This window comes from Schistocerca gregaria, chromosome 4 (genome assembly GCF_023897955.1).
Source record: "Schistocerca gregaria isolate iqSchGreg1 chromosome 4, iqSchGreg1.2, whole genome shotgun sequence".
Taxonomy (NCBI): Eukaryota; Metazoa; Arthropoda; class Insecta; order Orthoptera; family Acrididae; genus Schistocerca; species Schistocerca gregaria.
In genome coordinates, this window is record NC_064923.1 from 554,242,393 (window position 1) to 554,314,481 (window position 72,089).

At 45.3% G+C, this 72,089-nt stretch overlaps 1 protein-coding gene across 1 annotated transcript; it reads right to left on the reverse strand.

Annotated features, from left to right (window-relative positions):
* Window positions 1-9,647: 9,647 nt before the first annotated feature.
* LOC126267808 (uncharacterized PE-PGRS family protein PE_PGRS54-like) lies at window positions 9,648-55,584 on the reverse strand. Its single transcript, XM_049973114.1, has 3 exons — window positions 55,410-55,584; window positions 28,098-29,996; window positions 9,648-9,793 (listed from the first exon to the last, which is right to left on the reverse strand). The coding sequence occupies exons 1-3, from the start codon at window positions 55,582-55,584 to the stop codon at window positions 9,648-9,650; spliced, it is 2,220 nt and encodes a 739-aa protein (XP_049829071.1).
* Between the last annotated feature and the right edge of the window lie 16,505 nt (window positions 55,585-72,089).

Here is a 72,089-nt window from a genome sequence, read left to right on the forward strand (position 1 = left end):
GTACGACACGTTTCACGGGTTTACCTCATCATGAGGCTATATGGCATTATAAAAACTGTTTCACAATTTCAGAGATGTTAAACAGGCTTTTCATAAATGCTGTGGTTATTCAGTGGAAGAAGAGAAAACGTAGTAAGAGGCGCTGTCACTTTGTAAGCTGGACTGATGTTTGCATGAAAATGTTTTGTAACAGTCACTCACTTTGTTCTTATGTCGTGGCAGCCTCATTGTGACGAGCTGAGGTGTTTCCATTTCTGTGACTCTCTTGATAAATGTTCACAAATTTTCACGAACGGAGCAGTAATTTGGAAACACGATCACAAACACAATTCTGTAGTGCAGTGGGCAAGATGGCGGTCGAAATACAGATGGTTACACTGTAAACATCTGACAGATCGATAGTCAGATCGAAACCAGCTGTATTTTACCGCCAGCTTTTCCACTGCACTACAGAATTGTGTTTGTGATCGTGTTTCCAAGTTACTGAAACGTCTGTGAAAATTTGTGAGCAGTGATCAAGAAAGCCAACAGAGCCACAGAAATGGAAACACCTCAGCTCATCACAACGAAACTGCCACGCCATAAGAACAAAGTGAGTAACTGTTACAAAACATTTTCATGCAAACATCAATCCAGCTTACAAAGTGAAAGCGCCTCTTAGTAAGTTTTCTCTTCTTCCACTGGATAACCACAGCATTTATGAAAAGACTGTTTAACATCTGCATGATCCTTTTGTGAAATTTTTGTTGTGACGCCATGTAGCCTGATGATGAGGTATACACTCGAAACATGTCGCACAATAAATAAATAATACACTATTGGCCATTAAAATTGCTACACCACGAAGATGCCGTGATACGCAAATGATTAGCTTTTTAGAGCATTCACACAAGGTTGGCGCCGGTGGCGACACATACAACATGCTGACATGAGGAAAGTTCCCAGACGAGTTCTCATACACAAACAGCAGTTGACAGGCGTTGCCTGGTGAAACGTTGTTGTGATGCCTCGTGTAAGGAGGAGAAATGCGTACCATCACGTTTACGACTTTGATAAAGGTCGGATTGTAGCCTGTCGCGATAGAAGTTTATCGTATCGTGACATTGCTGCTCTCGTTGGTCATGATCCAATGACTGTTAGCAGAATATGGAATCGGTGGGTTCAGGAGGGTAATACGGAACGCCGTGCTGCATACCAATGGCCTCGTATCACTAGCAGTCGATATAAAAGGCATTTTATCCGCATAGCTGTAGCGGATCGTGCAGCCACGCCCCGAGTCAACAGATGGGTACGTTTGCAAGACAACAACCATCTGCGCGACCAGTTCGACGACGTTTGTAGCAGCATGGACTATCAGCTCGGAGACCGTGGCTGCGGTTACCCTTGACGCTGCATCACAGACAGGAGCGCCTGCGATGGTGTACTCAACGACGAACATGGGTGCACGAATGGCAAAACGTCATTTTTTCGGATGAATCCACGTCTCGGTCACCTGTTGTTCGCATTGACGGCACTTTGAACAGTGGACGTTACATTTCAGATGTGTTACGACCCGTGGCTCTATCCTTCATTCGACCCCTGCGAACCCCTACATTTCAGCAGGATAATTCACGACCGCATGTTGCAGGTCCTGTACGGGATTTTCTGGATACAGAAAATGTTCGACTGCTGCCCTGACCAGCACATTCTCCAGGTCTCTCAACAATTGAAAACGTCTGATCAATGGTGGCCGAGCAACTGGCTCGTCACAATACGCCAGTCACTATTCTTGATGAACTGTGGTATCGTGTTGAAGCTGCATGGACAGCTGTACCTGTACACACCATCCAACCTCTGTTTGACCCAATGCCCAGGCGTATCAAGGCCGTTATTACGGCAAGAGGTGGGTACTGATTTCTGAGGATCTATTCACCCAAATTGCGTGAAAATGTAATCACATATCAATTCTAGTATAATATATTTGTCAAATGAATACCCGTTTATCACCTGTCTTTCTTCTTGGTGTAGCAGTTTTAATGGCCAGTAGTGTAAATTAGTTAACAACTTTTGTGACTGGTAGCAGTAATTAAAAACCTTTACATAAAAGCACTAGATTTTGAAAGTTCAAATTATTCTAAAATTCGTATTTTACTGATATAAGGGCAGTTTAACACAGACTACAACGTTATTTCACTTTTTCTGACTTGCCAGAATATGTCATATCATCAGACTGGACAATTACACGATCCAGTCACATTAATGTGACTACTGCCTGTTTTGGACGTCTCACAGACGGCTGGTGGCAGCACTAGCAGCGAAGTGCGTATAAAGAATGTCAGGAGGACGCGGAAAACATTGAGTTCGTCGTCGCAGTGCGGGAATGGAGCGATTTATCTGATGGCCAAAAGGGCATAATCATTGGCTCTTTCGGGACAATGGTGGAAGTATTTCCGAAACGGCGAAGTTTGCAGACTCGTCGCCTGCCGCCGTTGTTCAAGTATACAGTGCATGGCAAAACTGCGCTATTCGAGGTTACTGTGGTGCGTCACGGATCGGAGACGACGGTGGTGAATGATGTATACGGCGAATTGACGTGCAGCTGTTGAGCACCTGGTCTCCCAGATGAACGAATGGGCTGCCAACAGTCTCTTCTCAACGACCATTCAGCAGGTGTTGCTGTGCACGGTTCGCTGCAGCAGGCGGCTGGTTCAGGCGCCCATGCTGACTACCGTTCATCGGCGACAAAGACTGGAATTTGCACGCCAGAACCACAGCTGGATGTCCACTGAGAAGCGGCAGGTGGCCTTTTCAGATGAATCACTTTTATGCTCCATCGGAGTAATACGCCTGAAAGCAAATACTCTGCAGCAATTGTCGGAATGGTCCAGGCCAGAGGAGGGAGAGTTGTGGTCTCGTCACTAATAGGGCAAAGTTCGTTATGGCGCACTTTTGATATATTTATATGCAAATTAATTAAATTGTGACAGTTGATTGATTTATGACGCTATCCAGTTGTTCTGCTAAGAGGTTTTTCATGTAACGTCCATCCCTCCTCAACCCAGGGGTTTCTTAACCTATTGTTCTGCTTAGTGGTTTATAATACCCTAGCGGTAAACCCCTCACCCCAACCCCCTGTACCCCTCCCCATCCACTGTCTGGAAATGGGTTGGAAATAGACTCAATTTGTGCTGGAGAGGAAGAATCTCACAACACGAAATTCAAATCAGTGTCAAATGGTTCAAATAGCTATAGGCACTATGGGACTTAACATCTGAGGTCATCAGTCTCCTAGACTTAGAACTACTTAAACCTAACTAACCTAAGGACTTCACACACATCCATGCCCGAGGCAGGATTCGAACCTGCGACGGTTCCGGACTGAAGCGCCTAGAGCCGCTCGGCCACAGCGGCAGACCCAAATCAATGTCAATAATGTACTAGTGTATGTTTATTTAATGAGTTTGCAGGAGAAAAGGTTCCTCCCTGGTGAGAAATAACTCAGCTGTGGTACCTCCCCTTTTATGACATCACTCCTCATCCTGCACCTGGCAGTTCCCAGGAAGCATTGATGCACTTTTGATCGATCGCATCCATATTTCACAGGTAATAACATTCTATTGATCGACTGTGCGGAATATTGCAATTTGTGGGAAAAACACACTTGTGTGCATCAATGCTTGATTATACAAACACCTTCCTCCTCCACCACAACCCATATCCAGTGTAAAGAACCTTCCAATCAGGCCTTTGCACTGACTGTAGGTAAGGTGTGGCGCGAGCCGCAGTCGCGTTGGCTGCCTCGCGTATTCCTGTGCTCACAGATCAGGAGAGAGGCTCGCACACACGAATGGCTCGTAAGGCCTGCAGACCAGAAGTCACGTTAATCCCCAAACAAAGCATCAGGTGATGGCAAGCCCTTTGTGTGGTTGTGTCGACAGGTAAGAGGTAGTAGGAAGCACTAGCTGTTCGATGCTAGAGACATCGGATGTGATGTCCTGCTTTGATGACAGTTCAACAGATTGGAAGTGAATATAACATATACCAAAAAGCATCGATAAAAAGACCTAAACATTCCACAAAGGTCACGAAAAAAACTCCTAACACGTATACCGCTAATAGACACTATAAAACATTTTCCTACAAACACCTCCAACCAGATGTATGGCGCTAGAAAAATAACTATCTTACTGCTCTCCTCTGGAACTGTAGCGAGAACACGTCTGCTATCCATGGTGTCCAGAAACCTTGTGCCTAGGCCGGTGAGCAACTAGCGAACGATCCCCGGGCCCCAAGCGGCATCAATGGGATCTACTGACTGCTGATCACATCGCAAAGAGTAATGTGGTCTGTCCCCATGTGTACAGATAGACAGATTTCTAAAACACTTACCATGTAGCAGGGGTCTTGTATGCAGAGACGTTTGGGTACACAGGCACCCTCCTCGACACATTGCCCAAAACCCATGTGATTACGAATGCAGGCAAATACTTTTTTTTGTCATCAGTCTACTGACTGGTTTGATATGCGGCCCGCCACGAATTCCTTTCCTGTGCTAACCTCTTCATCTCAGAGTAGCACTTGCAACCTACGTCCTCAATTATTTGCTTGACATATTGCAATCTCTGTCTTCCTCTATAGTTTTTGCCCTCTACAGCTCCCTCTAGTACCATGGAAGTTGTTCCCTCATGTCTTAGCAGATGTCCTATCATCCTGTCCCTTCTCCTTATCAGTGTTTTCTACATATTACTTTCCTCTCCGATTCTGCGTAGAACCTCCTCATTCCTTACCTTATCTGTCCACCTAATTTTCAACATTCGTCTATAGCACCACATCTCAAATGCTTCGATTGTCTTCTATTCCGGTTTTCATGTTTCACTACCATACAATGCTGCACTCCAGACGTACATCCTCAGAAATTTCTTCCTCAAGTTAAGGCCGGTGTATGATATTAGTAGACTTCTCTTTGCCAGAAATGCCTTTTTTGCCATAGAGAGTCTGCTTTTGATGTCCTCCTTGCTCCGTCCGTCATTGGCTATTTTACTGCCTAGGTAGCAGAATTCCTTAACTTCATTGACTTCGTGACCATCAATCCTGATGTTAAGTTTCTCGCTGTTCTCATTTCTACTACTTCTCATTACTTTCGTCTTTCTCCGATTTACTCTCAAACCATACTGTGTACTCATTAGACTGTTTATTCCGTTCAGCAGATCATTTAATTCTTCTTCACTTTCACTCAGGATAGCAATGTCATCAGCGAATCGTATCATTGATATCCTTTCACCTTATATTTTAATTCCACTCCTGAACCTTTCTTTTATTTCCATCATTGCTTCCTCGATATACAGATTGAAGAGTAGGGGCGAAAGGCTACAGCCTTGTCTTACTCCCTTCTTAATACGAGCACTTCGTTCTTGATCGTCCACTCTTATTATTCCCTCTTGGTTGTTGTACATATTGTATATGTCAAGTCGACGACGAAACTAGACACGGAAAAAGAGCTCGGATAGTGGGAGGACATGCATGGATATCGGCCTTGTACTATAGAAAGGAAGTACTCCATTTGCTGTAAACGATTTATGTTTCAAATGGCTCTGAGCACTATGGGACTCAACATCTGAGGTCATCAGTCCCCTAGAACTTAGAACTACTTAAACCTAACTAACCTAAGGGCATCACACACATAAATGCCCGAGGCAGGATTCGAACCTGCGACCGTAGCGGTCATGCTGTTCCAAACTGAAGAGCTTAGAACCGCACGGCCACACCGGCCGGATAAACGATTTATGGAATCCATGTAAAACATAAACGCCAATGGCCAGACGGAGATTGGAACCTACGTCCTCCAAAATGAAGTGTGCTGACCACTGTGCCACCAGCAGAGCAGATGCTAAAAGTAGGTCGTAGCTCAAAGAATCCAGAAGTTCTGAATATTTTTGACAAGGGATACCTCCAAATTGGATGCGTGTAGCAAAATTTGGAACAATATTTGTTAATTTCTTCTAAATATCTCTTCTGTAGATGCTGTAACACAGTCGGAGGCAGAAATTTTTCTCCTTTGGGTGTATCTTCATTGCGAAGAGGTAGAGTTTTTAATTTTTTTTTCTGAGGGAAAAACGCTTTTGACATAACCATAAAAAAATCAAAATCATAGTAAGGTGATAAACGATAGAAATGCTACGTAGTAAAACGTAGATTGCCTCTCCATCTCTCAGCGAGTAATTATGAACAACTACAACCCAAGGCCTCACGTAGTCTTCAGCTACTTGATTTCTCGTGTTTATAACTAGCTTTTGTAAACATATCAAACAATGGAAAATCAAGGATGGAATATAACAATACCAGAGAAGGAAAGTTGCTACTCACCAGATAGCGGAGACGCTGAGTCGCTATAGGCACAACAAAAAGATTCACACAATTATAGCCGGCCGGTGTGGACGAGCGTTTCTAGGCGCTTCAGTCTGGAACCGCGCGACCGCTACGGTCGCAGGTTCGAATCCTGCCTCGGGCATGAATGTGTGTGATGTCCTTAGGTTAGTTAGGTTTAAGTAGTTCTAAGTTCTAGGGGACTGATGAATGGTTCAAATGGTTCTGAGCACTATGGGACTTAACTTCTGAGGTCATCAGTCCCGTAGAACTTAGAACTACTTAAACCCAACTAACCTAAGGACATCACACACATCCATGCCCGAGGCATGATTCTAACCTGTGACCGTAGCGGTCGGGCGGTTCCAGACTGTAGCTCCTAGAACCGCTCGGCCACACCGGCCGGCGGGGACTGATGACCTCAGATGTTAAGTCCCATAGTGCTCAGAGTCATTTGAACCATTTGAATCACACAATTAAAGCTTTCGGCGTTATCGTGTGTTACGTAACACAGTAGATTTTTCATATGATGTTGCTACTCTTTGATTGTTATTGGTGATCATTATGGTAACTGACATCGTTGCATTCACATTATCGTCTGTTGTTCACATTATCTGACAAAGGCCTTAATGGCCGAAAACTATAATTGTGTGAATCTTTTTGTTCTGCCTAACGCGATTAGGCATCTCCGCTATATGGTGAGTAGCAACTTTCCTTCTCTGGTATTGTTTTGTAAACATATGTATTAACTAATTTTTTCAGTAATTAGTGTTATGAAAATATAATTTATGTTGGTAGGATAAATAAGAATTATTTATGTCAGTCACGTTGGCCATGTCAGAGAAGTTTTTATTGTATAAGGGACACAGAATATCCTTCGTGTAACAATAACATCTTTGACGCGAGTGCTCGTAGTCGTAGAGTTGAAAAAAGGGAAGTAGTTGCGAAGCATCTGTGGTGTGTAACAAACGTATGTGTTGGTGCGCAAATGCTAGAGAGTTTTCCGTGGAAAATGTTGTTGTAATATGTGGCCAGACAAATTATAGAGGGGCGAGCAAGTACGTGGCCACAAGAATATTTTGAAATAATGATGAATAATGTTTACCAGAATGAGATTTTCACTCAGCAGCGGAGTGTGCGCTGATGTGAAACTTCCTGGCAGATTAAAACTGTGTGCCCGACCGAGACTCGAACTCGGTACCTTTGCCTTTTGCGGGCAAGCGCTCTACCCTCTGAGCTACCGAAGCACGACTTACGTCCGGTACTCACAGCTTTATTTCTGCCAATACCTCGTCTCCTACCTTCCAAACTTTACAGAAGCTCTTCTGCGAACCTTGCAGAACTAGCACTCCTGAAAGAAAGGATATTGCGGAGACATGGCTTAGTCACTGCTTGGGGGATGTTTCCAGAATGAGATTTTCACTCAGCAGCGGAGTGTGCGCTGGTATGAAACTTCTTCTAGGCAGATTACAACTGTGTGCCCGACCGAGACTCGAACTCGGGACCTTTGCCTTTTGCGGGCAAGCGCTCTACCCTCTGAGCTACCGAAGCACGACTTACGTCCGGTACTCACAGCTTTATTTCTGCCAATACCTCGTCTCCTACCTTCCAAACTTTACAGAAGCTCTTCTGCGAACCTTGCAGAACTAGCACTCCTTAAAGAAAGGATATTGCGGAGACATGGCTTAGTCACAGCTTGGGGGATGTTTCCAGAATGAGATTTTCACTCAGCAGCGGAGTGTGCGCTGGTATGAAACTTCTTCTAGGCAGATTACAACTGTGTGCCCGACCGAGACTCGAACTCGGGACCTTTGCCTTTTGCGGGCAAGCGCTCTACCCTCTGAGCTACCGAAGCACGACTTACGTCCGGTACTCACAGCTTTATTTCTGCCAATACCTCGTCTCCTACCTTCCAAACTTTACAGAAGCTCTTCTGCGAACCTTGCAGAACTAGCACTCCTTAAAGAAAGGATATTGCGGAGACATGGCTTAGTCACAGCTTGGGGGATGTTTCCAGAATGAGATTTTCACTCTTGCAGCGGAGTGTGCGCTGATATGAAACTTCCTGGCAGATTAAAACTGTGTGCCCGACCGAGACTCGAACCAAGTTAAGTAATTTTTATGCTTGTTATTATTTTAATAAATGTGTGTGAAAATTAATCAAGTTCTGTTTTAGGTAGGTCACTGAGAATCTGCTACTCTAAGCGTGCAAATGGCATTTCTATCGTCTAACCTAACGGCAGAAGATAAACACGCCACGATAAGACCACGAGATATATTGCTGATGCCTCGTGATGACTGGGTGTTGTGTGATGTCCTTAGGTTAGTTAGGTTTAAGTAGTTCTAAGTTCTAGGGGACTGATGACCATAGATGAAATTCCCATAGTGCTCAGAGCCATTTGAACCATTTGAACCATATTGCTGACACTCGACTACTTAGAGCGACAAGTCAAATAATCTGATGGTGTGTGTACAAAAGGTCTTACAGTACGCACACCACAATTTTAATTACTGCAAATAGGAAAATAAGTTACAAATTTCATTACTGAGTTTAATGGAAAATTCCACTTTAGCTGGTATTTGCAGACACCTCTGTGTAGACCATTATACTCTTTTTCTCAGAAACTCGCAGACTGGAATTCCTCGTGTGAGCGTAGCAGGTTTCTCCTCCTGCACATCTTCAACAACACTGTGGCAGCACTCGGGTATGTGTGTGTGTGCGTGCATGCGTGCGCGCGCGCGTGTGTGTGTGCGTGTGTGTCTGTGTGTGTGTGTGTGTGTGTGTGTGTGAGAGAGAGAGAGAGAGAGAGAGAGAGAGATAGAGAGAGAGAGACCTGCCCGTGAGCATATTGCTGCAGTGAAGAGTTAAATGATGTCATCAACATGCTTGGCCGTTGTAGCCCGGTACGGAGCAGATGGTCTGACTGATACGGGAAGCTCACATAGCGCGCACTAGGACGCTTCTCACCTGCGTTGCGGCTGGGAGTGGGCCAGTAACTTCACCTCTTAACGACTCGCCGCCACCTGATCGAGCCAGCCTTCTGCGTCTCGGCAGAGGACCCGCCCGGCGACGTGTGGAGCAAAACCTTGGAGGCAGCGCGTACTCTTTTTTCCTTTGGCGCCCCACTTGTAATTACTGTCGGCTTCTCGTGGGGCCACATTCATAAATTCCTGCGCGCCCGGCACGAGATACTCTGGAGGGAGAAGGGGCGGCCGAACCTGTTTGGTATTAAAGGTCGCCGCCTTCCTTTTTCCAGGCGCCAGCAGCGGTTCCGGATCGCTCCGGCCGAGACGGTCCGTCGGAGTCAAGGGTCAAAGCGGCCAGGTGCTGTCCTCAGGCGTCCTCCAGCCTGCCTCAGGTCCGACTCTCCGCCAGGACCATCCACTGGCAAGTTTTCATTCTCACTTTCACAGTCCGTCCAGTGAGTAAGGTAAACACCAACAAGCACAGCTGGTAAAACGAGAAAGAAGACATGAAAAATATCATTCACTACACACTGAGGTGACAAAAGTCACGTGATACCTTCTAATATCGTGTCGGACTTCGTTTTGCCCAGCGTAGTGTAGCAACTCGACGTGGAATGGTCTCAACAAGTCGCTGGAAGTCTCATACATAAATGTTGAGCCAAGCTGCCTCTATAGCCGTCCATAATTGTGGAAGTGTTGCTGGTCCAGGATTTTGTGCACGAACTGACCTCGCGAATATGTCCCATTAAGGTCCATTGTGATTTATGTCAGTCGATCTGGGTAGCCAAATCATTGTTGCTGATAATTCTTCCGGGTTATATGGACGTGGTCCATGGAATTCTTCTATTCCTAACGTTTCGTCCAATACTACGTTGGACATCTTCAGAGGTATGGCTGGTTCTACTGAGTACTGCCGACTGACTAGTCGAGCGTCGGAGAGCGGCCTAAATACCGAGGAAAGTGGGCGTGGTCTAGTTTCCACATAGGAACAGAGAGAAAACTAGTCAAAGGAAAAATGTAACAATCGATGATAGTTACAGCAGGCCAAAGGACAAGGATGGTACACAGCAATGGAAGAACACAGTTCTTTACCCTTCATTAGTAAGGTTACAGATCGAATAGGCAAAATCTTGCTGAAACATAAAGTGAAACCGGTATTCAAGACTACCAGAAAAATTGGAAAATACTTCGTTCTGTTAAAGATAGAAGGCCACCATTATCATCTAGCGGTGTGTATAAAATTCCGTGCACTTGCGGCAAGGTCTATATTGGTACTACGAAAAGAAGTGTGAAGACGAGGGTAAAGGAGCCTAAAAGTCTTTGCCGACTGGGAAAAATAGATAAATCGGCCGTTGCGGAACATGCACTTCAGTCAGGTGACCATGTTGTTAAGTTTTCTGAAACTACAGTTTCAAGTGCTACCACGCACTATTATCCACAACTGTATAGGGAGGCTATTGAAATTTACAAACATAAATTTTAATAGAAAAGAAGAGGCCTTGAAATAAAGCGAGATATGGACAGTGGCGTTACAGAATCGATAAGTGATTTTTATCTATGATGGACTATTATCGATAGTTACTCTTTATCTTTGACTAATTTTCTCTCTGATACTATGTGGAAGCTAGACCACGCCCACTTTCCTCGGTATTTAGGCCGCTCTCCGACGCTCAACTCGTCAGTCGGCAGGACTCAGCAGGACCAGCCATACCTCTGAAGATGTTCGACGTAGTATTGGACGAAACGTTAGGAATAGAAGAATACCATGGACCACGGCCATATAAACCGTATGAATTATCAACAACGATACCATCCGGTCGTGAAAGCCTTCATTTTATGATTAGCCAAATCATTGTCTCGAATTGTCCAGAGTGGTCTTAAAACCAATGGCGAAAAACTGTGCCCAGATGACATGACCTCGTTATTTGGAAAAATGAAGACAATAAATGGCTGCAAGTGGTCTCCAAGTAGCCGAACAGAACCATTTCCAGTCAACGATCGTTTCCAATGGACCGTAAGGCCCAGTCCATTTCATGTAAATACAGCCCACATCATCATGGAGCCACCACCAGCTTGCACTGTGCTTTGCTGACGACTTGGGTCCATGGCTTCGTGGGGTCTGCACCACACTTTAACCGTGCCATCAGTTCTTATTAATTGAAGTAGGGAATCATCTGGCCAGGCCACGGATTTCCAGTCGACTCCAATCAATATGGTCACGAGCCTAGGACAGACGCTACAGGCGATGTCGTGCTGTTACCATAGGCACTGACGTCGGTCGTCTGCTGTCAAAGCCCATTAATGGCAAGTTACACAGCACTGTCCTAATGGAAACGTTCGTCGTACTTCCCACATTGATTTCTGCGGCTATTTCACACAGTGTTGCTTGTTTGATACCACTGACAACCCTACACAAACGCCTTTGTTCTCGGTCGTTAAGTAAAGACCGTCTTCCAGTGAGCTGTCCGTGGTTGGATGTGGCTCCAGTGTAGTCTCACTCTAGACACCGTGGATCTCGGAATATTGAATTCCCTAATGATTTCCGAAATGGCACGTCCGAAGAGTCTAGCTCCTGTTACCACTGGGCGTTGTGTCTGTTAATTTTCGTCATGCGGCCATAATGACATCAGAAACCTTTTGACATGAATCACATGACTACAAATGATAGCTACCCGATGCACTGCTCTTTTATGTCTTGTGTACGCGATACTGCCGCCGTTTGTATAGGTGCCTATCGCTATTCCATGACTTTTGACACCTCAGTGTAGTCTTACATATTTGTGGTTTAGGATGACATGGCTGCGCACTTCAGTGCGCCTAAAATGCTACCATTATACCGGAAAGTGAACGATCGTGTGGGAAATCAACACAGACTCTGTTTTCATTTGTCAATGACAGCAAAGTCTCCTCAATTGGAAACGGAATCAGAAAGAAGTCGGTAGTGGTATTATAAAAAGAATCATTCCCATACTCGTTTTGAAATGGTTTAGCGTGAATAGATGTGGTTCAGACCACCACGTCTTTCGAATACAGGTCTAGTGCCATAAGAAGGGTGCCTCTTAACTAGTCTAAGAAACCGCAATAGTTCTTAAACTAAACATAGCATTTCTTAACATACTACCTCGTAAGGAGGCGCATACTTCTGGAGGAAACTCAACGACGTGATCAAAAAGTCAACAGTGATGTGTTGCTTTGTACACGGCATGGAAGCCTGAGTAAATACGTTTCTTGCATGTTTTACTGTAATTGACCTGAAATACAGGCGGTGCTTAGTACGGAATATGGCAACGTTTGGCCATTTTATAGTGTACATGATCTTTCGAACTTGGAGTGTGGTTTGGTTGGATAGTCATATTATGACCGTTTGTATAAAATACAGTCTTGGGAACGTAAGAGAAAGCTTCATGACTAATAGTAGATCTCAGGAGCATAATGGGGACATCCGAATTTGGAACTGCCCAAAATAGTGTGTAAATAAAGTGTTGTAGACAACAGTGTCGTAGATCCAGTGGAACGGTCATGGCTTAGTTCAATAGAGTTCACGTGAAGAAGTGTGTGAGAGGATCTATGTGTTCATCTAAGCAACAGACCATTAGAAAAAACTCGATTTGTATCATGTTTGGGGTTGGAAATTTATGACGCGTACAATGAACATTGACGTTATCTCGGCTTGACGGGCAACGAAACGATATCAGGTTTGTCACTTGTGTACTCCGCCTGGCGTCCCGTGATTTAGCGCTTCGCCTGCCTACACCCAAAGAAAGACAGAGAGCAAAAGTCTGAACAATATTACTGAGAAAACAAACGTTTAACTGGTAGACTGCAATGAAGAATTCAGGAAGGCAGGGCGTGATTGGATATGGTCGGTTCCTAGAGAGCATAGCCTAGGAGTGAGATAAGTTGTGGTAAAGAACTATGTCTTTACGTCTTGGACTTTGAAGCAAGAGGATCCCTTTGATGAGGAGAGGGCTACCGACACGTCTTCCTCGAGGTGCGGGATGCCAGCCAATCTCCATTGTAATCACCACCACATGCATTTTGATCTTCACTGTTTCCGGTGTGCTTAGTAGTGTTCCATGAAGTTGTATCAAACGCACCGAACTTCACTCACTGGGAGTAGCTACGCGCACGGACAGCTATTGTGGACCCCCGTCACCACTGCATTTCTAATTAGCTTTCATCCTGATTACTTCCCAGCGTAGTTCTCAGTTCTGTTAGGACAATTTGCATCAAACAGGTGGATATATTTATAACATGTGTTTCCTTTTCAATAACAGTGAGCCGTGGTGGCTCGTATCGATTCTGTTTTCGATAGGAGTCCGGCTGTTTGGTTTCTGGCTGTTCGAGTCGGCTAGTGGTGCGCGGCGCGGCGGCGGCGGCGGCAGGAGCGTTGTGGCGACTGTGGGCTGCTAGTGAGAGAAAGGGCGCCAAGCGACTGGAGACACGCAGTACTACTCTGTAGCAGAGTCGGGCAGTTGGATTTCACATTTGCTTGGCTTTAGTCTGATGCGCCCGGGCTCGTAGTGCTCCTGCCCTAACTCCTCTTGAGCATTACCGTGTGGCGGAAGATGGCTTGGTTCTGCCTTCGCCTTGGTCAGTGACTTACTTGTTGGCTAGCTGGAAAGTCAAGTGTTCCGTCGTGGGAAGTTGGTGGATTATATGTAGGTAATCTCTCACTACCCCATGAACCACTCACCTTTTCGTAGTTGGGCAGGCTTGCGTGCCTCAGCGACACAGGTAGCCGTACCGTAGGTGCAGCCACAATGGAGGGGTATCTGTGGAGAGGCCAGGCAAATGTATGGTTCCTGAGGACGGGCAGCAGCTTTTTAGTAGCTGCAGAGACAACAGTCTGGATGATTGGCTGACCTGGCCTCGTGACATCAACCAAAACGGCCTTCCTGTACTGGTGCTGTGAACAGGTAAAAGCAAGGCGAAACTATAGCTGTGATTTTTCCCGAGGGACTGAAGCTCTATGGTGTAGTTAAATAATGATGACGTCCTTCTAGGTAAAATATTCCGGAGGTAAAAAAGTCACCCATTTGGACCTCCAGGTGGGGGCTACTCAGGAGAATGTAGTCATCAGGAGAAACAAAACTTGCATTCTATGGATCGGAGTGGGAAATGTTAGATCCCTTAATCAGGCAGGCAGGTAAGGAAGTTTAAAAGGGGAAATGGATAGGTTGAAGTTAGATATGGTGGGAATTAGTGAAGTCCGGTGGCAGGAGGAACACAACCTGGTCAGGTGAATACAGGGTTATACATAGAAAATCAAGTAGGGTTAATGTAGGAGGAAAAGGAAGACAAGGAACATTAGTAGATGAATATGGACTTGGGGAAAGGGATGAAAGAGAAAGCCGCCTGAGCTTTTGCACAGAGCATAATTTAATCATCGCTGAGACTTGGTTTATCATAAAAGGAGGTTGTATGCGTGGAAGAGATTTGGAGACACCGGAAGGTTTCAGATTGTCTGTACAAAGTGAGCCGTGGCGAGCTAGCGCCAGTGTTATTTTGTTGATGTATCGTTGAGATCGATTGTGGTTGAGCTAAGCTATATTTGCTTTCCGCATGTCTTATCTTCCGGGTTGGCGGGCGAAGCGTTTTTGGTTGTTAGCCTTCGACGGGTAACCCTCGAGATCTCGTGACATTCGCTGGGAGACGAGTTTCAACGGCAGCCGAACGAGTTGTGTGAAACTGGTCGAGCGTTTTGGCAACATGGTCAGCTTGGAGATAAAAGTTCTGTGACTTTGCTGGGAACAAAATTTGAAGTGAATCGGTGAAGCTGTGGAACCCGCTCCTTCTTATTGTGTACGTGATATGAAGTAAGTGGTCATAACTGTGTTTTGTTGACCGACGCACTCAGAGGCATTTAAATTTTATTATTATGGTGAGACTTTCAAAGTCGAACTTCAAGATGGCGTGGAAGAGTTCAGTTGGCCTAGTTAAACGGTGGCCGTTATTTGAAAGTTTTCTCAGAGGTTTTACTAGTGCTCTGTGTTTCTTGTAAACAAATGATTTTATGTTGGCGTTTTCAAAGCCTGCACCCTATTAATACAGTTGTCCATGTGTAAAATGCTTAAGACCAAAGTTGCGAATTTGTCAGTAGTGTAACGTGTTCCTCTACACGCTTATCCATATATCAAGTCAAAAGTTCTGCCGAGTGTTTCTATTTTTCAGAGTTATTGGAATGTTTTTGTGATTCGCGCAAAAACCTTTGATTGTGCCAGCGCCTTGGCGGGGAGTGAAACGTCACCCCAGGTCTAGGCCTTGCAGTGTTTAAGAACCTGGCCACTACCGAGAGTTGTTCACATACCGCCTTCCAAAGTTTAGTATTCATCTTGCTTCCGCCAAGGCGGGTTAAGTTAGTAGATATATAAATATATATTGTATGTAATCTGTTCTTATACGAACCTGGTTTCTTAAACATTAGCGACTGGCAACTGACTAAACTTTAAATTGCACAGCATCTGCTGAGTTTTTTTGCGCAGCTCTCTCTCTAGTACTCTTTTATTAGCACGTCTGAGCACGTGAACATCCATTTTAAAAGATCAGTGTTTCTGCTGTAGTTTTTTATGCAAGTGGTTCTGCCATGTTATGTAATTGGATCTTAGCTTGACATTAGTGTTGAAGAGTCATTAAGTCACTCTTTATTGGTAACTGTTTTCATTATATGTATTTTGAGGGAAATCCTGCATGGGAGTTTGAATTTCTGAAGTTTGTCAGTAATTCTGTTTTCTTAATAAGGGAAAATAAAGCGAGGGGTATTAGTGCCCGGCAACATTAAGTTTGTAATTGACTTTTAACAGGTGATTCTTTAAGGGATTGAAATAGTAAGTTTATAAGGGTATTTTAGTGAATAATGTTAAGCGTGGCCATCTTAATGTAATAACTGATTTTAAGGAGTTTGATGAAGTGCCTATGGGAAGTAATTGATAACTGCTATGCTTAAGGTTTCTATACATGCCCTGGCAAGGCGTAAAGCTTTGTGTCGTGCAATCATCAAGGGAACACAAGTGGACCTTCGGCTCTGAAAGCCCATATCGATGATGTTTCGTTGAATAGTTAGCAAGTTAACACTTGTTGAGGGCCCGGCATTGAAATCTGAAGCAATTCGCGGAAGGGTTGCAGTTTTGTCACGTTAAACGATTCTCTTCAGTCGTCGTTGGTCCCGTTCACGTAGGATCTTTTTCCGGCCGCAGCGATTTAGGAGATTTGATGTTTTGCGGGACTCCTGACATTCACAGTACACTAATGAAATGGTCGTATGGGAAAATCCCCACTTCATCGCCGCCTGGGGGATATCGTGTCTCATCGCTCCTGCGCCGACAATAACGCCACGGTCAAACTCACTTAAATCTTGATAACCTGCTATTGTAGCAGGAGTAATAGATCTAACAAATGGGCCAGACACATGTTGTCTTATATAGGCGTTTTCGACTGCGGCGCCGTATTCTGCCTGTTTACATATCTCTGTTTTTGAATACGCATGCCTATACCAGTTTTTTGTGTTTCAGTGTATTTTAATTAATGGTCTTTTCTCTGTACTACAGGGTATACATTTGCTATTTAGAGGCTTGATAGAAATTGTGATGTTGTTGTGTTTTGGCCTATCTCAGCACTGGATTGTCTCTCGCAGTCACGGCAGGTGGTGTTCTGTACTATCGACAAGTTTATACCAGTACCTTGATGTTTGGGCAGAGGTAGCAAATGTATTAAAAGTATCAGCCATCATTCCAGGCAGCTTGGTTGTGTGTATTCTGCAAGCTCTTATTTTTTGGACTGCTCTGTTGTCGCGACCAAAGGAGCTCCATAATGAGTTTTCACTCTGCAGCGGAGTGTGCGCTGATATGAAACTTCCTGGCTGATTAAAACTGTGTGCCGGACCGAGACTCGAAACCCGGACCTTTGCCTTTCGCGGGCAAGTGCTCTACCAACTGACAGCTTCTGTAAAGTTTGGAAGGTAGGAGACGAGGTACTGGCAGAAGTAAAGCTGTGAGGACGGGTCATGGGTCGTGCTTGGGTAGCTCAATTGAGCGTTGTTCGAATTTTAAAACTCTTGTATTTTTACGATTGTTTCTGTGGTTCTTTCATTTGTATGTATCTTAAAGACTGTTTTTTTCCCGGAGAATAGTGTTTCGTTTGTTTGATAGTGTTGTTGTTGTTGTGGTCCTCAGTCCTGAGACTGGTTTGATGCAGCTCTCCATGCTACTCTATCCTGTGCAAGCTTCTTCATCTCCCAGTACCCACTGCAACCTGCATCCTTCTGAATCTGCTTAGTGTAGTCATCTCTTGGTCTCCCTCTACGATTTTTACCCTCCACGCTACCCTCCAATACTAAATTGGTGATCCCTTGATGCCTCAGAACATGTCCTACCAACCGATCCCTTCTTCTGGTCAAGTTGCGCCACAAACTTCTCCCCAATCCTATTCAATATTTCCTCATTAGTTATGTGATCTACCCATCTAATCTTCAGCATTCTTCTGTAGCACCACATTTCAATAGCTTCTATTCTCTTCATGTCGAAACTATTTATCGTCCATGTTTCACTTCCATACATGGCTACGCTCCATACAAATACTTCCAGAAATGACTTCCTGACACTTAAATCTATACTCGATGTTAACAAATTTCTCTTCTTCAGAAACGTTTTCCTTGCCATTGCCAGTCTACTTTTTATATCCTCTCTACTTAGACCATCATCAGTTATTTTGCTCCCCAAATAGCAAAACTCCTTTACTATTTTAAGTGTCTCATTTCCTAATCTAATTCCCTCAGCATCACCCGACTTAATTCGACTACATTCCATTATCCTCGTTTTGCTTGTGTTGATGTTCATCTTATATCCTCCTTTCAAGACACTATCCATTCCATGCTCTTCCAAGTTCTTTGTTGTCTCTGACAGAATTACGATGTCACGCGCGAACCTCAAAGATTTTATTTCTTCTCCATGGATTTTAATACCTACTCCAAATTTTTCTTTTGTTTCCTTCACTGCTTACTCAATATACAGATTGAATAACATCGGGGATAGGCTACAACCATGTCTCTCTCCCTTCTCAACCACTGCTTCCCTTTCATGCCAATCGACTCTTATAACTGCCATCTGGTTTCTGTACAAATTGTAAATAGCCTTTCGCTCCCTGTATTGTACCCCTGCCACCTTCAGAATTTGAAAGAGAGTATTCCAGTTAACATTGTCAAAAGCTTTCTCTAAGTCTACAAATGCTAGAAACGTAGGTTTGCCCTTCCTTAATCTAGCTTCTAAGATACGTCGTAGGGTCAGTATTGCCTCACGCGTTCCAACATTTCTACGCAATCCAAACTGATCTTCCCCGAGGTCGGCTTCTACTAGTTTTACCATTCGTCTGTAAAGAATTCGCGTTAATATTTTGCAGCTGTGACTTATTAATCTGATAGTTCGGTAATTTTCACATCTGTCAACACCTGCTTTCTTTGGGATTGGAAAAATTATATTCTTCTTGAAGTCTGATGGTATTTCGCCTGTCTCATACATCTTGTTCACCAGATGGTAGAGTTTTGTCAGGACTGGCTCTTTCAAGGCCATCAGTAGTTCCAATGGAATGTTGTCTACTCTGGGGGCCTTGTTTCGACTGAGGTCTTTCAGTGCCCTGTCAAACTCTTCACGCAGTATCGTATCTCCCATTTCATCTTCATCTACATCCTCTTCCATTTCCATAATATTGTACTCAAGTACATCGCCCTTGTATAGACCCTCTATATACTCCTTCCACCTTTCTGCTTTCACTTCTTTGCTTAGAACTGGGTTTCCATCTGAGCTCTTGATGTTCATACAAGTGGTTCTCTTATCTCCAGAGGTCTCTTTAATTTTCCTGTAGGCGGTATGTATCTTACCCCTCATGAGATAAGCCTCTACATCCTTACATTTGTCCTCTAGCCATCCCTGCTTAGCCATTCTGCGCTTCCTGTCGATCTCATTTTTGAGAGGTCTGTATTCCTTTTTGCCTGCTTCATTTACTGCATTTTTATATTTTCTCCTTTCATCAATTAAATTCAATATTTCCTCTGTTACCCAAGGATTTCTACTATCCCTCGTCTTTTTACCTACTTGATCCTCTGCTGCCTTCACTACTTCATCCCTCAAAGCTACCCATTCTTCTTCTACTGTATTTCTTTCCCCCATTCCTGTCAATTGCTCCCTTATGCTCTCCCTGTAGCTCTCTACAACCTCTGGTTCTTTTAGTTTATCCAGGTCCCATTTCCTTAAATTCCCAACTTTTTGCAGTTTCTTTAGTTTTAATCTACAGTTCATAACCAATAGATTGTGGTCAGAGTCCACATGTGCCCATGGAAATGTCTTACAATTTTAAACCTGGTTCCTAAATCTCTGTCTTACCATTATATAATCTATCTGAAACCTGTCAGTATCTCCAGACTTCTTCCATGTATACAGCCTTCTTTTATGATTCTTGAACCAAGTGATAGTGTTAATTTATTTTATCGCGACTTTACTTTTGGCGCAGATATTGTTTTATGTAATTTTGAGTTGTTATAAACTTGAGGCCATCTATTGCTCACATGGACAGTTATTAGGTCATTCATGTCATTTCATGCTGCTAAAATTTCAGTTCACTCACAGTTTTCTTGGACAGCAAAGAAAAAATAAAATTTTGAACTTTGTTAAATTACGAAATGGTTATTGTCAATGCTTTTAAGTTCTGAGTGTGAAAGAAAGGTGTTGCGCCTTTTAATGATTACCCAGGATCCAGTCTATCCACTTACTAGCATTTGCTGGCGCCGACTTCGGCGCAATTACCGGGTTCAATTAGTTATGCCCAAAAAATTGTAGACTTTCACAGACTAATTGTTAAATATATGAATTTAATATTACTGTGTAAATCCAATTGATACTATGAACCATGGACCTTGCCGTTGGTGGGGAGGCTTGCGTGCCTCAGCGATACAGATGGCCGTACCGTAGGTGCAACCACAACGGAGGTGTATCTGTTGAGAGGCCAGACAAACATGTGGTTCCTGAAGAGGGGCAGCAGCCTTTTCAGTAGTTACAGGGGCAACAGTCTGGATGATTGACTGATCTGGCCTTGCAACATTAACCAAAACGGCCTAGCTGTGCTGGTACTGCGAACGGCTGAAAGCGAGGGGAAACTATAGCCGTAATTTATCCCGAGGACATGCAGCTTTACTGTATGAGAGTAGCATGGAGAGCTGCATCAAACCAGTCTCAGGACTGAAGACAACAACAACAACAACTATATACTATTGAATATATTTGTACCTTGTAAATAAAAAAAAGAGTTAGTAGATGTCCTGTTTGTTGCCATCTATAGTGACGGAAAACTGGTAGATTAGTTACCGTAAATCTGATGTATGAATAGACACTTGATGGAGGAAAAGGTTCTGCACTGTTATTACTGCCCCGCTCTACCAACTGTGCGATAGTCTGCAGCAGTAAATGTGTCCATCTCGCTAGAAGAGGTGAAGAGTTACAGCTACGAAACTGCCAGTAAGTGCCTGGTGCACACTGTTAAGCAGTAGTCAAGCAACTTGCGCTTTTTGCCAATCCCTAGGAAGAGGATCGACACTTGGAGCAGGGATTGGCAGTTGATCCTCAACAGAAACAAATGTAACCAATAGGGATGTATACATAGAAAGACCCGTTATTCTATAACTACACTGTAGTCCAACAGTCACAGGAAGCAGTCACGACCACTAAGTGTCGAGGAGTATGCATGCGGGACAGTTCAAATTGGAACAACAGCCGGCCGGAGTGGCCGTGCGGTTCTAGGAGTTACAGTCTGGAACCGATCGACCTCTACGGTCGCAGGTTCGAATCCTGCCTCAGGCATGGATGTGTGTGATGTCCTTAGGTTAGTTAGGTTTAGTTAATTCTAAGTTCTAGGCGACTGATGACCTCAGAAGTTAAGTCGCATAGTGCTCAGAGCCATTTGAACCATTTTTTGGAACAACAACATAAAAATGGTCTTACGTAAGGCATATGCCAGACTGAGAGTCATTGGAAGTATCCTCAGGAAGTGCAATAAACCCACAATGGCTGTAGCTTACGAAACTATCGGTCGACCAATACTTGAATATTGTTCGTTAGGCTGTGATCTGTACGACAAGAGTGATAGAGGACATAGAGAATATCCAAAGCAGAGCACTGCCTCTTCGTTATAGGGTCATCTAGTAGGGACGAGAGCATCACTAAGATGCTCAGATAATCCAGTGGTAGACATTGCAAGACAGGAGATTTGCGTCACAGGTGCTTTACTGTTGAAATTGCGAGGGCGTACGTTTCTAGAAGCATCAACCAATATGTTGCTCCCTCCTACGTTATCTTGCGAAAAAGACCCTCAAGGTAAAACGGGAGAGATTCGAGCTTTTATAAGGGCTTACCAACAATCGTTCTTCGCTCAGACCATACGCGATTGGAACAGGAACCGGGAAACGACAATAGTACACAAAGTGTTCTCCGCTAAACACTACAAGAAGGTTTGCGGAGTGTAGATGTACGAGTACTTTTCGGAAAGTAAGGTTGTTTTCTTTGCAACAGCTACTTCTCTACATCATCGCCGCTCCGTCATTACCCCTGCAGTGTGCGGCTGAGAACAGTCACGAAGAAGGAAATGCATGTCAGGTACGTTATGTGTAGTAGCATGAAATCACGTTAAACATCGCAGTGGACACCCATATTTGGCGAAGACAATATTGTTCTAGGCATCTTTAGGTGCCCACTGTGTGCTCAGAATTGATAAGAGCGACGAGCAGCAACCGGCAGGCATACTGAAGACACTGGCCAACACATCTGTACAAATATTCATCGGATTTTCATTGTTTCCACTTGGCGGCCTGTCGGAACTTCCTTTCCGAATAGCTGTCGTAAATGTAGAAACTGTCATTAGGATTCGTGCAGGTGACTTGGTTTAAGGCCAGTCCAGGCGACAGGAAAGCTATGAGAATCCTCTGCGACAGGGCATTCTCTGGCAGAACTGACTGTGCAGCAAGGACTTAAAAGTCGTACCCATTGACATGCCGTTTTCTTCCCGACAGGTAGCAGTGAGCACTGTTACCCGATATTAGCTGCTTATTATGACTGAGCTGTCTCGCACTTGTAGCGGCGTCTGACAACACGAAGGCCTTTGGAGGAGCAACAAAACTGCAAACGCTGCGCGGTTTAAAAGCTTGCTTTGCTGCTCGAGTAACACATGGAAAGCAAGATATCAAGTTTCAAGTTCTGGTTGTGATACAAGTGGTTGTCGCTTCATGTCGCTACCACCAGGCATTTGATCGATATGAGAACCACATTGACAAACTATACAAAAACGACATTCGTGGGGTAGCATCATGTTCTGAGATTCCTACAGCTTTTTACTGGCTGCTTTTACTAATTAAACATTTCCTTTCTACCGATTCCTGTCGTTAAACGTTCCACTGTCAGAGGTGTTACACTGAAGGGAATAGTGTTAGACCATGAAACACCAGTCCGATATTTATCAAACTTCGTGGTTATCTTCATGAGACAATAGGTATAATTGATTAAACTTCCATTCCCTTCGGAATGGATGCCATTCGTTGACATCAGTATGAGATGTGAACCCAAGGAGCAGGAATACGCTCATGTATTCGTTGTGGCATGGGTGCAAACAGTCTCCGAATGTCGTATCGACGAATTTCTTCCCATGCCTCAGACACATGCTGTGTCATTTCAAGAAGATTTCTGCTGTAAGTTTGTATGAAAGTGTATAACTTCCCATCGCATTCCATGCATTCTCTATGGGAGGCAAAATAAGGGACTGAGCAGGCCAGTCAAGGGTCCATGCATACCTCAACGCGTTTGTGACGCGCAATACAGTGTGAGGTCTTACATCATTCTGCTGAAATATGCCATTTGGTCATGGACAATATGACAACGTGAGCTGGCGTATTTGCCACATAGTGACCAGCATTCAACGTCCCTTTAGCAATCACCAATAACATGTCACACCTTTTTCCGGCAGATAGAGAATTAAGAGTCGAGAATCGCCGATCTTTGTATCTTTCAACAGAGCGTATATGCACACCTAATATCGATAGACCGCCTGAAAGGAGATTCATTTATGAACACCGCAGAACACCACTCAGAATCCTAGTTGACCCTGGTTTCACCAAATTGTTCAAATGGCTCTGAGCACTATGGGACTTAACATCTGAGGTCATCAGTCCCCTAGAACTTAGAACTACTTAAACCTAACTAACCTAAGGACATCACACACATCGAGGCAGGATTCGAACCTGCGACCGTAGCGGTCGCCTGGTTCAGGACTGAAGTGCCTACAAGCGCTGGGCCACAACGGTCGGCGTTTCACCATAGATGTCTCCTGTTGTCTGAGGTATAATGTCAGCGGTAAGCGACGCATGGCAACTCGAGACCTAAACCCAGATTCCAGTAATCTGGTCCCGACGATTCGTTGTGTTCTCCGCCGGTAACCTCTGTCCGGATTTCAATTGTTGTCATCCGACTGTCAGTGAGAGCCAGTCAATCAATCATGTGATTTTCTCGTGCTGCCGTCCTTCTTTCTACGCTGCTGTCCTGAGTTCATAACGTCACCACTCGTTTTGCTGCCATTGCACTACAGTCAACTGTCCGTGAGATCTATCCATGTGTAGTCCCACGTCCTCATACCAATAATCAGGCCGTTTTCAAAGTTCCAAAGATGGTTATGTACTGCACACTGCATGCTGTGTTGTGACTTCCTCCTGAGAAGTTCCGATAACATTGGACATAACCAACAGCCATCATGTCATTACAGAATTCTTCAGCTACAGGACTAGCTCGTGTAAGGACGAGATCGTAATCAAAATATGTAACATACTGAAACGTACGTTTCTTGGACGTTGACGTACTTCAGTGAACAGTTTCTCAATAAGCGACGATTCAAAAAATATTGCGAATAATGTAAGACTTAGTAACAAGAAAGCACGTCTCAATGATGGTGGAAATAACTCCTTTTATGAAACATCGTGATGCGCAAGTAAAGTTTTGATTTTTTGAAGTTGAAGATGACAGTGTCAACTGGTGAAACCGGTCATCAGGAATAAATAGTACTGAATGTCTTCTTAGCTATCAAAAGTTTCTTCAAAGCAAATAGAGATTGCTCCTTGCCATCTCTAATTACTAGAAGTTTCATTTTAAATACGCCATGTGGGACCAGGCCAGTGAGCATGTTAGGTGGTGTCATTGTTCTATGATGTGTGACCGATCAGTTGAGAACAAATCTTACGCGGAAAATTACGTAAGATAAATAAAACGATCGGCATATTAATCTCTAGGGAGTTTTGTCTTAGATTAGAGAAGAGTTATCGATACAAGACGGATGGTGTTCGGTCGTTCCATCATCGAACAATTAACTTCCAACTTCACGCCGAAAGCCGCTGAAAATCGTACAAAAACCACGAGTGTTCAATAAGTAATGATGCTCATTTTTTCCGAAAGCAGATATTTTAAATTCTGGATTCCAGTACACCATATTATTTCTCACTCTTTTGCCTACAATACCCTATTTTTCAACATAATCTTTGTTCACTGACACGGCTTTGCAAACAACGTACTGGAATGACCTATCTGCTCGCATGGTACCACTCCACTCGTCGACATCGAAGCCAACGTCTTGCTGCATCAGTTACTTATCCATCGTTCACGTACTGCTTCCCGCAGAGAACGTCCTTCATTGGGCCATACAGATGGAAATCGGAGGATGCGGGATCAGGGCTGTAGTGTGGATGAGGAAGAACAGACTAATGAAGTCTTATGAGCTCCTGTCTAGTGCGTACACCTGTGGGAAGCCTTGAGTTTTCATGGAGAAGTTCTTTTGAATTTTTGTGGCAACCTTGAATGAGAGTGTTCACAGTATGTTCCAAGATTGCAGGAGCCACAACTGTGTGCGGCCGACCTACACACGGGAGATCGAAGAAGTTTGTAAGACGTTTGTGCGACCTTCTTGCGATGATGACAGACGCCTCGCCTAACGGCTCACCGTGCTTTTGTTGACTGCCAGGTCTCCGTAGACATTCTTCAAGCGCCTATGAATACCTACAAATCTCTGGTTTTCCCCCAAAAGACAGCTCTCTGCATGAAACGCACCCGCGTTGCACATGTCACTTTGAAGGCTAAGTAGTCCCACTATCTATCGAAACTTCATGAAACAGTAGGAGCTAAAACAGGAATATTCCCCGATGTCCGACTATAAATGTCCCATTTTTTTCAAACGAAACTGGACGAAGAAAAAAATATGTTGCGTTACTTATTGAACGCCCCTCGTACGATGAACGTTTTATTGATGAAAAAGGAAATAAGGAGGGTCATTGGTTTTGCAGTTTTACAGAGTTCGCAGGAAGTTTGACATATTTAACAGAAATGAATCTCTAATTTTTTTTATAACTTTTGTACAGAATGGTTTTAAAGACGGCTTAAAAAGTCTTCCGTTTCCGTTAATGTGTTTGATGGCGAGCAGTTTGATATATGCAGCGGTTTTTGTGTTCAAGGTATGAAACCTGATGAATTAGCGCTTTATCTTTGGACATGGCAACAACATTTGACTGTTCTTGTCATCTATGGGACAAATAGCCGATTACACGTCTACAGAACTAAGTTCTCAGTCAAATCGCTCACGACTGTTCAGTACTCCTGTTTGCCGCCGACGCGCCACTAGCGATCTCTTACCTGGTCAGCAGTGGCTGCCAAAGACTTCTAGCATAACATGTCGTCTACATTCTGCCAACGGCCCTGTTAACGAGGGCGAAGGAGCGGACAGAGATTCATGGCACTCTCTTGTCCTTGTGGTGGGAAACTGCGCCTAAAAGGCAGAAAAATCAGCAATTATCAACAGCGTGGGATGCAGAAGACAATGGAAATCACCGCATTAAAGACACATAATACTTCACCATGTGTCATAATGTGTCATCATGATCTCTCCATTGGCGAAAGATTCCGGAATATTCCCCCATTCGGAATTCCGGCAGGGGGCTAGAAGCGGAAGGTGCTCATGAGAAAAAGTAACCAAAGAAAGGGTAACGTTCTAGGGATCGTGACGTGGAATGTCAGAAGTCTGTATGTGGTAGAAGTGAAATGGAAAGAAGACAAAAACTTCTGGTCAGATGAATATAGTGCAATATCAACAGAAGCAGAAAATAATATAACGGGAGTAGGATTTGTTATAAACAGAAATATAGGGCAGAGAGTGAGTTACTATGAACAGTTCAGTGACTGCGTTGTTCTCATCAGAATCGACAGCAAACCAACACCGACAATAGTAGTTCAGGTAGATATGTAAAAGTCGCAAGCCGAAGATGAAGAGATAGATAAAAATATGAGGATATTGAAAGGGTAGTTCAAAATGGTTCAAATGGCTCTGAGCACTATGGGACTTAACTGCTGTGGTCATCAGTCCACTAGAACTAAGACCTACTTAAACATAACTAACCTAAGGACATCACACACGTCCATGCCCGAGGCAGGATTCGAACCTGCGACCGTAGCAGTCGCGCGGTTCTGGACTGAGCGCCTTAACCGCTAGACCACTGCGGCCGTCAGAAAGGGTAGTTTAGTATGTACACGGAGATGAAAACATAATAGTCATGGGGGATTTGTATGCGGTTGTAGGGAAAGGAGCAGAAGAAATGTTTACGGAGAATATGGGCCTGGTAGTAATAATGAGAGAGGGGATAGACGAATTGAGTACTCTACTCAGTTTCAGCTACTAATAGCGAATACTCAGATCAAGAATCACAAGAGGAGGCGGTGTACTTGTGAAAGGCCGAGACATACAGGAAGATTCCGGTTAGATTACATCATGGTCAGACGGAGATTCCGAAATCGGATATTGTATTGTAAGGTGAACCCAGCGCAGGTATGGACTCAGGTGACAATTTAAAAGTGATGATGAGTCCGCTGAAGTTGAAGAGAGTAGTCAAGAAGAAACAATGTGGAATGAAGTGGGAGACAGAAATACTAAGGAACGAAGAGATATGCTTGAAATTCTCTGAGGCTGAAGATTCTGTGATAATGAACGGCTCAGTAGACAGTTCAGTTGAAGAGGAATGAACATCTCTAAAAAGCGTAATCACAAAAGTTGGAAAGGAAAACATAGGTACAAGGAAGGTAACTGCAAAGAAACCATGAACGAAATAAATAGAAAGTTCGGGGAAGCTAAGGCGAAATAGTTGCATGAAAAATGTTAAGAAAATGGAAAAGAAATGATTGTTGAAAGGCAGACCGGGGTGGCCGTGCGGTTCTAGGCGCTACAGTCTGAAACCGCGCAACCGCTACGGTCGCAGCTTCGAATCCTGCCTCGGACATGGATGTGTGCGATGTCCTTAGGTTTAAGTATTTCTAAGTTCTAGGGATCTGATGACCTCAGAAGTTAAGTCCCATAGTTGTCAGAGCCAGAACCATTTCTTGATTTAATTTCTTAGACTTTCCCGTCGATTTGATGACATCTCGTGGAAATCGGGTTTTCTGCCGGATATCGGCGTCTTCCAAACACGATATCATCAGGTGTTCCCTGAGACTGGCTGCTTGCCGGACCGGGTCACATATTTATGCCTGCCCGGTGCCTGGTGTTCTGTTTGCCATTCACTAGTCGGTCCGCGCCCGCGAGTCGCGCTACCCTGCCGCTCTAGGTGTTCCCTATTCCGTCCGCGCCCACCCCGGCCGCCTCCAACTGCGGTCGTGGCCTTCTGGTGCTGCCTTCTCGGTCCGCGCCCGTGAGTGGCGCTCCCCTGCCACTCTGGAGGTTCCCTATTCCGTCCGCGCCCTCCCCGGCCGCCTCCAACTGCGGTCGTGGCCTTCTGGTGCTGCCTTCTCGGTCCGCGCCCGTGAGTGGCGCTCCCCTGCCACTCTGGAGGTTCCCTATTCCGTCCGCGCCCACCCCGGCCGCCTCCAACTGCGGTCGTGGCCTTCTGGTGCTGCCTTCTCGGTCCGCGCCCGTGAGTGGCGCTCCCCTGCCACTCTGGAGGTTCCCTATTCCGTCCGCGCCCACCCCGGCCGCCTCCAACTGCGGTCGTGGCCTTCTGGTGCTGCCTTCTCGGTCCGCGCCCGTGAGTGGCGCTCCCCTGCCACTCTGGAGGTTCCCTATTCCGTCCGCGCCCTCCCCGGCCGCCTCCAACTGCGGTCGTGGCCTTCTGGTGCTGCCTTCTCGGTCCGCGCCCGTGAGTGGCGCTCCCCTGCCACTCTGGAGGTTCCCTATTCCGTCCGCGCCCACCCCGGCCGCCTCCAACTGCGGTCGTGGCCTTCTGGTGCTGCCTTCTCGGTCCGCGCCCGTGAGTGGCGCTCCCCTGCCACTCTGGAGGTTCCCTATTCCGTCCGCGCCCACCCCGGCCGCCTCCAACTGCGGTCGTGGCCTTCTGGTGCTGCCTTCTCGGTCCGCGCCCGTGAGTGGCGCTCCCCTGCCACTCTGGAGGTTCCCTATTCCGTCCACGCCCACCCCGGCCGCCTCCAACTGCGGTCGTGGCCTTCTGGTGCTGCCTTCTCGGTCCGCGCCCGTGAGTGGCGCTCCCCTGCCACTCTGGAGGTTCCCTATTCCGTCCGCGCCCTCCCCGGCCGCCTCCAACTGCGGTCGTGGCCTTCTGGTGCTGCCTTCTCGGTCCGCGCCCGTGAGTGGCGCTCCCCTGCCACTCTGGAGGTTCCCTATTCCGTCCGCGCCCACCCCGGCCGCCTCCAACTGCGGTCGTGGCCTTCTGGTGCTGCCTTCTCGGTCCGCGCCCGTGAGTGGCGCTCCCCTGCCACTCTGGAGGTTCCCTATTTCGTCCGCGCCCACCCCGGCCGCCTCCAACTGCGGTCGTGGCCTTCTGGTGCTGCCTTCTCGGTCCGCGCCCGTGAGTGGCGCTCCCGTGCCACTCTGGAGGTTCCCTATTCCGTCCGCGCCCACCCCGGCCGCCTCCAACTGCGGTCGTGGCCTTCTGGTGCTGCCTTCTCGGTCCGCGCCCGTGAGTGGCGCTCCCCTGCCACTCTGGAGGTTCCCTATTCCGTCCGCGCCCTCCCCGGCCGCCTCCAACTGCGGTCGTGGCCTTCTGGTGCTGCCTTCTCGGTCCGCGCCCGTGAGTGGCGCTCCCCTGCCACTCTGGAGGTTCCCTATTCCGTCCGCGCCCACCCCGGCCGCCTCCAACTGCGGTCGTGGCCTTCTGGTGCTGCCTTCTCGGTCCGCGCCCGTGAGTGGCGCTCCCCTGCCACTCTGGAGGTTCCCTATTCCGTCCGCGCCCTCCCCGGCCGCCTCCAACTGCGGTCGTGGCCTTCTGGTGCTGCCTTCTCGGTCCGCGCCCGTGAGTGGCGCTCCCCTGCCACTCTGGAGGTTCCCTATTCCGTCCGCGCCCACCCCGGCCGCCTCCAACTGCGGTCGTGGCCTTCTGGTGCTGCCTTCTCGGTCCGCGCCCGTGAGTGGCGCTCCCCTGCCACTCTGGAGGTTCCCTATTCCGTCCGCGCCCACCCCGGCCGCCTCCAACTGCGGTCGTGGCCTTCTGGTGCTGCCTTCTCGGTCCGCGCCCGTGAGTGTCGCTCCCCTGCCACTCTGGAGGTTCCCTATTCCGTCCGCGCCCACCCCGGCCGCCTCCAACTGCGGTCGTGGCCTTCTGGTGCTGCCTTCTCGGTCCGCGCCCGTGAGTGGCGCTCCCCTGCCACTCTGGAGGTTCCTTATCGGCCAGGCCGAGCAGCGAAGCGCTGTGTGGTAGCATCCGAGATAGAGGCAGGTTAGCGGACCGGGCTAGCCGGCCCTGTTAGGATGGCATAGTTAGGGGACGCCGAGGAGCCAGGGCCCCACCCGCGGGTGGCAAGCCCGCGTTCCTCTCGAAAAGGCAGCATGGATAGGGGCAGACAGGACACCGCGAGTAGGACCATCTCAGGCACGACAAGAAGTCAGACAACAACACAACAGGCAGAAAATGCAACATTAACTGGACACAGAGACGCCACAAAACATAAAAATGACACCCACACTGTCCAACAACACCCGGTCACGTCGTAACAGATGGAAGAGCAAAATTTCTCACCTATTCAGCAACAAATACAAGACACATCCATGACCACATCGTCAGAAGACTCCGATTCAACTGCATTATCTGAACAAGAAGACACGGAAATGCAAGACATCAATCAACAGGAACAAGAAGAACAAGAATTCACAACCATACAGTACAAGAGACAACACCGGACACCACAACACGTAGAAAATCCACGAAAACGCCGCGCAGAAATCCCGACTGCAAACAGGTACGAGGCGATCGCGCCGGCCGACACGGAACAGCCAATCAGAGAGCCTAATACAACGGCCAATCAGGAGCGCGCCGCGCCGGCAGAGCAGCTCAACTACAGGATCCCGCCGATCACAATCTACTATACGGAAAAATACGTACAACTGAACACTGCATTAAAAAATCAATTACAAGGAACTCTCAAAGCCCTCTTTCAGGGAGACCGCGTGAAGTATTATTTCGATTCTCTAGAAGACCACACGAAAGCACTCCAGTTTTTCAGAAAAAACAATATACCATTTTTTACACACCAGGCGTACGAAAATAAAGAACTTAAGGTAGTCATCAAAAAATTACCAGCACAGATTTCAGAAGAAGAACTCACATTTGCACTCAGAGAAAAAGGCTTCACTCACGCAAGAGTATATCAATACAAAAAACGAGATGACAAAACAAAACAGCTTATTCCACTTCCGACTTACGCAGTGACACTACCCAAGAACAAAGACAGTCAGAAAATATACGATCTGAAATACATTTTACACACAAGAATCCGAATCGAAAATTATGAACCAAAAGACGGTCCATCACAGTGTAAAAAGTGTCAACGATTTGAACATACAGCCAGCTACTGTGAACTTCCGCCGCGTTGTGTGCGCTGCGCGGGTTCACATGAATCTAAAAATTGCACTGCCCCAAGAGAATCACCACCAAAATGCGTAAATTGCGAAGAGGCACATCCGGCTTCCTTCTTAGGATGCAAAAAATACCAAGAATTGCTCCGTAAATACAGTATCAGAAGAAATACACCACAGAATAGAACAAGACAGACAACTCACATCACACAACAAGCTGCTCATCCTATGATATCCACTGCGCAAACTTCAACCACTTCCCAACCAGCAACAATCCAGCAACAACTTCCACCGCAATCATCCGCCGCCCAGCCTTCCACCGGACAACCATCCAGAACAGAAAGAAAAACATCGATAAACACAAGACTCGGACGCAACGGCCCGTCTACAACTACTGCACAAGACGGCAAATTATATTCAGGCGCTGCAGCAAACAGAACAAGCACCACATGCGACGATGCAAGCTCAATGACCTCTCCAAGTATAATGCAGCCGTTTTCACAAGCACTTACTGACATCGCAACACTACTCACCAACCTGCAACAAAAAATCACAACTTTCCTCAGTTTGGTTGAGGGAATAATCAAAGCTTTCGTTGCTCCGTAAGAAATGGCTCAACAAAGACAAACACGACACCTAAAATTTTGCAATTGGAATGCGAACGGACTAAAACCAAAACAGACAGAACTCAACGAATTTAACGCCAGACATCGACTCGACATCATAGCAGTAACCGAAACGCATTTTACGCCGACAACGACTTTCCGACTACGCAACATGCATACCTACAGGACAGAAAGGGAAAACAGAAGAGGAGGAGGAACCGCTATTTTCGTAAAAAGGAACATCACACACCACCATGAAACACTACCACCGTTTCAATCACTTGAAGCTACAGCAGTCACCGTCCATACCGCCATTGGCAACATCACCATAGTAGCTGCATATATCAGTCCGAGGTCACGACTCATCATTGACGATCTTACAGCCATTTTTCACCGATTCCCGAAAGTTCTAATGATCGGAGATTTAAACGCTAAACATGAAGCATGGAATTCGATTTCTACAAACGCAAAAGGAAGACAACTGTATGAAGCACAAGCCGAACTTGAATGCACTATACACGCACCGAACCATCCCACAAGAATTCCACATGCACCAAACCAGAATCCAGATATCCTCGATATTGCTCTAATCAAAAATATAAATCCAAATTTACAACTCCGCACCATCAATGACCTCACCTCCGATCACCAACCGGTCCTGGGAATAATCCAACGAGCAGCTCTACAAATACCACCACTACAGCAAGTACAAATAAATTGGGAACAATACAACAGATACTTAAACAACAACATCCGTCCGACAATGAATTTAGATACAAAAAACAGAATCAACATTGCAATAGAAGTACTCACTAACAAAATTAAAACAGCTGCAAAACGAGCATCAACAATAACCAACACTCCAGAACCATATCACGACACATTTCCACCGCTACTAGAAGAACTAAAATTACAAAAAAACAGATACAGACGACGCTGGCAATTATTTCATAACCCACGCGACAAGAAAGAAATGAAGAAACTCTCAAGAGAACTACATAGAAGAGTAACAGAATGGAGACAACAACTATGGGAGGATAAGATGGCAGACTTTTTCTTACAATCACGCGACGAATGGAAGCTCGTAAGAAATATCCGAAAACAACCAACTCCCCAGACAGCCATAAATGGACCGGACGGACTAATTTTCGACGCACTTTCAAAAGCAGAACTTTTTGCAGAAGAGTACAACCTCCAAATGTCTTTACCAAACACTGATCAACCACATCAAGAAAACAGAGACGACGAAGAGGACAGAATACGACAACTTACACAACATTTCAGAAACACGCCGTCAATAGAACGACCTCTCCTAACAACACCAGCAGAACTAAAGAAAATAATAAGAAAAACGAAAAATACAGCACCTGGCGCCGATCAAATCTCAAATATACATTTAAAACACCTACCAAGAAAAGCAATAGTCCTACTGACACGAATTATCAACAGATGCCTACTATTAGAATACTTTCCAGACAGTTGGAAAACGGCAAAAATAGTACCAATAGCGAAACCAGGCAAAAACCCAGCTGAACCAACAAACCACCGACCAATAAGCCTACTTCCTACACTTGCCAAAATACTTGAAAGAATCATTCTAAAACGCCTACAAATTTGCCTCACCGAACATAATATAATGCGCCCAGAACAATTTGGCTTTACATCAAAATTATCAGCAGAACTACAGTTAATAAGAATTACTGAACACATTCAAAATAATTTCAACCTTAGTAAATCAACAGTAGCAGTCTTCTTTGACATCTCAAAAGCATACGATAAGGTGTGGAAGGAAAACCTAATTTTAAAAATCCACCAAACAACACCTATCCCTGACTGTTACATCAAGATCATAGACAGTTTCCTGCAAAACAGACAATTTTTCGTTACAATTCAAGGAAAAAGATCAAACATCAAACGACCGGAAGCAGGAATCCCACAAGGTTCAGTCATTTCACCGATACTCTTTAACCTATATATCAATGATTTACCTACATTGCCACATATCACCTTAAGTTTATACGCGGACGACACAGCCTTTCTCACATCTGGACGAAATATAGAAATTTTGACAACAAGAGCACAACGACAAATAGACATCATGGAAGCATGGGCACAACAAAACAAGATAACCTTCAATCCAACCAAGACAGCCGCAGTATTTTTTACGAAGAAAAGACAACCTCAACTAAGGACACAACTAACAGTAGCAGAACAAAGAATACCATGGAGTACCAAAACTAAATATTTGGGAATTCATCTGGACAAGGCACTCACCTTTACAGAGAACACCCCACAACGGAAAAGAACTACTCAAAAAATGATGAATATGCTCATTCCATTCTTCACAAGTAAAGAACTAAATACAAAAACAAAACTCCAACTCTATAAAGCGACTATTCAACCAGCCATATTATATGGAGCCGCAGCATGGGGCACTACATATCAATCAAATATCAAGCAACTACAAATACTTCAAAATACATGCCTGAGATGGTCCCTAGGTGTCCCTCGTTGGACAAGGGTGACAGAGATGCACGAACAACTGCAAGAAAAAACAATTATGCAAAAAATTCAAGATCATGCTGCCAAAACCTTCCAAAAAATAGATGACTGCAGACAACATACGCCTCAACTAACAACTGTCGCAACAATAGAACCTCAAGATTGGCACAAATACAAAGTGCCAAAGGCAATAGTCCCCAGATAACTCGGAAAACCACACAAAAGAAGGCAAACTCCAAAACAAAAACTACCAACCTCGACGAGAACCAGCAAAAAACAACGTGAAGAAATCGGTAAAATCAAAACTTCCATCAAAAGGACACCATCCCAGAAGAACTAAGGACCCAAAATCGAGTGCCCAGTTACTTCTGAATGTTTTTAAAATAAAGTTGTGAAAAACTTAACCTCTCCTTACTACACACAAACAAGTAAAAACCGCCAAATGCGGGTACACTTGGGACAACACAATACAGTAAAAAAAAAAAAAAAAAATGGAGGTTCCCTATTCCGTCCGCACCCACCCCGGCCGCCTCCAACTGCGGTCGTGGCCTTCTGGTGCTGCCTTCTCGGTCCCCGCCCGTGAGTGGCGCTCCCCTGCCACTCTAGAGGTTCCCTATTCCGTTCGCGCCCGCTCTGGCCGCCTCCAACTGTGGTCGTCTCAGGGAACAGCCAGGCCAGCCATTCTGAGTCGTGCGCGCGGAGAGAGCGGACGTTGTTATCACAGCGCTCGCGTGTCTTTGTGTTATTACGGCTGGGAATACTCAGACGGCTGTTCGCGTCTCTTCTCGACCGAGCCGCCTTCGAAGGTTGGAGATTGTGTACTTGGTTACCGCCGTGTCGCGATTATGCCTCCGGGCTAGCCGGACGCTAGGAAGATAGTCAGGGAATATAGAGTACCAGGGCCCCATTCACGTTGGGTAAACCCGCGCACTCTGAGGCAAAGGCAGATTGTTCTCTCTCAACAGCCACCCCATTCTCACCTTGCCAAGGTAACACCACAAATTCCGCCATGGAGTCCCACGGGACTTCCATGACAGATGGGGAACCACCGCCCCAACTATCCACATCATCATTCACATCACCACCTCACCCACAACACAGGTAGAGACACCACCAGCAAATGATAGCCACAACACAAACATTGTACCGGCTACCAAACAAACAGCAGGGAAACGCAAAGCAACCATTGACAGGCAGACGAAATTGCAGAACAACAGCAACAAAAAGAAAACCCAGGACTCAACAGATGATCCCACCCCCAACTCAGGAGACGAAAACAACGAACAAATGGAGTACGAGATCCCCGTCTCTAACAAGTTCGAACTACTGCCCGATAACGATGCGGGAAATTCCAGAACAGGGGAAAAACAACAAGCAACCCAGACAAAGAGACTGCGTATTCCGCCGATCGTTGTCAAGGAAACATCCCAATACCTGGAAATAGTCAAAGCACTCCGCAACAAACTCAAAGGGGACCTCAAAACTAGAAGTCACAGTGACTAAATCACATATCAATTCTCACACCCAGACGATTTCCTAGCATTCAAGGGATATCTGACCGAAAACAACATACAATACTACACACACGATATGCACGCCTTTAAGCCATTGAAAGTAGTTATCAAAAAGCTACTACCAACCATAGACCCCAAGATCATTCATGAGGTCCTCTTAGATCACAACTTACCTGTCATCAAAGTAGCGCACGTGACATCATTCGATGAGAACACTCAGAAAAAAGTGACTTTACGTCACTTTCAAGTTACACTTGAAAATACCGAAGAGGCGAAAAGAATATACGACCTCAAAGCAATGTTTCACATGCAGGTGACAGTTGAAACATATCGAAGTCCACAGGGATTGACCCAATGCCACAATTGCCAGGGGTATGGACATGGGTCGCGTAATTGCACCCTTCGTCCAAATTGTGTCAAATGTGGGCAACAACACAAAACAGCAGACTGCCTAAAGAAACCAGAAGCAAAACCAACTTGCTACCACTGCAAAGGAGAACACACGAGTAGCTTCAAAAAATGCCCAGTATATTTAAAACTCTTGCAGACTCAGCAAGAGAGAAAGAAAGCGAAAACCCCTGCACAAAACAGGCTGGAGGAGGAAAGAGCCAAACAGACAGTACAACTCAATCCCACAAACTTTCCAGCACTGCGGAAAACAAGAGGATGGGCACAACCAAACGCTACCCTCACAACAGAAGAAAACAGCAACACCTCCGAACCCACATCACAACCAGCATCAGGAATTGGTTCAGACATCAAAGAACTTCTAGGATTCATCACGCAATTTGACATTCCAAACATATTAAGCACAATCAAGACAGCAGCAGAGCAGCTAAGACAAGCACAGGACAATTTCACCAAAATCACAATTTTATTTCAAGCCGCTGTTAGCATTCTTGGCGGCAAATAGAGCAGTAAAAATCATGAATTGGAATGCCAATGGCATTATAACTCAAAAACATACTCTAGCGGAATTCCTAGATGAGCAAAAGATCGACATTGCGCTCATCACAGAGACTCACCTTCAACCAAACCAGACCTTCAAAATCAGGAATTATGTGGTCCACAGAAATGACAGACCGAACAGACCAGGTGCAGGAACAGCCATTCTGGTCAAAAACAAAATTGTACACAGACGTATCACCTCACCTCATCTCACTAGAATGGAATCAACAGCAATTGAAACAAGATTATTCAACAAAACCATTACCATAGCAGCAGCTTACAATCCACCTACAGGAAGGAGCATATGTCCGCAAGACCTTGAGAATCTTTTCCAAATGCATCAAAATGTTCTGATCGGTGGTGACCTAAATGCTAAACACAGATCCTGGAATTGTCATGCCACAAACACCAATGGCAGAACGCTCCGTAGATTTCTGGACAACAAGCCGAACATCTCCATCATAGCTTCAGACAGGCCAACACACATTCACTACGACACAAGATGCCGCCCAGACATACTGGATATTTTTCTATCAAAAAATCTGACATGGAATACGACAACCTAGGTGGTCAACGACTTAGATTCGGACCACCATCCCGTAATATTAGAAATCAATGGAAACCTGGTCAACTTTCATGACAACAGAACCATCAAGGAATCCACAACAAACTGGATAAAATACAACCAACTACTCACAGCATACACTCCAGAACTACCTCCTCTTCAGTCAAAAGCCCAAATCAACAGAGCCATAGAAGAAATCACCACAATCATAAAGGATTGCAGCAAAAGATCTACAACAACAATAACCCACACCACAGGAAGAGACACACTACCCCCACACATCCGGAACCTAATAGAGGAAAAAAGAAACACCAGAAAGAGATGGCAAAACTACAGGGACCCAGCCGACCGACGAAAATCAGAACAATTGGTCAGGAGGATCAAAAGAGAGCTCCAAAACCACCGTAGCGAGGCATGGGAGGAAACGTTACGAGAAGCAGAAAGGAACCAGGAAAAATTCTGGAAAATTCTTAAAACTCGTAAACTAAACGAAACATCTATACAGCCGCTCCATGGGGAACGTGGAATAGTCTACGACCCCACAGACCGAGCTGAAGCACTGGCGGATTCACTAGAAAGGCAATTCCAAGCACCAGAAGCGGTAGATGACGAAAGTGATGACCACCAGGAAATGGTACTCAGAAGGGTAAACCGCATCCTAAGTGCCCCGATCAGAACATCTTTCAATCCAATAAACGCAGAAACCATATCATATCACATCAGAAACATACATCCTAAGAAGGCATCAGGCCCAGATTCCATCAAACCGCAACTACTACATCATCTGCCTCCAACAACTATCAATTATCTAACATCAATATATAATGCTTGCTTAAGACTAAACTACTTTCCCAAAACTTGGAAACAGGCCCGAATCATCACATTACCAAAGCCAAATAAGGACTTATTATTTCCGCAAAACTATAGGCCAATTTCCTTGTTAGACTTCCTAGGAAAGGTCCTCGAATAGCTCATTCAAACGGAACAGAAGAAATTCCTAAAGGATAACAACATAATCATCCCAGAACAATTCGGATTCCGCGAAGAACACAGCACCATCCACCAGGTGACCAGACTCGTCGAGCACATATGTCAGGCCAGAAACATTAGACACAGTACTGGAGCAGTCCTGCTTGACATTGAAAAAGCATTCGATAAGGTATGGCATCAAGGCCTTATCTACAAGCTCCACCAGTACAACTGCCCCAACCACATCATCCACATTATTGCTTCTTTTCTTCGCAACAGAGCATTCTATGTCCATGTACCAGGAGCGGCAAGTAACACTAGATCCATAGAGGCTGGAGTCCCGCAAGGCTCAGTGCTGGGGCCCATCCTCTACTCAATATACACAAATGATATCCCCAAACAGCTGGGAGGACACTTGTCACTATTTGCAGACGACACTGCAGTCTACTACAGCAGTTCAAACCTGCAATATATAGTCACAAAAATAGAGCAACACCTACAATCCATCTAGAAATGGGCTAACCAATGGAAAATAACAATAAACGCGGAGAAAACCCAAGCAATACTATTCACATTCAAAAGAATACCTCCTAACCTACATATACGCTTCAGAAATAACAATCTTCCATGGTCAGACACAATAAAGTATCTAGGCATCAAACTAGACAAGAGGTTGACGTTTAGAGACCATGTTACACACATTTGTAACAAGGCTGCAGGAGCAATATTCAGACTGTACCCCATCATCAAAGGAAACAGAATAAATATGCGCGCCAAAAAGAAAATCTTCAAAACCATCATAGAACCAGCCATCACTTACGGCTCTGAAATCTGGTCAATGGCCGCAGACACCAACATAACAAAAGTACAAAGGGTGCAGAACAAATACTTCAGAATTGCTGCTGATGCTAGCCGGTACCAGACAAACCGAGACATATACACAAATCATAACATACTCAAAATCCCGGAAATCATCCAACGAAAATCCATAAAGTTTTTCCACCAAACCACGGATTCGAACCACCCACTCATCAGGAATCTGGGACAAAATCCACCCGACCCAAGAACGAGATTTCCCATCACGACAAACACCAGAAATTACAACATACCATGATAAACAGTATACAAAACAAAAATAAACTAAAATAAAAACATCATAACACTCACTTAAACAACAAACATCTTCACACACTCAAGACCCTATCATCCCATCATTTTGTTACCCAACATAATCAGACAGAAGGCAGGGATCAAGACAGATCCGGTCCTTCGAGCACAGGGGTTAAATACCCATCAGACCAGCTCTCTCTCTCTCAGGGAACACCTGATGAAGACGTCAAGTAATGACGTCGGAATATCGTGTTTGGAAAACGCTGATATCCAGCAGACAACCCGATTTCCACGAGATGTCATTTTTTGATTGTTCAAAGGACTGAATCAGTATCCAGGAAAGTCAAAACAATCTTCAGTGACATTAAAAACAAGGGCGGTAATATTAAGAGTGCAATGGAATTCCACTATTAAATGCAGAGGAGAGAGGTGGAAAGAGGACATTAGAGGCCTCTATGATGGAGAAAGCTTTTCTGGTGACGTGATAGAAGAAGAAACAGGAGTCGATTGAGGGTCTAGTATTAGAATCAGAATTTAGAAGAGCTCTGGAAGAACTAAAATCAAATAACGAAGAAGGGATAGATAAAATTCCATCAAAATTTCTAAAATCATTGGGGGCCGTGGCAATAAAACGGCTATTAACGATGGTGTGTAGAATGTATGAAACTGGGTATGTACCATCAGATTTTCGGAAAAACGTCATCCACACAAAATCGAAGATTGCAACAGCTGACAAGTGGGAGAATTGTCGCACAATCAGTTTAACAGTTCATGCGAGCAAGTTGCTGGCAAGAATAATATACAGAAGAATGGAAAAGAAACTTGAGGATCTATTAGATGACGTTCAGTTTGGCTTTGGGAAAGATAGAGGCATCAAACAGGCAGTTCTGAAATCGGGGACGATAACGAAAGCAAGACTAAGGAAAAGCCAGGACACACCCACAGTATTTGTCGACCTGGAAAACGCGTTCGACGGTGTAAAATGGTTCAAGATGTTTGAAATTCTGGCAAGAGTAGTAAAAAGCTGTGGGATAAGGCGGCTAATATAAAATATGTACAAGAATCAAGAGGGAACAATAAGATTGGGTGACCAAGAACGAACTGCTCGGATTAAAAAGGGTGTAGACAGGGATGTAGTCTTTCATCCCTATTGTTCAGTCTGTACAGGGTGTATCATAATTAATGGAGTAAACGCATACAGTTGAAAGTACACGATACTAGAAGCAAAAAAGTCCCAGTAAGAATAGGGTCTAAAATGCAAATCTGAAGAGCTACGAACAATTTTACATCTTCGGTACTGTGAAGCAAATCTCTTCTACTGCAAGCTCTTTGCTTTCCATATTTTGGAAAGCGATAATATGGATCAAAATAAGAAAAGAAATGTTCAGTAAACACGTGCTTTAAAATGCATACCCTAAGAGCTATGAGCACTTGTTGATCTCCGGTATTTTGGAACACAACTCTTAATGAACAAGTGCTCATAACTTTTAAGATATGCATTTTAGAGCACATGTTTACCGGACATTTTTTCTTGGTTTGGTCCATACTACCTCTTCCCAAAATGTGGAAAGCAAAGAGCTTACAGTAGAAGAGATTTGCTTCACAGTGTCGAATATGAAAAATTGCTCGTAGCTCTTAAGGTCTGCATTTTCGACCCTATGTTTACTGAGACTGTTTTGCTTCTAGCATCGTGTACTTTCAGCTATATGCGCTTACACCATTAATTATGATGCACCGTGTATATCGAAGATGAAATTATGGAGATAAAAGAAAGGTTCAAGAGTGGTATTAAAATTCGAGGTCAAAGGATATCTATGATTCGCTGATGACATTGCTATCCTCAGTGAAAGTGATGAAGAATTACAGAATCTGTTGAATGCAATGAACAGTCTGATGAGTAAAAAATATAGATTGAGGGTAAATAGAAGAAAGATGGAAGTAATTACAAGTAGCATAAATGAGAACAGCGAGAAGCTTAACATCAGAACTGGGGACCACGAAGCAGAAGAAGTCAAGGAATTCTGCTATCTGGGCGGCAAAATAACTCATGACGTATCAGGGAGAACATAAAATCAGCCTAGAACTGGCGAACAGGAGCACAGTATTGTATGGAAGTGGAATATGGACTGTGAGAAAACTTGAACAGAAGCAGAATGGAAGCATTAGAGATGTGGTTGCTACAGAAAAATGTAAAATTAGTTGGAGTGATAAGGTAAGGAATGAGAGGTTCTCCTCAGAATTGGCAAGAAAATAAATATGCAAAACATCGGAAAGTAGGAGGTACATGATCATAGGACACCTGTTAAGACATCAGGGAATAGCTTCTGTGGTACTAAAGGGAGCTGTAGATGGTAAAAACTGCAAGGGAAGACAGAAAAAATACTGCAAGTGACCGCTTAAAATACTCTTCATAAATTTGGACTGATATGGATATTGCGGTTCGGAGAACCCCAAACTCTTCATTCAGCTGTTGAACGGGTAGAACAAGGAAGAGGTGAACTTTCTTCGAGTCAGTTGTTGCGGGTGTAAGGTTTGAGATAAAAACACGGGTTGGTGGCGGGGGTTTGTATTTCGAATATCAGTAAGGAGTTTCGCCTGTGGTAGACATCTTAAGATTATGGAAACTGGTACGGCAGACGCCGTCTATAAAAATTACTACACGATGCGAATACATCGGCAAAATCCCTTTTTATATCCTAATCGCATTTACCCTTTGTATTCGCACCGTGTAATCATTTTTATGGACGGCATGCACCGTAGCCAGTTTCTATAATCTCAAGATTATTATTTGAAGAGGACTGTGCTTTTGATAGTCTCAGTAATAATTTTAAATTAAGCTATTCCTTTCTCATTTTTCCTATTGAAAGTCACAAACTGAGAAACTTTTCGGCTATTGGATGGCTTCATTGCCATCCCGTTAGGAAGGACAAAAAACGTTCTTGATATGGATATAATGTTAGCACGCTGTGATGGTCCGGCGCCGTTGAATACAACTTGGCTTCCCCTGCGGCCACTGGGCGATACAGAAGGCGCTGTTGTCATCGCCTTGGTCGAACTGGACTGACAGGCGTCACCTGCGGCCACCCATCGCTGGGAATTCGACTAGACAGCAACCAGCAGGCCAGCATGTCCACGCAGGGTGCGACGAGCACTGACCGAGTTGGAGCTGTGGACTTTGATGTGTTGACGATGGTATCCTCCTGTGACAGTTTCATGCATTTTAATTTGGTTGTTGTTAGAAACCATTTGATTGACTGAGTCACTTCCGTTGCGTCAACACAATTCTACATCTATATCTACTGAAAGTGTCATTGATAAAATTGTCTTTAGAAGTGATAGTATCTAACCCAAAACTGTTTCCTTTTAAATTAGTGAAAGTATCAAATATAAAATTGTTCCAAATTAATTACTGAACAAACCTGCATCTGACTGCGTCTGTGAACTTGTTTCATGCACTCCTCCATTTTGCCAGTAATGAAAAATGTATTTGACTCTGCAATCACGTTCAAGAGAATAATGTCGTTTGTACAACGGCATTAAGATGGTACTGAAAAATTTGCTTTTGGCCCTGATGTTTACTTAATGAAATTATATCTTGACTTGAGTAATGCCAGTTGTGCAATGGCATAAAATTAGTTATTTGAAATAACTTTGCTCTGATAACTTTAGTTATACCAAACTCGATTTCAAACCATGAACTGCACATATATATTGCATAGAGGCCTAATTTTCTTTACGTTCTTTCATTTTTGGGTAACTTTACTTTACTACTCACTGTCATATTCAATACAAGCAAAGGATGTGAATTATGATTCAGGGGGTTAGATTCAAACACAATATATAGTTAAAATTTTATGTCATACACAAAAACTACCTTTTCCAACATTTTTGTAATACGAGTCATTCTTACAAAAAATTTTACAAAACGCTTAGACTTACCAATCATTATATTGCTTCTCCCATTAACATGCTTAAGTTTACTGAGTGCATATAAACTGCGTAGCGCGAATCCTACCTTAAAGCTGTCACTACACGTCTGCGGACACCTAGCTGCGACTACTCTGTTTTTTACTGTGCGCGCCCGGCTCTCTTAACCATCAAAGATACTCCTAATCAAAGATATTATACTCATTCCACCTTGCGGTTGGCAACTATCGACTTTATTTTCTGGATCTACCCTGATCAGACCTTAGCACATAACTTTCACTACATCTACATACATACACCGCAAGCACCGTACGGTGCGTGGCAGAGGGTACTGTGTACCACTACTACTCATTCCTGTTCCATTCGCAGACACAACGAGGAAAAAAAAACGAAGATCTGTATGCCTCCGTATGAGCCCTAAATTCTCATAATTTATTTTCGTGGCCCTTACGCGAAATGTATGTTGGCGGCAGTGGGATCGCTGTGCAGTCAGCTTCAAACGCCGGATCTCTAAATTTTCGCAATAGTGTTCTGCGAAAAGAACGTCACCTTCACCCCAGGAATTCCCATTTAATTTCCCGATTCATCTCCATAACAATTGCGTGTTACTCGAATCGACTGGTAATAAACCTAGCAGCTTGCCTCTGAATTTCTTCGACATCTTCCTTTGATCCGACCTGACGCGGATCCCAAACACTCGAGCAGCACTCTAGAACAGGTCGCAGTGGCTTCCTATATGCGGTCTCCTTTACTTTCCTCAAAATCTACCAGTAAAACGAAATCGACCATTCGGCTTCCGTGTTACAATCCTCAAAAGCTCGTTTCATTTTATATCGTATCAGTGATGACGACAACTTGGAATCGGAGTTGAATTTTTTACAGAGGACGTTAAAGGCAAATGGGTATGATGGTTACTCAATCGACACGGCTTTTAGGCGGAATATTTATAACGCTAATAAGAATGACGAGGAACTGCCTTCTCACTCCGTCAGGTTACCGTTCGTTTATGGGGTCACTGACCGCATAAGCAGAATTTTAAGAAAAATGGTATTCAGACATCTTGTTTATTCAAAACTAAATAAAAGACTTTTTCCGACGGGAAAGGGATGCACCTGATTTCCTCCACAATGCAGGCGTCTATCAAGTGTCATGTGACTCCGGCAAAGTGTATATAGGCGAAACGGGAAGTGATGTTAAGGAGCGCATTAAGGAACACGAACGGCACCTGCGGCTAAAAGAAACTGAAAAATCGGCAGTAGCGGAACATTACGAGAACTGTGGCTCTGATATTGACTTTAATAACGTACGTGTACTGGCTAAAGAAACAAAGATTTATAGAAGAAAGGTCCGAGAAGCGGTTGAAATTTCTAAGAAAGCATCTGATTTCAATAGGCTTCCGGCATCGTGGCTCCCCGCCATCAAGGAAGCAAACACGCAACCGCGGTGTGTGAGCGGCATAAAAATCACGCTGCAAGTCACCTCGGCGGACAAAAATATTTTGGGTTAACATTCCCCCTCTCCTGCTCTGTCCGTTTCGAATCTAGCCACTGATGACGACAAACCAATATCGGTAGCAGGCATTACAACCAATAACCCTTCTCCAGCATACGTGTGAAATAGTGCCTTTCTATCCAATGACGATGGCCCGCCAATGGTATCCACAGGAGATGAGCTACCAACGCCCCTTCTTCTGCATCAGAGCGGGAATATTAGCCTACGACTATGGCCCACCAATAGTAGCCATATGAACTTTAACCAATACATCACTTCTCCAGCACGAACGACAGAAAACTCCCCCTCTATAAGTGGACGCGACACTCGTCTCTGACAATGTTCTAGCAGTAGTGGACACCAAAAGATCCCAGAAGAGGGATCGAAACATCAAACATTTTAGAAGAAAGATGACACGGCCTAATAACCCAGAAGATTTTAACTTCATTTTATATCGCTCTGCAATGTTAGGACCAGATATTTAAACGCCGTGACTGTGTCACTCAGGACAGTACTAATGCTGTATCCGAACATTACATGTTCGTTTTTCTTACTCTCCGCTTTAACTTACATTTCTCTGCATTTGGAACTAGCTGTCATTCAACAAACCAACTAAAATTTTATCTAAGTCATCATGTATCATCCTACATTCACTTATCTGCGATGCCTACCCTGTACCACAAAATCACCAGCAAACAACTGAAGGTTGTTCCTCACGCTGTCCACCAAGTGCATTATCTGTATTGTAAAATAGTGGTCCCATCACATTTTCTTGGTGCGCTCTTGACGTTACCAATGTCTCTTATGAACACACACCATCGAGGACAACATACTCGGCTGTACAACTTAAGAAGCTTTCGAGCCACTCACATATCTGGGAACCTATGCCGTATATGCTTGTAACTTCCTTAGAAGCCAGAAAAGGAGTATCGAGTCAAATGCTTTACGGAAATAGAGGAGTATGGAAGCTGCCCGTTGCCCTTCATCCATAATTCGCGTTATATCATGTGGGAAAAGAGCGAGATGAGTTTCACAATAGCGATGCTTTCTAACACCCTGCTGATTCGTGAATGTAAGCTTTTCGGTCTCTCGGGAATTTATTATATTCTAATTGAGTATATGTTCAAGGATTCTGCAGCAAACCGCTGTTAGAGATACTGGTCTATAATTTTGCGAAGCCGTTTTTTTACCCATATTATATACTGGAGTCACCTGCATTTTTTTCGTCATTTGGAACATGGGATGGGCGAGAGATTTGCGTTAAATCAGTGCCGTAGAATACTCCTTGTAAAACCGAATTGGGATTCTGTCTGGACCTGACGACTTATTTGTTTTCAACTCTATCAGTTTCTACGTCCTCCATACGAGACCCTTTGCGATGGTCAAACGACGGTAAATTTGTTCGATTCTCCTGCGTGAACGATTTCTTAAATTCGGAATTTAAAACATCGCCTTTTGTTTTGCTATTTTGAATTGGGACCCGAGACTGGTCAAATGAGTGGCTGGATGGAAGCCTTAGATCCGCTTAGCGGTTTTAGATAGCACCAGCATTCTCTCGGGTTTTCAGCCACCTTTTTGCTAAGGTATGATGGTGACAGTTGTTGGAAGCTCCGCGCATAGATCTTTTCACAGACACATGTATCTCTACTAATTTTTGCCTTTTGTCATTCGCGCGATCTCTTTTGAACAGAGACCGCAACAGCTTTTGCTTCCTCAACATTTTCCGAAATACGTTGTTAAACCACGGTGAGCCTATTCCGTCAATTACAGTGCAGCCATAAGTAGTTGCTCCTTGCTATAAGCCCGCATCTCGTGGTCGTGCGGTAGCGTTCTCGCTTCCCACGCCCGGGTTCCCGGGTTCGATTCCCGGCGGGGGTCAAGGATTTTCTCTGCCACGTGATGGCTGGGTGTTGTGTGATGTCCTTAGGTTAGTTAGGTTTAAGTAGTTCTAAGTTCTAGGGAACTGATGACCTAAGATGTTAAGTCCAATAGTGCTCAGAACCATTTTGAACCTTGCTATAATACTCTGTTGGTGGAGTCTTTTTCATATTCTTGCCGATATTTTTTTATAACATCTGTAATTAAGCTGTTGTCCTACACTGAAGCACCAAAGAAACTGGTAAGGGCATGCGTATTCGTATTCAGAGACAAGTAAACAGGCAGAATAAGGCGCTGCGGTCAGCAGCACCTATATAAAACAACAAGAATCTGGCGTAGTTGTTAGATAGGTTACTGGTGCTACAAAGACACGTTATCAAGATTTAAGTGAGTTTGAACGTAGCGTTATAGTCGGCGCACGAGCGATGGGACACAGCATCTCCGAGGTAGCGGGGATTTTCCAGTACTGCCATTTCACGTGTGTACCGTGAATGTCAGGAATCTTCTACATCGATGTTGCTGGAAAAAGATCCTGCAAGAACGAGACCAGCGCCGATTAAAGAGAATGTTTCAACGTGACAGAAGTGCAACCCTTCCGCAATTTGCTTCAGATTTAAATGCTGGGCCGTCAACAAGTGTCAGCTTGCCAATTATTCAACGAAACATCATCGATATGGGCTTTCGGAGCCGAAGGCCGATTCGTGTACCCTTGACGACTGCACAACACAAAGCCTTACTCCCCACCTGGGCCCGTCAACGCCTATGTTGGACTGTTGATGACAGGAAACATGTTTCCTGGTCGGACGAGCGTCATTTCAAATTGTATCGAGTGGATGGACGTGTACGGGCATGGAATCAATTTCATGAATCCATTGACCTGTAATGGCGTGGAGCGTGTGCAGTTGGAGTGATATGGGACCCCTGATACATCTAGATACGACAAATGGTTCAAATGGCTCTGAGCACGATGCGACTTAACTGCTGAGATCATCAGTCGCCTAGAAATTAGAACTAATTAAACCTAACTAACCTATGGACATCATACACATCCATGCCCGAGGCAGGATTCGAACCTGCGACAGTAGCGGTCGCTTGGCTCCAGAGTGCAGCGCCTAGAACCGCACAGCCACTCCGGCCGGCCTACATACGACACTAACAGGTGATACGAACGTAAGCATCTGTCTGATCACCTGGATCCATTCATATCCACTGTGAATTCAGACGGACTTGGGCAATTCCAGTAGGACAATGCGACATCACTCACGTCTAGAATTGCTACAGAGTGGCTCCAGGAACAGAGTTCAAACACTTCGGTTGGCCTCCAAACTCCCAAAACGTGAATTTTATTGAGTATATTTGGGATACTTTTCAGTTCAGGAGAGATCTCCACCCCCTCGTACTCTTACGGATTTATGGACAGCCCTACAGGATTGGTGATGTCAGTTCCCTCCAGACATTAGTCGAGTCCATGCCACGCCTTGTTGTGGCACTTGTGCGTGTTCGCGGGTTGGCAGGTGTACCAGTTTATTTGGCTCTTCAGTGTAGGTGACCTTGTGTTAAGGTTATTTGCTGTCACGATAGGCAAGTGGTTTTTAATAAGCCAGCGTCGTTACTTTATATTTTCTATTTTAAATCCTGCCAAGTCAGTTTTGTTTCTAAAATGTTTTTAGTGTCGTAGTTCGTTATCTTATAAGGAGTACGATGTCTTGGGTTATGTATTTTGATCTGTTTAAATGCTGTATTCCCTACTTGGATAAATAAGACAGCGTTGCATAGTTATAATATTTATCATGTATGGATTTCAATATTTAGTAAACCATTTGAAAACTATTGGAATGTATATGGCACGCATTCAGCACAGTTCTTCCACTTCGCCTTCACCCCTGCAACAATCAAACATCAAAGGAAATGTGGTGATGTGTGGGCTTGTTTCACAAGAGTTCTTGGCTAATATACTTCTTGACAGTTGGTAATCGCGGGGTGACACTTACTAAAGAATACTTTCAGTTGCTACAGAACAGCCGAAAACTGCAACGGAACAACCAGTGATAGTAAAAAGAAACGTGGGCGTGATAACTGCACCAAAATCTGTGCACGAATGCTCTGGATACATTCGACAGTTCTTGCAGTACGGTGTGTGAGGAAAGTTGTTGTGGGACCGATTAACACCACATTTTGCTGTGTCGTCCGAACAAGAGACAGCCAGGGCAAAAGCTCCACAGGCGCCAAGATGTGAGCTGGTGCCAGTGCCATGGGCACTCACCACTTGCGTGAGTTTTGCCAGCTCCACGGGCGGCGCTGAGAATGAAAATATCGACCTCGCCTCGACCAATTCCCGGATGAGTGTAGTCCGCCAATGACCGGACGCCGATGGACAGAAGCCTATTCGGAAGACAGAAGAGCAGCTCTCGCCACTTGGATACAGCTTAGACAGGGAACGTTGTCTAGTAAACAGACAGCTGTTGTAAATTGCACTTGCTATGTACTGTGAGGTTTACCTACGATTATTTGCACTTGGCCATTGAGGGCCTTTTTTGTGTTACATTACATGCACTGTTACAGACTTCATTACTCGACAAGTCACAAAGATAAGTAAACATTTAGCTCATTTCTGTGACTTCGTTACTAATTTTTTGGAATGTTGTAGAACCTTCGTTCTCTTTTCCCGTTATCTGACCCTGGGGCGTAAATGTGTTATAGTGGCGGGGAAAAATTGTCTTAGCGGTGTACTCCGCCAGAAGCCGTTTCATGAACTCACCACTTCGGCCTACCATAATGTTGTAACTGCGACTGGGACGGTCGCGGGGTAGCAATGACGGAAAGCGCGGAGGGAGCCATGGAGAGGCCTGCGGACAACAACACAACGGGAGAGGACGGACACGGCCAACGAAGGACAGAACCGATACAACAAGATCGAACAACGGAGTCACAAGGAAACCTAAGAAACACGTACACAGAACAAGGAAGTAAACTGTCTAACATGAGGCGAGGTGTCAACCGACGTACGCGTGATTAGACTGGCTGGCTGAGCTTTTTTTTGGTTTCTTTATTGATTTTCAATTCCCCCCCGAAGGGGGCGGGCTGGCAGCAGCTTAGTACGCTGCTCTACAGCCTACAGACTTTTATTTTAAAAACGGAAAAAGAAACGAATAAAAAAAAACAGGCGATAAAACGGCGACGTAAAGTGTAAAATGGCGGAAAAATGCGGAAAGTTAGAACAGAAAGCAAAAGAGGTTGGCAATTTAATAAAAGACACAGGAATCAGATAAGTAACATAGTACACATACAATTTAAAAACACGGCAGCAGTCTGGTTTCTGTTCGCAAGAGATAAAAAGCACACCCGGTGACAGTATGATAGCCATTCGCAACACTTCCTAAAAAACACAACACAAAACACTCACTGTAAAACACTGCACGAAAAGGGTGGCACAAAGATGACACTCCCGAGCCAAAGGCAGATGGGGGAGGGGGACCTGGAGGAGGGGGAAGAACAAGGAGGGAGGAGAGGAAAAAAACGAAAAGGGGGGAAACAAGGAGGGAGAGGACTAATAATGGGGGGGGGGGAGGGAGAGGCAGGCAGACACGAGAGGGAATGAGAGGAGGCAGAGGAGGGAAATGCAAAAGGACTCGGGGGAGAGAAGGGGGCATGGAGAGGGGAGGTGGGGCAAAAAGAGGATGGAAGGGGGGAGAGGGAGCCCGGTAAAAGGTCAGAGGAAAGGAGGGGGAGTGAGGATCAGAGTTGATAGGAGGGATAAATGGAGGGAGAGGGGGCATCATCCGGGAGGGGGAGTTGATGAAAGCCACCTTGGGAAAGGAGATGAAGGGTGTAGAGATGGAGGGTGGGGGGGACACAACAGTGAAGACGTGGCTGGGGACCGAGCGAGGTGGCGCAGTGGTTAGCACACTGGACTCGCATTCGGGAGGACGACGGTTCAATCCCGTCTCCGGCCATCCTGATTTAGGTTTTCCGTGATTTCCCTAAATCGTTTCAGGCAAATGCCGGGATGGTTCCTTTGAAAGGGCACGGCCGACTTCCTTCCCAATCCTTCCCAACCCCGAGCTTGCGCTCCGTCTGTAATGACCTCGTTGTCGACGGGACGTTAAACACTAACCACCACCACGTGGCTGGGGGCGGGCTGGCTGAGCGAGAGGCCGACGCTTAAGTACGCTATCGGGGGCGCCGCTATTGGCCGCTGGGACCACGTGTTCCTCTGTGGCGCCCCCACACTACATGCGGCCAGGAGGCGCGCGCCGCCACAGCTTACGGCGCGATGGTGCAGAAACCTCTAGGGGTCTTCGACGTCCATGACGGATTCAAATTCCGCGGCGCGCGGTGCCAGACATAACAACAGTGGGAACTCGGTCTCCACAGCAGTGGCGACGGTACATTTACCAAACTGGCGACGAGGGTTTACAAAACAGGCGACAAGGGTTTACAAAACATTCCGTATGGCATGGCAACATATCTATAAGACATCATTTGAGTGTTTAAGTTCGTGAACGAGCAGCTGGACGCCTCGAAGCGGTCAGCATGTCACTGGTGTGACATCAGTAGTGGGTGTGTCCAAAAATGTCTCCTGGAGATTAAAAAGCGGCTGAAGGTAAAATTGCTATGCGAAAGCATGACGTGGATCTAAGGCTGACCACCATACCGCAAGAGGATCGATACGTAGCCCTAGTGGCGAAAAGGACCATATATCTCACTGCTAGGCAGATCGTTGCAGACCATGCAGGGAGAGGATACAATGGGTTTTGCAATCGCTACCGGTACATCTGTCTCTGGTTAACAATTTCGCGGTGATTAAATCAGGCTAGTTTGCATGCTCAGTAAGCTGTTAAATGCATTCCACTTCAACCACGCCATTTTCGAGGAAGAGTTCGTTGATGTAGGGAGCATGTTGATTGCAGTCAGCAACAAAGGTCCAGTCTGATCTACGGCGACGAGTCCGGCTTCATTGTGGCAAGTGATCCTGGCGACCAGTGTGTGTGGAGGACGAGAGTGAGAAACACGTTACACACCCCAGATTGTTTATGAACGTCATCGACATAGTGTGGGGAGACATTATGCACAACGGCTGAACGCAGTTAGAGCACAGTGATATTGCAGGAAGATAATTCTGGATCATGTCCTTTTCTTTTTGTAGACGAGAACGCCCGCTCACACAGGACCGCCGAGATGACGGACACTCTGAAAAGTGAAGATATTGAACGTATGTGGTGGCCTGGGTATTCACCGGACCTATACCCGACACAGTATGCCTCGGATGCTCTTTGCAGACGAGCCTCTCAACGAACAACCCTTTCCCGAACCATGCAAGAACTGCAAACCTCCTTGAGAGAGGAGTGGGACAATATCCCTAAAGGCCTGCTCTACAGTGTGGTAGCCAGCATGTATAACAGGTGCAAAACGTGCGGTAGTGCCAGAGAACGACATATTCCTTTCTGAAAGTCCCTATATCGTCCTTTATGATAGCGGTCTGGCCTATGTCAAACATGAACATCATTTCTGTCTGTTACCCTGCCATCCCGTGTGATGAAATTTGCACAACGTTTCGTTATTAATGTACCACCCAACCTATGTATCATATGTGATGTGTGTATCATGTCATCCATCTTCGCCTCTCCAACAATGCCTTTGTTCCTAAGCAACAGTCAGTGTATAATTACTTTCTTGCCTGGCTATACGTAGTTGCGACGGCCTAAGCTGATCCCCGCCAGCTACAGTGGGTTAGGCGCGACAGCTTCGCGGGCCTAAGTAACCAACAGCTGTTTTGTAAACGTTTCTATGGCAAGGCCTCAGCGTTGACACTGCTCTGTATACAGCTACTTTTTACCCCTGCAGCTGTCATAATGGCATACTTTGAGGAAATAGGGGGAGGAAGGGAGGAAGAGGTGTTTAACGTCCTGTCGAAAACGAATTCAGCCGGTGGGTGTGGCCGAGCGGTTCTAGGCGCTTCAGTCTGGAACCGGCCGCCCGCTACGGTCGCAGGTTCGAATCGTGCCTCGGGCATGGATGTGTGTGCTGTCTTTAGGTTAGTTAGGTTTAAGTAGTTCTAAGTTCTAGGGGACTGATGACCTCAGATGTTAAGTCCCATAGTGCCCACAGCCATTTTTTGACTACGAAATCATTACAGACGGAGCACAAACTCGGGGATAGGGAAGGATGGAGAATGACGGCAGTCTAGCCCCTTCGGAGGAACCATCGCGGCATTTGCCTTAAGCGATTTAGGGAAATCACGGAGAACCTGATCAGTATGGCCGGACGCGGGTCTGAACCCTCATCCCCCCGAATGAGAATCCGGTCTGATAATCACTGCGCTTACCCACTCGGTCGCCCTGTAGCTGTTAGCACTTCACAGCTGAAAGCTGGCAATAGTTCTGCGAGCTGTCAGGGTGCTTCTTACGTCGCATTGAACATACTTCCTCGGGTACCCATTAGTTCGTACCTGCAGAAACTACAAGCGTGCTTACACACTCTCAGACCGTTACTAGGTACTCAAAACTTGGAGCTCCCTGATGCAGTGCGACACAGGTCGTGTCCTCTGTAACGGACGCTGCACTTAACGGTGTGTGACACGGCGTGTCGTCTGGTTGCGAGGAGAAATTCAGGGAGAGAGGGCCAGCCTTCAGTTGTGTCGGCGCAGTCACGTAGCGGCGTTACGTTGCAGGCCAGTGCTCGTGCTGAGAGCCGGTGGCTAAAGCGCTGTGTACACGTACCACTCCGCAACACTCGCGCCGCGCACTCAACATGCACTCGCGGACACAAACAAAAACCCACCCACACACACACAATCACGGCAATGACTTTTGTACACTCTACCTCGGCTCTTCTCTCGTTAGCCACAGACAGTTCACACTCCTTAAATTGACAGCTAATAAAACATTTGTGTTCAAATGATTCAAATGGCTCTGAGCACTATGGGACTTAACATCTATGGCCATCAGTCCCCTATAACTTAGAACTACTTAAACCTAACTAACCTAAGGACATCACACAACACCCAGCCATCACGAGGCAGAGAAAATTCCTGACCCCGCCGGGAATCGAACCCGGAAACCCGGGACATTTGTGTCGAGGAGGAATTGTTTCTACATCTTTACATGTCTGTTGCGTGTAACAAAATGGTATGGCTGAACTTACACGTAGAGGAAGAAAATATGTTATATGGAATGGATCAGGAATGTTTTTTTTTTTTCATCTTAGAACCGAATTTCTACAACTCTATAAGATGTTAGTCATGAGGAGCGCTCAGAAAAAGATGGCAGCAGCACAGTACGAAACATTTCCCTAAATGAAATATTCAAAATGCTCTCCGTTAGCACCGCCCGCGGTGGCCGAGCGGTTCTAGGCACTTCTGTCCGGAACCGCGCGACTGCTGCGGTTGCAGGTTTGAATCCTTCATGTCCTTAGGTTAGTTAGGTTTAAGTAGTTCTAAGTTCTGATGACCTCAGATGTTAAGTCCCATAGTGCTCAGATCCATTTGAACCATTTCCGTTAGCAAGGAAACAGAATTCAGTTCGTCTTCACATTGATTCCCTGAAGCACAGACGTATTCCTGGAGAACTGCGTAGTTTTGTTTCACAGCTTTTCACAATATGGACACGAAGACTCTTTACATCTGCGGTTCCATGCACATAAGCTTTCACATGTTCCCATAAATAAAATTCTGGTGAGCTTAGGCCTGGATGGCACTGAGGCTAAGGAATTGTCCACCTCTAACCGTCCATCAGTCACGGAATCTGTTATTTAGAAGGCCGGACGGGGTGGCCGAGCGGTTCTAGGCGCTTCAGATAGTCTGCGTTCGGCAAGGCAGCTGTGCGCATCGCGCTCGGTCGTCCACGCCGCTGCACGCGCGGAGTGTTTTGTTTACTTCCTCGTCACAGCGCTTCTCAGTCGAACACTCTTTAATGGCCAACTGTTACAGGAAGAACAGTCTTAAGTTTACCGTCTCATATGAATACGCACGACCCAAAGCACTGGCCGTCGCTTCCTATGCGAAGACGTGAAGATCCCTCGTGACGAACTCATCGGCATAAACCCATCGATCATTAGCAGCGTCGTTTATGTTAAGGTGACTTCCGACGCTGCCTGCAACGAGAGTGACGCGACATGGACTAAAATTTCGGCACTCCGACGGAAACGTCGGGCCTGTGGATGTCGACCATGCAGGACTTGGCCTTACGACGATCCGTGTATTCGATCTGCCTTTCGAGGTAAATGAAGATGAAGTCATCGCGGCGCTAAGCCCGTTCGGAAAAGTCCAGTGCCACGTAGCCGAAAATGGTTCAAATGGCTCTGAGCACTATGGAACTTAACATCTTAGGTCATCAGTCCCCTAGAACTAATTAAACCTAACTAACCTAAGGACATCACACACATCCATGCCCGAGGCAGGATTCGAACTTGCGACCGTAGCAGTCCCGCGGTTCCGGACTGCAGCGCTAGAACCGCACGACCACCGCGGCCAGCCCACTTAGCCGAGACATGGGCACAGTTTACGACGTATCCGGTGCTTAATGGTGCGGGACAAGTCTGAATCGATCTCATGCGCCACGTTCCATCGTACATTTCTATCGGCGGCTGCCGTGTGGTGGTTATTTACGACGGACAACACCGAACATGTTCCGGTTGTGGCAAAGAAGACCACGTCCGTAATGAATGCCCGCAACGCCGCATCACACAACTAAGGCACGACGATACGAACACCGACAGAACGACGACCACCCTTCCAGTCACCTATGCGGCGACACTGCACGTCCAGCTCACACAAGACGCCGTTCATGAGCGTCTCTCTGGTCCGATACACCTGGAGGCGTCCCAGCACCTTGACACCGGCGATGCCGGACACACCGACGCTAGACGATCGCAAGGATATCAATGAGAGTGTGCTGGAGAATGACGACCGCATCATAGCACCCGCGGCTTTTTTTACCGGAACGACGTGAATCTCTTCCTTCCTCAGACACCGAAACTCATTGCCGAAAGCAGAAGTCGCCCGAACGACGAAAGAAACGCCCCAAGACATCAGAATCGACCATTGAGCCACCTCCGCAGGACGAAGAGATGGCACATCACTCTGACGGAGAACACGATAACACTTTCTCCTCTGCCACGGAGACGCGTCATCCAATAGACGGTGAACCGTCCAACAGAGAGCGTGCGCAAGCCCCGTGCCCTGAAGCCATGGAACATAGCACGCCTGTTGTCACCGACGCAACTGAGCCGACTCGGCCGGCGCTGCCACCTCTCGCCGATGTCAAACCTGTCGGACATTTTTCATGGGCGGATGACAGGGATTTTCCACCTCCATCTGATACGGAAATGAGATCTGTTCCTCCGTTAGACCAACACTAAAATGGGGGAAGTTTCTACGGCGACTCCTGCGACTTCTGAGGACTTCCAGCATCCACCACGACAACCTTCACCAGCTACGAACCTATCGGCAGCACGGATCTCCCATCAGGCGTACCGAATAGCTACTATCAATACTAATCATATCGGCTCCCACGTTAAACTTCAACTGCTCCGTGACACGCTAAGAGCGGTGGAATTTCGACATCGCCCTGATACAAGAACTGAGGACAGCAACTTGGACTGGGTGTTATGGATATGAGATGTACGCCGCCCCTGCAGCTATGGAACACACGGGCGCAGCCATCCTCCTACGAGAAGGGATTGCAGTTTCCGATGTCACATACCTCCCAACGGCGCGAGGAGTGGCCATAACAGTTGAAGGAATCAAAATCATAAATCTCTACGCCCCATCGGACACTGATAAACGGAGGGATCGCTCCCAGTTCTACGCAGAAGATATCACGCCTTTATTCCTCGGCCGATACGATCATCTCATCGTAGGTGGAGACTTCAACTGTGTTCTCGAGCGCACAGGCCAATACTCCCATTTCACCACATGTCCGGAACTTCACTTCCTCGTCCTCCGCCTTCGTCTCCTCGACACTTGGCGAGTGGTACACGGCGACCGCCCGGGGTATACACACATCACGAGCCACTCCGCCAGTCGACTTGATAGAATATACATCTCTGACGCTCGAAAATCAGTTCTCCTCGACTCGGAACGTTGGCCGTCTGCCTTTTCGGATCATGACATCTACATCTGTGCCCGCCCAGGTAGCTGCGTGGTCAGCGTGACAGACTGTCAATCCTAAGGGCCCGGGTTCGATTCCCGGCTGGGTCGGAGATTTTCTCCGCTCAGGGACTGGGTGTTATGTTGTCCTAATCATCATCATTTCATCCCCATCGACACGCAGGTCGCCGAAGTGGCGTCAACTCGAAAGATCTGCACCAGGCGAACGGTCTACCCGACGGGAGGCCTTAGCCACAGACATTTCATTTCATCTACATCTGTACCATGAACCTACGTCGACAATCTATATGGCGCAGTGCAGGACCTTGGAAAGTCAATGTCACGCTACTGCGGGACTCTGGATGTCGACAGCAGGTCACCGACACGTGGCACACCTGTGTTCAACTCATTATGCGTTACGAGACCACACTGCAGTGGTGGTTGCTGTGCGCCAAACCGGCCATCCGACGCACATTGACACACTATGGCAGAGCCAAAGCCAGGTGGAGTCATCACAACTGATTTCTACTATAGCGCTCTAAGTGAACTCATGGATCATCCTCCATCCCCGGATCGTCTAAAAGAAGCTCAACGTATCAAGGCAAAGATGTCGTCTAGAGGGAGCCATTGTACGAGCACGCAGCCAAGATAGGATTAACGGTGAAGAACCTTCTATGCCTCATATTGTTCAAACTGTTCGTCGACGCTGAAAGGCTTTAATGACAACTTTAGACCTACATGATGGACGACGGCTGATTTGGCAAGTTACCATTGCGGATGCATTCACAACGCACTATAGACTTCTCTATCAAGAAGTACCTGCCGGTGCGGAGGCCATTGCTGAGGTTGCCCAGGAGACACTTGCTACTCTAAACGCAGCAGCTGCAACCCTTCTGACTTCTGAAGTGACCACCGACGACGTCCAAAGCGCTGTGGTCAAAGGGTCTCTGAATCGATCTCCCGGCCCGGATGGTTTACCTCTCGAATTTTACAGAACCTTCCAAGATTTGATGTTGCCACGATGGAGGGACATGTACTGGGAACTTTTGTCCGGCGCGGCGAACCCGCCACCAGTGTTCATGGAAGGCTTACTTGTACCAGTCCCGAAACCAGCAGGAGGAACACGACTCGACAGTTATCGCCCGATCACGTTACTCAATTCCGACCTCAAGATTTTCACACGCCTTCTAGCAGTCCGACTCAAACATGTCTTACGAGACATTGTTTCCGACCAACAAACATCCTTAGGCGGCGATCGTAATATACAGACAGCCCTCAGTGAATATCGAGATGTGATCGCTGTGGCAACACACTCGCGACTGCCGGGCGCTTTAATCTCCATCGACTTCAAACAAGCGTTTGACGGCGTCAATCATGCATTCCTTAATGCAGTGATGAACCGCATGGCAATTCCCCCGACGTTCACGCAAGTGATTATGCGGCTCCTTCGTGGAGCAACGTCCAGACTTCTCGTCAACGGTAGACTTACAGAACCTATACGGATTTAACCCTCAGTACGGCAGGGTTGCCCTTTGTCGATGGTGCTTGATGCCATTGCGATGGAACCACTCATTTGCGGATTACGGCGACGTTTGACTGGTACTCCACTCCGGCATCATATTTTCCGCTGCCGAGCTTACGCGGACGACTTGGCCCTCGTCGTACGTTCAGCGGCCGACGTACAATCAGTGATGCAGTGGATTACCCGTTACAGTGCAGGGGCAGGGAGCGCTATGGACGTGGCAAAATCATGCGCCATGAAGATCGGCCGCGGCCTTCCCGCAGACAGCGTAGTCCCATTTTAACTGGTGGACACCCTTCGTTGTCTCGGATTAGTGTACACGCGAGACATTCGCCGCACCTCGTCGATCAGTTTTCGGGCGCTACTGCAACGCATCTGGGCCAACATAGAAAATCACATACTACGCCCGCTGAATATATGCCAGAGAGTCACCTTCGTCAATACCCATCTGGCATCCCGGATACCCCATATAGCGCAGATTTTGACCATCACTGCGACAATGGAGGCCAGATTACAGGCGGCTTTCGGCTATTTTATTTGTTCTGGACACATCTGCAATGTCCAGTATGAAGCTCTCACCTTACCGAAGCGGGACGGTGGCCTCGATCTGGTTAATGTGAGAGCCAGGACTACGGCACTTTACACCAATACTATGCTCCGGTTATGGAAACGCCAAAATGCTAGTTTTACTGGAATGTTGATCACCGAGCTCGCACCTGTTTCGAGACGCCCACCGACGTCTTTGGCACACATCCCACCTCCGATGTCACATATCGGCCGTTTCTTTTTGGAGTACAGCTACATATGCACCGAGCTCCCCGGGACCAAGAAGACGACCACCCGCGACATCTACCGCCCACCGACGTCTTTGGCACACATCCCACCTCCGATGTCACATATCGGCCGTTTGATTTTGGAGTACAGCTACATATGCACCGAGCTCCCCAGGACCAGGAAGACGACCACCCGCGACATCTACCGCCTTCTCCGAAAGTCTCCACCCCGCAACCCCGTCTAAACACGTCACCCCCAGGTTTCATGGCCTACAGTTTGGAAAACGATCCACCAACCATATCACACACCTAACACCTTCTCGTCAACGGAAAATATACTACAAGACAGAAACTGCATCGCATCGCACTTGTGGACTCACCCCTGTGCCTCAAGTGCAATGTCGAAGATACAGATTTACATCGTTTTGCGTGTGGGCCAGCAGCAGCCGTCTGGACCCTCGTACAGAAGATTGTGGCTTTCTACCTCCGAGTACCACCACATCACGTTTCTCCTACCATGATGATATATCCCGACACGACCTACTTTCCATCGGCTAAGTGGCACGCCATCACATGGATCAGTGGCATCGCTGTCAACTACCTCTTCCGGGACGTCATCGTCGATCCCGCGGACTTTTGGACACGTCTCCAAGTCCATCACCACACCCTTCAGCGACATCGACACTATCGGGCCACTTTCGCGAACTATTTACAGAGTATTTTCACCAACCCGCCTCAAAGCTGGAATCTCAAAGAACCGTGCCAGCCAAGACTGGACGATCCCACGTTCCCCTTTAATGGTCAATGATAGAATGGATTTTGTTCTTATGGCGCGCCAAAGTGGAGCATGGCGCGGAAAATATTCCTATTTTCTGTCACTTCTCTTTTCTCCTCCTCTTCTAAGTTTTTTTTTCCTTACACATGATTACGCTTTTGACGCATAGCTCTCTATCTGCAGACTATTAGTTTTCTTTATCCTGTGCTCTGCCCTCCCCCCTCCCCCCCCCCCCAAAAAAAAACATTAAAAAAATTTGGTTTGCTGCTGATGGTGAGACTCTATACTCATTTATGTTAACAATAAAAAAATAAAAAGAACATAAAAAAGAAGGCCATTGCGGAAATATAGCTACCTTTTATGTTTTACGTTTTCAAACTATATTGTGTGACTTTATGAAGAACGAAAAAAAAGTAGAAAGAAAAGTCTGGAACCGCGCGACCACAACGGTCGCAGGTTCGAATCCTGTCTCGGGCATGGATGTGAGTGATTAGGTTTAAGTAGTTATACGTTCTAGGGGACTGATGACCTCAGAAGTTAAGTCCCATAGTGCTCAGAGCCATTTGAACCGTTTCTTATTTAGAAGCCTACAAACGTTAACACTGAAATGAGGAAGACCTCCATCGTGCATGAAGTACATGTTTTGTCGTACTCATAAAGACTCAGACTATAGCGGAAGAAGTAGAACATTCTCAAAGAAAGCGTGGCAAGGCTCTCTGCTGAGCCTGGATGGAAGACCATTGGACACTAAAACGAGCAGTCAACCACAATGCCGGCACAAAAGCTGATAGAAAATCATTGTCGATGACGTGTTGGCTCGATTTCGTGAACACTCTCGACAGCACATACGCGATGATTGCGGAGATTTACAATCTCGCCATACTGAAACGAAACCTCTTTCATAAACAACACATTTGCAGTAAATTGAGTGTTGACACATTGTTGAATGCGCCATTCACAGAAGTGTGTGGTACGGATACAATTGGTTCCCCCACATTACTCTCCAGACAGTCATGTTGTCAACATTACATGTTGCAGCTAATTGTCTTACCCTGACCCTAGGGTTGCTGTCAACTGTGCCAAGAAGTTTGTCCTCCATTTTAGGTGCCCTCGTCCTCTTCGGCCTCCCCAGTCGCGATTAGTACGATTAAACGTTCCTAAGACAACGATAAGTTGCTTCAGATGTCCTCTTGTCGCAAATCCGTACAGAAAATGGCCATTTGCGAATTCCGCATTTCAGTACCTCCGCTGTGCTGGAATCCAAGTCCGTGACCTGCGCGGGGTAGCCGTGCCGTCTAGTGGCGCCTTGTCGCGGATCGCGCGGTTCCCCCCCCCCCCCCCCCCCCCCCCATTTGTCCTTAGCGTAAGTTAGTTTAAATTAGTTTAAGTAGTGTGTAAGCTTAGGGACCGATGACCTCAGCAGTTTGGTCGCATAAGATCTTACCACCACTACCAAGTCCGTAATGAACGTTAAACAGTTGATGCTACGTGCTTGATGTTAGTAGAGCTACAAAGTCAGACACACGTCAACATTGGCAATGAAGTGAGTCGTATGTTAATATTACCATTCTCTTTGTTTGATGTACGATTATATAATTTCGGCATTAAGCCATTTTCAAGCATTTTATGGAGTATTCCTTAATAGTATATTATGCCTAGTGCGTCGTTGCTCCTGGCACTGCATGTAACAATCACAAAATAAATTAGAAACAGTTTTTCCATGATAAGTTTGTTTACATGGCCATCTTCGGCAGCAGTTATTAAAATCCGTTGTTATTGTGTTTGGTCTTGAGTTTACTGCAGTCTAACTAAAGAGATTTACAGCAGAAGCGTTTCTCTTTTATTTATGAAGCATCTTCCGTGGTTATTGCTGTTTCTTTGCATATTATCCAAACCACTGCTTCTTCTCTCCTTGCTAGCAGCATTTGACGTCGAAATACTTTCTTTCACATATGCACTTGGCAGTTTTTGTCATTCTGCAGTATTTATTGCGCTTAATGTGGGTTCTCTACACATCACCGTTGTAAATTGAACTGAATTTACGTACGTTTATAATCATGTACAGTATTACAATGTTTATGTCTGTAATAATGTGCAGAGTGAGAAACACACGTAACTTCAATTCAATTTACAAAGGTGAGGTGTCGACAACACAAATAAAGCGCAAGAAACACTGAAAAATGGCAAAAACTGCCAAGTGCATACATGAAACGAAGTCTTTCGATGTCAAAAGCTGCTAGCAAGGAGGGAAGAAGCAACGGTTTGGAGAATATGTAAAGAAACACCAATAGCCGCGGAAGATGCTTTATAAATAAAAGAGAAACGCTTCTGGCGTAATTCCCCTTAATTAAAATGCAGAAATATCAACACGTAAAAGCAATAATAACTGAGTTACTCGGTATTTTAGGAGCACATTACCTCATAGGAGCAAGGACATTTATGGAAAATGTACTGTTAAGGAATTGTCCATAAAATACTTAAAAATAGCCTAACGCCGAAACTGTAAAATCGTATATCAAATGAAAAGAGTGGCAGCTGAAGGCATCACCAAATCACCCAAAACATCCATCGCAGCTGCACAGCCTACAGCTTTGAAGATTACCTTTTTCGATGTGAACAAGGAACCCTGGCAGTGGAGCTGAGAATTATAATATACTGTACGTTCTAACCAAACGTAACGAAGACGTTTCGTATAATGCAGGTACGGTTTGTTTCTGTCTGCTTCCCATGATTGAGGTGATTATGAAAAGAAGTGGAAAATGAACTCTTGCATGGAAATAAAGCGTTTCGGACCCATGTCTATGTGAAACATTTTATTCCTCTATGTGTGAGGGACGTTTCCTGAAAGTTTAGCCATCCCTTTTTGTTACGCCCTGCATTCTCAGAAAGTGTGTGGCGGAAGGTACGTGCATACGAAATAGGCTCCCAGATATGTGACTGGTTCGAAGACTTCTTAAGTAATAGAACCCAGTATGTTGTCCTCGTCGGCGAGTGTTCATCGGAGACAGGGATAACACCAGGAGCGCCCCAGGGAAGGGTGGCTGGACTGTTCCTATTTTCTGTATACATAAGTGATCTGGCAGACAGAGCGGGCAGCAATCTGCGATTGTGTGCTGATGATTATGTGGTGTATGGGAAGACGTCGAAGATAAGTGACTGCAGCTCGATACAAGATGACCTAGACAAAATTTCTAGTTGGTGTGATAAATGGCAGCTGGCTCTTAATGTAGAAAAATATAAGTTAACGCGGATGAATAGAAAAAACAAACTCGTGAGGCTCGTATACAGCAGTAGTAGTGTCCTGCCTTACACATTCATGTCGTTTAAATGTCTGGGCGTAACGTTGCAAAGCGATGTGAAATGGAACGAGCAAGTGAGGATTGTGGTGGAGAAGGCAAATCGTCAACTTCGGTTTATTGGTAGAATATTAGGAAAGAGTGGTTCAGCTGTGCAGGAGACCGCATACAGGACGCTAGTGCGACCTACTCTTGAGTACAGCTCGAGTGACTGGAATCCTCAACATGTCGGATTGAAAGAAGACGTCAAAGCCACTGATAAAGCAAGCTGCTGGACTTATTGTTGGTAGGTTCGTTCAGCATGCAGGTGGTACTGATACGCTTTTGGAGCTCAAGTGAATCCCTGGAGGGAAGGACACGTTCATTTCGAAGAACACTACTGAGAAAGTTTGGAGAACCGTTATTTTAAGTCAAATGAAGAACGATCCTACTACCACCAGCATACATTTTACTTAGGGACCAAGGAGAAATTAGGCTCATACGGAGGTATAAGCATTGTCGTTTTTCCCTCGCTCTGTCTGCGAGTGGAACAGGAAAATAAACGACTAGTTGTGGTATGAGGCAATCTCATCCATGCAACATACGGTGGCTTGCGGAGTATGTATGTAGATGTGTGTGGTGGGAAGTATCGCTGGTCTCATTTATCATTTTCCACCTTCTCTGTTCCATTCGCGAGTGGTGCGTGGGGAGAACAAACGTCGATAAACTTTGGTATGAGCTCTAATTCTTCATATCTTTTCGTCTCGGTAATTTCTCGAGGCACGCGTGGACGGAAGGTACATGTTGCTCAACTCGTCAAGCAAGTTGCACAGTAATCTATTCCTGATACACAACGCTTCTCTTGTAGCGTCTGGCAGTGAAGTTTCTTGAGAGTTCCTGTAACGCTCTCTTTTTTATTAAACGATATCGTGACGAACGTGCCGCTCTTGTTGGATCTTCTCTATCTCTTCTCTTAATTCTTTTTGCTAAGGATCCTAGACTGATGAACAGTATTCAGGAATCGGTAGAGCAAATGTTTTGTAAGCCCCGTCTTTCGTGGGTGAATTACTCTTCGGCAAGATTCTTGCAATGAATCTTTGCCTATCGTTTACTTTCCCTACACTTAGTTTCAAGTGGTCATTCCATTTTAGGTCGTTCCGGATGGTTACTCTTACGTAATTTTTGGTAGTTACTGTTTCCAGAGAATTGTCTCCAACAATGTAATTGAACAGAAATGAATTTCGTCCGTTTACGCGCAATAGGTTAGATTTATTCACTCCGAGGCTCAGCTTCCAATCCCTGCAGTTTGAGATAATTTCTTCGTCTACGTGTGAGGAAGTAGCAGGGTACTGGCGGGATTAACCCAATTTTCCTCTCAGATTGATGTGCAAATTAATTAAATTGATCAATTAATTACTCCCTCCGGCAACCACATCCACCCACACCTCCGAATGACGCCAAGTGTTTTTCTCAGACTGCATGTTGGTTCCAGCCCCGTCCCCATTCCCCACCCTCCTCCTCCCCCACTTACCCTATCGATAGGAATTTCGAGTTTTAGCGTGAAATTCGAATGTTGGCAGGAATTTAGAATTTTGGAGGAATTTAGAATTCTGGCAGTAATTTCTTTGTCCCAGGGCTGTGCTGACTTCCGGCTGCGCCCGCCATCAGCGAAATGCGGAAAATTAAAAATGCCTTTTCGGGGGCTCGAACCTTAGTCCTCCTTGACAGCAGGCCCAAGTGCTTCCCCCTAACACAATTATACGAACAGAGGTGCTTGGAATTGGAGGGAAATTAAAAATGGCTGTGCTCGTTCCAGGACTTGAACCCTGGTTCTTCTGGATGGAAAGCCCAAGTACACACCCTAACACGTGGAAACTGCCCAGATGCGGTAGAGGAAGGTAGGTTAGTGTCCTTTATTTAATTTGGTTGGGAAAGTGAAGAAAATATCGTTCTTAATTACTTAATTAGTCATAAAGATCAAGCCCAATTACATAATTACACGCATAGCGTTACACAAGGACTGCCTAAAATCGCAATACAGCTCAAAAATTCACGATGCCATAGACTGGTGTTATCTTGATAGGAAAAAATTTCACAGTACCACTCGAAACTAGCGGCAGACGCACTCAAGCTCTACCCATCATCTACAAGCTGGCATGAAAAAGACTGGCGTGTAAGGTAGATTTTTTTCTTTTTGGGCATATGACCTGTAAGCATATAGCTGAGGACTGTATCTATCGCTGTTTCACTCCAGAGTTCGATACAGATGCCTGCTTGACAATCACCTTGCAGCCCAGGTTCAAATGGTTCAGATGGCTCTGAGCACTATGGGACTTACCATCTAAGGTCATCAGTCCCCTAGACTTAGAACTACCTAAACCTAACTAACCTAAGGACATCACGCACATCCACGCACGAAACAGGATTCGAACCTGCGACCGTAGCAGCAGCGCGGTGCCGGGCTGTAGCGCCTAGAACCACGCGGCCACAACGGCTGGCGCAGCCCAGGTATTCAAAGCCCGTACACACTACCGCAACAGATAGAAAATGCATCATTGTTCTAATTACACATCGAAATTGTCATGCAAAAAACAGCACTCGTAACGAATGGGTCATAATGCAACACATCTACTGGGGAGTGGGAAAAAATCATCGTAATAACACAACCACCACAAAAACCGACTCCAGAAGATTGCAGAGGGGAAGCAGTTGCACCTGTGTCCTCCTCGACGGGCGCTCATGAACGAACCAATCTGGAGACACTCTTAGTCCCCCATTCCAACCCTCACCCCTTCCTCCCTCTCTCTCCTCACCATACGGATAGAGGCCTCTTCTGTCTTCCCGCTTGTGGTCCACAAAGAGATCCTTCTGGTCGCATTGATATACTGTCTCGAGTCTGTGGAAATCAGCCACAGATAGAGAAAAGGCAAGAAGAGAACGCCTCTTGCAATGTGTTTAACGTATTTCTCGGATGGATTGGACGCCTCTGGAACAACAACAAAATTCTGGAGAACGTGTTGTTGTGTACCGTACATAAAAATAATACTCACGAAGGACTGTCTCCATCCTTCTGACGAGATCTAGCTTACAAAAGAGAGGAATTGGGATGATGATGTGCCATAATCGTCGATATTTCGGAGTATAAAAGGAGGTGTGACAAGCGCAACAAGAAGTCATGGTTTGTTGTTATTACTGGAGAATCCAAACAATATTGTTTGGAAATATTGGTATATGATTTGCATCGAAGATGTTATGCTGTTTAGCAGGATGAATTTAAATGTGCTTACATCCGCTATAGAACCGTCTTATAACCAGTTTTTTGCCCTTTGCGGGTCTGTAGGACAATGAAAATAACATATAAACGGTTGAAATCGAGACTCCACGATTGGTAATATGCATGCGTGTGTAGAGATGTGAGTGGCGGATGGTTGCAGTTATAATGCACAACTTGCTAACCGTTCATCTATAACTTACCTATTCTGGGACGTGCACTCTGTAGGTACGGGGAAGGGAAACTCTCACGTTCCAGGATGCTAAATGCTGTCGGCACACTGTTAACTAACGAATATCTTATAATTAAGACAAAAATTACCCGAAATCTACAGTTTGTAGATGTCCTGACATGGCTGTGGGGGCGTATCAGAGTTGGAAAGTATAAACAAAAGTAGCGAAGCTCATCTGGTAAGCAATAAGAGCACATACTTATGGGAAAAAATATCAGAGCAGCAGCAGAAATCAACTCTGTTCGCATGTCAACTCCCTGTTTCAGATCTCTACATGGCAGAGTGGAAGTCAGATGAACGTGTAGAACTGTGCCAGACTTCGAGTTTGCATCAAGTGCATTGTTACATTAGTCTGCAGACAAGCTCTCTAGACAACGAGTTTCCAATCTGCACCACCCGTTGAGCCTCATCTAGGTATGAGGCGAACATTACTATGCTTTTCATGATCTCCCTATCCAAAATGCATGCATGTAAATCATCAGGAAGAGCAGAATTCTTAGAATTTCTTAGTAAGCTGGTGTAAAGGACATGCAAATATCCTCGTATAAAATCAAACAACGCATAGTATGCCAACAATATGGCCATTTGTGGTTGTGGTCTTCAGTCTTGAGACTGGTTTGATGCTGCTCTCCATGCTACTCTATCCTGTGCAAGCTTCTTCATCTCCCAGTACCTAATGGAACCTACATCCTTCTGAATCTGCTTGGTGTATTCATCTCTTGGTCTCCCTCTACGATTTTTACCCTCCACGCTGACCTCCAATACTAAATTGGTGATCCCTTGATGCCTCAGAACATGTCCTACCAACCGATCCCTTCTTCTGGTCAAGTTGTGCCACAAACTTTTCCCCAATCCTATTCAATACTTCCTCATTAGTTATGTGATCTGCCCATCTAATCTTCAGCATTCTTCGGTAGCACCACATTTCGAAAGCTTCTATTCTCTTCTTGTCCAAACTATTAATCATCTATGTTTCAGTTCCATACATGGCTACACTCCATACAAATACTTTCAGAAATGACTTCATCACACTTAAATCAACACTCGATGTTAACAAATTTCTCTTCTTCAGAAACGCTTTCCTTGCCATTGCCAGTCTACATTTTATATCCTCTCTACTTCGACCATCATCAGTTATTTTGCTCCCCAAATAGCAAAACTCATTTACTACTTTACGTGTCTCATTTCCTAATCTAATTTCCTCAGCATCACCCGACTTAATGCGACTACATTCCATTATCCTCGTTTTGCTTTTGTTGATGTTCATCTTATATCCTCCTTTCAAGACACTGTCCATTTCGTTCAACTGCTCTTCCAAGTCCTTTGCTGTCTCTGACAGTATTACAATGTCATCGGCGAACCTCAAAGTTTTTATTTCTTCTCCATGGATTTTAATACCTACTCCAAATTTTTCTTTTGTTTCCTTTTCTGCTTGCTCAATATACAGATTGAATAACATTGGGGAGAGGCTACAACCCTGTCTCACTCCCTTCCCAACCACCGCTTTCCTTTCATGTCCCTCGACTCTTATAACTGCCATCTGATTTCTGTGCAAATTGTAAATAGCCTTTCACTCTCTGTCTTTTACCCCTGCCACCTTCAGAATTTGAAAGAGAGTATTCCAGTCAACATTGTCAAAAGCTTTCTCTAAGTCTACAAATGCTAGAAACGTAGCTTTGCCCTTCCTTTATCTAGCTTCTAAGATAAGCCGTAGGGTCAGTATTGCCTCACGTGTTCCAACATTTCTACGGAATCCATACAGATCTTCTTCGAGGTCGGCTTCTACTAGTTTTTCCATTCGTCTGTAAGAATTCGGGTTAGTATTTTGCAGATGTGACTGATTAAACAGATAGTTCGGTAATTTTCACATCTGTCAACACTTGCTTTCTTTGGGATTGGAATAATTATATTCTTCTTGAAGTCTGAGGGTATTTCACCTGTCTCATACATCTTGCTCACCATATGGTAGAGTTTTGTCAGGACTGGATCTCCCAAGGCCGTTATTAGTTCCAATGGAATGTTGTCTACTCCGGGGGTCTTGTTTCGACTCAGGTCTTTCAGTGCTCTGTCAAACTCTTCACGCAGTATCGTATCTCCCATTTCATCTTCATCTACATCCTCCTCCATTTCCATAATATTGTCCTCAAGTACATCGCCCTTGTATAGACCCTCTATATACTCCTTCCACCTTTCTTATTTCCCTTCTTTGCTTAGAACTGGGTTACCATCTGAGCTCTTGATTTTCATACAAGTGGTTCTCTTATCTCCAAAGGTCTCTTTAATTTTCCTATAGGCAGTATCTATCTTACCCCTCATGAGATAAGCCTCTACATCCTTACATTTATCCTTTAGCCATCCCTGCTTAGCCATTTTGCACTTCCTGTCGATCTCATTTTTGAGACGTTTGTATTCCTTTTTGCTTGCTTCAGTTATTGCATTTTTATATTTTCTCCTTTCATCAATTAAATTCAATATTTCTCCTGTTACCCAAGGATTTCTACTATCCCTCGTCTTTTTTACCTCCTTGATCCTCTGCTGCCTTCACTACTTCATCCCTCAAAGCTACCCATTCTTCTTCTACTGTATTTATTTCCCCCATTCCTGTCAATTGTGCCGTTATGCTCTCCCTGAAACACTGTACAACGTTTGGTTTCGTTAGTTTAACCAGGTCCCATCTCCTTTAAATACCACCTTTTTTCAGTTTCTTCAGTTTTAATCTACAGTTCATTACCAATAGATTGTGGTCAGAGTCCACATCTGCCCCTGGAAATGCCTTACAATTTAAAACCTGGTTCCTAATACTCTGCTTACCATTATATAATCTATCTTATACCTTTTAGTATCTCCAGGGTTCTTCCATTTATACAACCTTCTTTCATGATTCTTAAACCAAGTGTTAGCTATGATTAAGTTGTGCTCTGTTCAAAATTCTACCAAGCGGCTTCCTCTTTCATTTCTTAGCCCCTATCCATATCCACCTACTACGTTTCCTTCTCTCCCTTTTCCTTCACTCGAATGACTATTAAATTTTCACCTCCCTTCACTATCTGAATAATTTCTTTTATTTCATCATACATTTCTTCAATTTCTTCGTCATCTGCAGAGCTAGTTGGCATATAAACTTGTACTACTGTAGTAGGTGTGGGCTTCGTATATATCTTGGCGACAATAATGCGTTCACTATGCTGTTTGTAGTAGCTTACCCGCATTCCTATTTTCCTACTCATTATTAAACCTACTCCTGCATTACCCCTATTTGATTTTGTGTTTGTAACTCTGTAGTCACCTGACCAAAAGTCTTGTTCCTCCTGCCACCGAACTTCACTAATTCCCACTATATCTAACTTTAACCTATCCATTTCCCTTTTTAAATTTTCTAACCTACCTGCCCGATTAAGGGATCTGACATTCCACACTCCGATCCGTAGAACTCCAGTTTTCTTTCTCCTGATAACGACATCCTCTTGAGTAGTCCTCGCCCGGAGATCTGAATGGGGGTCTATTTTACCTAAGGAATATTTTACCCAAGAGGTCACCATCATCATTTAATCATACAGTAAAGCTGCATGCCCTCGGGAAAAATTACGGCCGTAGTTTCCCCTTGCTTTCAGCCGTTCGCAGTACCAGCACAGCAAGGCCGTTTTGGTTAATGTTGCAAGGCCAGATCAGTCAATCATCCAGACTGTTGCCCCTGCAACTACTGAAAAGGCTGCTGCCCCTCTTCAGGAACCACACGTTTGTCTGGCCTCTCAACAGATACCCCTCCATTGTGGTTGCACCTACGGTACGGCTATCTGTATCACAGACACGCAAGCCTCCCCACCAACGGCAAGGTCCATGGTTCATGGGGGGAATATGGCCATATAGATACAGAAAAATATAAAAAGAATATGACGTAAAATCGAAAAAGATCTAGGAAAACTTGGTATAATTACGACAATGATGGAAAATACGTAAAATTGAGGGAAATACGATGAAATATATAAAATCTCGAAAAACTTGTAAAATTACGTAAATTGACTGAGTATACATAAAATAAGAGAAGTCGTATCACCAAATAGGGGGAGGGGGGGGGGAACTGAAGTGGGTTGAGAGTACCCAGACACTCAATACCGAGAAAAGCTTAAAAATTATGCTCTAGCTGCATTCAGTCTTAACCCTCCTCCTCCCCCTGTAAACTACGTTGGTTTCGTAACACATGCTTCAACAAAGGAGACATGAATATTACACAGAGGTGCATATTAAATCAGGCAAAACATGTTTTTCCCAATCCATAATTGTGTTCTCATACATGCAGTCTAATACAGGTATTACCGAATCACGATTCCTTGAGTATTAAGGAAGAGAATCAATGCGTTCATCAGACGTAAGCCATTACCTGCAGTGTTCTGTAGGAGAGTGGACTGCTGCGATATGTATCACCTTTATAGTGTGAGGGGGCTGTACTCGAGGGATATGGTGTTAGAACGAAGTTGCTATATAATCCTACACATGAGCAAAACTACCTAACATCAGACCAGGACTTCTTTGTGCAAGAGGAATGCTACCAGAGCTGTGGTGATGCTACTGTAAACGGCGATAAGGCTCCTTTGGCTACTTATCGTACTACTTCTTCGTGAGCATTTTTGTGCAGCGGGCTGTGAGTGGTACCTCAATGTATCAGCTATCGAAAATATTCGTGCCTGTTTTCCAGCGATCTATTTCCTAGTGAAAAATAGCCGCATCCATCAAAACTGATACTACTACTATTTATAAGCATGCCTCATGCGGGAAGTCTGACTGAGGCTATGTACGTTTCCGACTTAAAAATATGTATAAAATCCATTTCCTAAGAGAGGGAACAACAGTCTCTGGACTTCATTCTAGTTAGTTTACAAGTTGCTTGAGTGGTGGTTATACACTGACGATTCCATCCTAGGACACCAGAATAGTGTAGAAGGAAGTAGTTTTATCATTTTTAAGTTTTTCACTACTGTGACTGGGATAGGAAACTTGCTGGGTGGTTGTATGTCTGATGTTGGACAAATACACTGAGGAAGGAGCCAAAGAAACTGGTACACCTGCTAATATCGTGTAGGGCCCCTGCGAGCACTCAAAGTACCACAGCACGACATGTCATCGGCTTAACTAATGTATGAAGTGGACCAGGAGAGTATTGACACCATGAATCCGTAAGAGCTGTCGATAAATTCGTACGAGGGAGTGGAGGTCTCTTCTGTACAGCATGTTGAAAGGTGAGGACTATCATGGAAAGATGAATGATATTTTGGTTCTCTCCAATTCCAAAAACCTTCAGAAGGATCCTACTACGAAGATGTTAAAAATCACCAATTGACTGGTAGACGCCTCTTCATTCTCCTACGACGATAAGAAGCTGCTTTGTAAAACAGAAGCGTACCCACCTATACTTCATGGATGACCCAAAGTGCATAAATCTGAGGTTCCGTTGAGTCCAATTGTCAGCGCTATAGGCGGTCCCACCCA

Bases quoted from the DNA above. Each gene is read 5' to 3' on its own strand.
- LOC126267808 (XM_049973114.1), bottom strand. From the start codon at position 55,584: ATGATGCGGTCGTCATTCTCCAGCACACTCTCATTGATATCCTTGCGA. The intron at 29,997-55,409 runs GTGACTGGAAGG...GCTACCACACAG, and splicing joins CGTGCAGTGTCGCCGCATAG to CGCTTCGCTGCTCGGCCTGG. The intron at 9,794-28,097 runs GCGCGGACGGAA...TCGTTTTACCAG, and splicing joins GTTGGAGGCGGCCGGGGAGG to CTGTGCTTGTTGGTGTTTAC.